This window comes from Rhododendron vialii, chromosome 2a, assembly GCF_030253575.1.
Source record: "Rhododendron vialii isolate Sample 1 chromosome 2a, ASM3025357v1".
In the NCBI taxonomy this organism is placed as follows: Eukaryota; Viridiplantae; Streptophyta; class Magnoliopsida; order Ericales; family Ericaceae; genus Rhododendron; species Rhododendron vialii.
The window spans coordinates 19,093,935-19,166,023 of record NC_080558.1 but is presented as its reverse complement, the minus strand read 5'-3'; the positions used below and the strand labels follow the sequence as shown (position 1 = coordinate 19,166,023).

The window sequence follows — 72,089 nt, the reverse complement described above, 5'->3', positions numbered from 1 at the left end:
TGGGTTTTATAGCTTCACACGCCGCTATTAAAATAAGGATCGTGTTCCCAGCTCTAGTTAGTAAGGGCAATTTTGTGTCGATGACATTGGATTCTACTAATTAAGTTTTGTTGTTTTTGGCACAATCTATGTATATTTGTCTTTTATTTCTTAGTTCTTTATTTCTTGTCTTTTGTTTAGTTATTTTTGCTTCTTAAAAAAAAAGAGAAAAAAAAATTAGAAAATTGAAAAAGGAAAAACAAAATAGCATCATGGTCTTGCATAGCCACCCGTTCCTTGTCCACCGGCGTGGGATGGGGAGAAAAGTATGACACGTCGATCGCGTGACGATTTGATGGAGTATTTTTCTTTTTATTTTTGTTTTGGGAGCCCGAATACCATGAACTGGGCGATACAAATGTCATTCGTGTTTTTGGGTAGTGGTGCCTTCTTCTTTTTGCTGAGTGCAACGTTCCACACGGTGACAGGAAATTCCTCGAACATTGGCCGAGGTCTTGGTGGTTGGCTGACACCCGTAGGTCCATTTCTTCTCCCTTGTGTTTTTCTTTTGCTGTGTCTCCATGCTCTGGGGACATAGCATGTTTCTAGTTGGGGGGGAGAGTGTACTTTGTACATGTTTTTGTGCATTGCTAGGGTAATTTTTATTTTTTATTTTTCGGGGATATAGTTGTTATGCTTGGTTGTATGGCTAGGCGAGCATGTTGGAATTAGGTGAGTTATTGTGCCTGTTTAATTCAAGTTCATGCATATATTTGGTGCCATTTGTGAATATGTTTATACCGTAGATGATGTTGAGTAAGTGTCCCCATGTAGTTAATGGTGCATCCTGATAAACATTCCCATATTCTTTGTTTTCTTTTTTCTCGCATTTGCGGAATATAGTAGGCTTTTGTTTCACAATTGAGTAGCTAGATATTTTGCATGCATTTGTGATAGTTGGTAACGTGCATAGGGGACGAGACAAAGCATTTTTGCATGATTATACCACATATGTGTCCCTTTGTCCAATCTTAAACCAGTCTGAGTCAGTTCCTGAGTCTAGCCTAGGAAACCGGTGTATGTGTTGGATTGTAGTTGGGGGGTCTAGCTTTGTGCATCATGGGTGTCTTGTTGCATTGGATTTGGAACACCGTTGTTGTCGGAAGTGAAAGAGAAGAAGTCTTGATGGGTGTCATATTTTGGAACCAAACCCAACTTTTAAGCCATAAAGTTAAGTCAAAAAAAAAAAAAAAGAAAAGAAAAAAAAGGACAAAGAAAAGGAAGAAAAAAGAAAAGAGAAAAAAAACCAAAAAACGCAGAAGAAAAGGGAGTTGAGGCAAGTTGGGAGGAACCAGCACCTGCTGGCACATCAAAATAAGTGATTGTACGATCATGTTATAGGACAGTCCTCGGCTTTGTATAAGCCGCCTCAGTTTCCAGCCTTAAAGGTCAGCGACGACTTTGCCGAGAGCAGTTCGGATTGATTTTGGACTTTCGTGATGCATGAAGCTAGGGTGGTGGTGTCATTTTATGTGTTTATTTCGTGTTTTTCAGTGTCGGTGGACTATGTTTGTTTTTCTAGTAAATGGGTCCGTAAAAATTTAGTTACGGATGTTTAAATCTCTTGTTGGACTTTGTTTGGTTGGCACTAATGGGTGCATGTTGGTAGCTGATAGGTGTGTGATATCTTGGATATGAGCACCTAAGTAGGGCAAATTAGCACATTAGAGGCGCGTTTTATTCCATTTTCCACTTGATGTCGTGTTTTGCTTTGGTTTTGTGTTTTTATTATTTTCATAGGTAATAGGGTGGTTTTAGCGCCAAGGTTGGAATGACTGGTTTCGAGGCCGGTTCATACGTTGTCGGGATGCCAAAGCGGAGGCGTAAACGTCGGGTGACGTCGTTTGCAAGTCGGGTGGTCAAAACCCATGCAAAGATCGAAAGATGGCCACTGTAGCGGGCGGTATCGATACTACCGTGGCATGTATCGATACAATGAGTTGCAAGAGTGATCCAAAGGCTAACAGGAATTTGGGCATCGATACCACAATTCCATGTATCGATACAATGCAGTGTTAAATTGGTCCACGGAAGAACAGAACAATGGGCATCGATACTCCCATTTCATGTATCAATACCGACAGCCGCTGCAGAGATAATCTTTGTTAATTACGTCGTTTTGGTTTTCGTCGGTTTTTCTTTTTCTTTTCTTTATTCCAATTATTTTTTTAGTTATTTTATTATAAATACCCCAGAAAACTTTGTTTTTAGGGTTCGGACTTTTGATTAGTAGCTTTCTTTTCACGTTCTTTCTTTCTAGAGCTCTTTACTTTTGAAGTTTTCAAGTTTTCTTCAAGAACACATCTTCCGGTAACTTATTTTATGTTTTGTTCTTAATTAAAGTTTCTCGTGAATCTTAACTTAGTTTTAATATCTTGTTTAAATTAGATTTCAAACATAATGCAAGTTAAGGTTTATTTTTCTTTCTTTTTATTTTTAATAATGAGTGAGTAGTTTTTCTGAGGTTTGGTCGCTGGGTAAAGGCGCGCCGCGACCCAATTAGGATTCGTCTCGCAATTTTCTACACATTAATTCAATTAAATAAATTTAGTTGGTGAAAACTATGTCCGTTGGACGATCCGAGGCTTTGCCAGGGCTCATGTGAGCGGGAACGAGGGACCAAAACCTGTTCGCCACTGTGTACAGGACCGGCAACCTTAGGATTCACATTCTTCGGGGTTTCCAATTCTCCGTAAATTTAATCGATTTTTAGAACTATGAAAAGCGAGCGGATTCTAATTGGGTAGCAAGCGTCGGATTCCCTACGACCGTGCCTCTCTTTTTAATTATTTGAGCAAGTTATCTGTTAGTTGTAGTTAATTAATCAAATCAACATGGGGTGGCTACCTAAGAGCCCATTTAAATAAGTAACAACCCGAGTTTTTAGTCAGCACACATCACCGTCTCTGTGAATTCGACTCCGGACGTACCGGATATTCTGCTACGTCGGTCTCCGCCCTACGCTTGGGGCAACCCATTATTTTAGGACTAGAAAATCCTCAAGCATTTTTGGCGCCGTTGCTGGGGATCGGTATAGTGTGTTAAAGAATTTGGGTAGTTAGTTTTATTTTTATTTTCGTTTTAGTTTATTTAGTTGTCTTGAGTCAACATAGGCAGAGGTAAGCAATCCTCCATCGTAGGAAAGCAATCACCCCTAAAACCTAAGTACTATCGAGACAATACCAGGCGTCTCGTAGCCATTGAGAGAGTGCTGAGAGAAATCGTGGATCACGAATCTTTTAGTGGTGATTCTTTTGATATCGGGGGCCTTTTCATTGATTTAATAATCGAGCCTCAGATGGCAGAGCCACCAATGTCGATGCGTAATCACATGCATCCTACGAGGACCATTCCTCTTGGTCCAATAGTTCTGCCAACCGAGACGGTGGAAACACATAATGCTTTCACCATAGAACCTGGTACGCATAATGTCTTTCCCCTGTTTTATGGGAAGGAGAATGAGGATCCGTATGAGCACGTCCATCATTTTAACGGGTTGGTGCGCACCCTGGCTACCACTACTCAGTGGGAGAATGCTTGTCTTAAGCTTTTCCAAGCATCGCGTAGGGACAATGCAGATTAGTGGCTGCGGATGCAGAAACCACTGTCTCTTAGGACGTGGGCTGTTGTCCGAGATTTATTTTACAAGAAATATTTCTCAGAAAGTAAATCGAAGTACCTGACTCGCCAAATCCAATCGTATAAGCAGAAAGAGGGCGAGTCATTTTTAAGGTTCTGGGAGAGGTTCAAGGACTTGCTTTTGTCCTTGCCACACCACGGGTTTGTCAAACCCCAATTGGTGTTATTTTTTTACTTGGGTCTGAATGTTGCGACGACCCAATAACTTGAGTACCTCTGTAAGGAGGAGGATTTCCTAGACAAAACCCCGGACGATGCGTGGGACTTCCTCGACGAGTTGGCTGAGAAACACCGAAGTTGGGAACCTTCCGATCTCGGTGATAGGGCCATGGCTGCACAGGGACCCAGTGGGTCCGGCATTTTTCCTTCGAGCGTGCGAGAGCATAATGTCTAGTCTCAATTGGACAAGATGGCTAGGCAATTAGAGGACTTGAACCTTAAGCAAGTCCATCAGGCAAATGAGGTGAGAGTCGAGGAGGTGTGTGCGTTATGTGAGTGTCCGGAGCATCTTGTCACTGCTTGTCCCGCGTTTCCCATTGTCAAAGACGCATACCATAGTAATCAGGCTGAGGTGAACGCGCTTAACCAGCGTTAGGATCCGTATTCGAATACCTACAATCCAGGGTGGGCCCAAAACCCACTTTTGAGTTGGCGGGATCAAAAAGCCCCGGTGCAACCACAGGCACCACCTCAACCACAACTTCAGCAATTTCGGCCTCCTCAAGGCCAAATGACCAAGTTTCGTTACCCTCCTCAGCAGCAGCAGGGGTTCAGTCCTTCATCTTTTGGACCACCCCTTGGCATTAACCATCCCCCGTGGGATAAGCAGACTGATGAGATGATAAAGGCTCTCATGCAGTCTCAATTAAGCTTCACTGAGCAAACCAAACAGGCAATTTGGGACATTAGAACCCAATTGACCCAGTTGTCGGCGGCAGTTGGACAAGTCCAGCAGGAGAAGGGAAAGTTTCCTTTTCAACCTCTAGTCAATGCCGCCGGTACTCATTATGTGGGCGATTCTTCTGGCCCAAGCAATTTGAATCCAAGTCTGGAAGAGGCTAAGGCGATCACTCTCAGAAGTGGGAAGGTGATCGATAAGGACTTACCTCCAAAGCAGAAATCGATGCCACCCCCGGTGCCGGTAGCTGCACCAGCAATCGTTCCAAACTTGGGAAGTGTTCTCAAGGAAGAGAAAAAAGCTGAGTCTCCTGAAGTGGTAGTGCCTGCAACTGCGGCCCCCACGACTCCAACGCCACCTGTTGCTCCATATCCAAATCACTTGGTGGCGAAGCCTAAGGTCAATGTGAACTTTCAAATGCTTGAATTGTTCAAGAAAGTTCAGTTTCCTATCTCTTTGATGGAAACCATTGACGCAATTCCTCAGTTTGCGAAGGTCGTGAAGGATCTGTGTACGTCGAAGCGGAGAACCAAGAGTCAGGACAAAGTGCTTCTGACGGAGCAAGTGAGCTCCATTCTCCAGGCTAAGATTCCCACCAAGTGTGAGGACCCTGGTTGTCCTACCATCCCTGTAGCTATCGCAGCCCAAAAATTTGAAAAGTCTTTGCTGGATTTAGGAGCAAGTGTCAACTTGCTTCCCTATTCAGTATATTTGAAGCTTGGGCTAGGCGATTTGAAAGCCACACCAGGCACGCTACAGTTGGCTAACCGGAGTGTGAGAATTCCCAAGGGAGTGGTGGAAGATGTTTTGATTCAAGTAGGTGAGTTTCTTTTTCCAGTCGACTTTATTGTCCTGGATACTTGCCCAATACCAGAGGTCTTTGAGAAGACTCCTTTCATCCTTGGCCGTCCTTTCTAGCCACCTCCAGTGCTGTCATGAATTGCAAAACTGGACAAGTCCAATTGTCGTTTGGGGACTTGAAAATGGAGGTGAATGTTTTCAACGTGGATAGCCGGGTTGAGGATGATGAGAAGGTCTACGAGGTGAGTTTGATCGACACGCTACTGCAAGAGCATGTTAATAGTGTGTTATACAAGGATCCTCTGGAGATAACCTTAACCGCCGAGGAGGCGTCTTTTTTAGATTCTCCAAAGGTAGGAAGTTTAATGGAGATGCTTGCAGTGGAGGATGTGTGTGGCGCCGCTTGGAACCCAGTTCTTGAGCCGCTGGGCGCCCCACTTCCTAAAGCTCTCCCATCGTCTGTCCAGCCACCTAAACCAGAGTTAAAGCCTATGCCGGACACACTTAAGTATGCCTTCCTTAAAGGTGATGATACTTTTCCGGTTGTGATCTCTTCATCCCTTGAGGTAGATCAAGAGGCTAACTTGCTTACCATGTTAAGAAAGCACGTGGGTGCGATAGGCTGGACAATAGCAGATTTGCAGGGTATTAGTCCAACGGTGTGTACACACTGCATTTTTCTAGATGAGGATGTGAAGCCTACTAGGCAACCTCAGTGTCGTCTGAACCCCAATATGAAGGAGGTGGTTCGTGCTGAGGTGCTGAAGCTTTTAGATGCGGGTATTATTTACCTGATAGCCCATAGTGAGTGGGTGAGCCCAGTGCAGGTAGTGCCTAAGAATGCAGGAGTGACCGTTGTGAGAAACGGCGAGGGCGAGCTAGTGCCAACCCGTGTTCAAACAGGGTGGCGAGTTTGCATCGATTACCGGAAGCTCAATGCGAGCACCCGGGAAGACCATTTCCCTCTCCCATTCATTGATCAAATTTTGGAGAGGGTGGCTGGCCGGGCATTCTATTGCTTCCTGGATGGGTACTCTGGCTACAATTAGATTGAGGTAGCCATGGAGGATTAGGAGAAGACCACCTTCACGTGCCCTTATGGTATGTTTGCCTACAGTCGCATGCCCTTTGGCTTGTGCAATGCTCCCGGAACATTTTTAAGGTGCATGATGGGAATATTTAGGGACATGGTAGAGAAGATAGTGGAGGTGTTTATGGATGACTTTTTCAGTTTTCGGGGATTCGTTTGACGAATGCCTCGAGAACTTAGGAAATGTCTTGCAACGGTGCGAGGAGAAGCAGCTTGTGCTTAACTGGGAGAAATGCCACTTCATGGTGACCCAAGGAATTGTGTTGGGACACATTGTCTCATCTAAGGGTATTGAGGTGGACAAGGCGAAGATTGATTTGATCGCAAATCTTCCCACTCCAAAGTCTATAAAAGACATTCGGTCTTTCCTCGGTCATGCCGGTTTCTATAGGCGTTTCATTAAGGGATTCAGTGCTATCTCCCGGCCGTTGTGTCATTTGCTGTCAAAAGACACCCCATTTGTGTGGTCTGAGTCGTGTGAGGAGGCATTCCAGACATTGAAGCAAAGTCTCACTACTCCGCCGATTGTTCAGCCTCCGGATTGGAGTTTGCCCTTTGAGTCGATGTGTGATGCCTCTGATTATGCAGTCGGAGTGGTTTTAGGACAGAGGCGAGGAAAAGATCCCTGCGTCGTTTATTATGCGAGCAAGACGCTGAATGAGGCACAAATGAACTATACCACCACTGAGAAAGAGTTGCTCGTGGTGGTATTTGCCTTAGATAAGTTTCGGTCCTACTTGGCAGGGTCGCAGATTGTGGTTTTTACCGATCATGCGGCTTTGAAGTACTTAATGACCAAGTCGGGCACGAAAGCTCGCCTTATCCGGTGGATTCTTTTGTTGCAAGAATTCCACATTGTCATTACGGATAAGAAAGGGGTTGAGAATGTAGTGGCCGACCATCTGTCTCGTCTGGAGTTTGAGGACCCCACCTCTCATCTCCCCATTGTGGATTCGTTCCCGGACGAGCAGTTATTCGCTGCTAATGCGTGCCCATGGTTTGCAGATATCGCCAATTATTTGGTGACTAGGCAAATTCCACCCCATTGGTCCACAGCTGAGAAGCACCGATTTTTGCGAGAGGTCCGGCAATATATTTACAATGATCCATATGTGTTCAAGTATTGCGCGGACCAGATTATGCACCGGTGTGTCCCCGAAGCTGATCATAGGGGAATTCTTGAGTTTTGTCACACCGAGGCGTGCAGAGATCATTTCTCCACGAAGAAGACCGCCGCCAAGGTCAGTGAGTGTGGTTTCTATTAGCCGAGTCTATTTAAGGATGCGTATGTTTTTTGTAAGTCGTGTGACCGGTGTCAGAAATTAGGTAAAATTGGCTCGCGGAATATGATGCCCCTCCAGAACATTTTTTGTGATAGAGGTCTTCGATTGTTGGGGCATTGATTTCATGGGCCCATTTCCAGGGTCATACGGTTATGAGTACATCCTCCTAGCAATGGATTATGTTTCCAAGTGGGTTGAGGCTATCCCCACTAAGACCAGCGATTCTAAGGTCGTGCTAGAGTTCTTGCGAACAAACATCTTGTCGAGATTTGGCATGCCACGTGCCATTATCTCTGATCAGGGCACGCATTTTTGTAATAGGTCTTTTAGAGCTTTAATGAGCAAGTATGGCATCTCTCACAAGGTGTCTACTGCTTATCACCCCCAAACTAACGGTCAGGCTGAGCTAGCGAATCGTGAAATTAAGGGGATTCTAGAGAAGACCGTGAACCTAAATAGGAAGGATTGGTCACTTCGGTTGACCGATGCCTTGTGGGCCTACCGCACTGCTTACAAAACTGTGTCGGGTGCTTCACCCTACCGGTTTGTTTATGGTAAGGCCTGCCACTTGCCCGTTGAGATGGAGCATAAAGCCTATTGGGCCATTAAGTCGCTTAACACACGTTTGCCAGAGGCGGGTGCCCATAGGAAGCTCCAGTTGTGTGAGCTTGAGGAGATTAGGAATGATGCGAATGAGAGCGCGAGTATTTATAAGGCTAAGGTTAAGGCGTATCATGATAGAAATATTCAGCGCAAAACCTTTAGTGTTGGTCAAAAAGTGTTACTGTATAACTCGCGCCTCCATTTGTTTCCTGGTAAATTGAGGTCTCGTTGGGACGGTCCCTACGTTGTGAATAAGGTTTATCCGAATGGTTCGGTTGATATTTGTGACCCTAAAAATAATACTATTTCCAAGGTTAATGGGCAGCGTCTAAAACCATTCTTAGAATATGTGGGAGTAGGTGAACCTGATGAGGTTTTTGTCGATCCTGTTTATTCGGACGACCCTGTTGTGTAGCTATTATGGCTACGTTCTGACGGGTAGCTTCTGCGTACCACTTTCTTCACTGAGAAGTGGACCCGGCTCCTAGCAATAGGGGTACCCATCATTGACTTGGGTTTTATAGCTTTGCACGCCGCTAGTAAAATAAGGATCGTGTGCCCAGCTCCGGTTAGTAAAGGCAATTTTGTGTCGATGACATGGGATTTTACTCCATTCTATTGTTCTTGGCACAATCTATGCATATTTGTCTTTAATTTCTTCGTTCTTTATTCTTGTCTTTTGTTTAGTTATTTTTGTTTCTCTAAAAAAAAAAGAAAAAAAATTTAGAAAATTGAAAAAGAAAAAAAATAGCATCATGGTCTTGTATAGCCACCCGTTCCTTGCCCACCCGCGAGGGATGGGGAGAAAAGTATGACACGTTGATCGCGTGAAGATTTGGTGGAGTATTTCTCTTTTTATTTTTGTTTAGGGAGCCCGGATACCACGACCGGGCGGTACTAATGTCTTTTGCAGGTTACAGTGGTTGGCCCGAAGGCTGGGTGATAGGAAATTCCTCGAACATCGGCCGACGTCATGGTGGTTGGCTGCCACCCGTAGGTCCATTTCTTCTCTCTTGTGTTTATCTTCTGCTTTGTCTCCATGCTTTGGGGACATAGCATGCTTTTACTTGGGGGGAGGGGTGTACTTTGTACACGTTCTCATGGTGTTGCTAGGGGTAATTTTTAATTTTTAATTTTTATTTGTTGGGGATAGTTTGTTATGCTTGATTGTCAAAATTAGGCGAGCATGTTATAATTAGCTGAATTGTCGTGCCTGTTTAACTTGGACTTATGCATATATTTGGCATTTCGTGAACTTGTTAGTGCTGTTGTTAACATTGAGTAGGTGTCCCCACGTGGTTAATTTTGCATCCTAAAAAAAATATTCCCGTGTTCTTTATTTTTCCTTTCTTGCATTTGCGTAAAATAGTAGGCGTTTATTTCATAATTGAGTAGCCTAATATTTCACATGCATCTATGAGAGTTGGTAACGTGCATAGGGGATGAAAAAGGCGTTCTTCTATGATTAGACCACATATGTGTCCCTTTTTCCAATTTTAAACCAGTTCGAGTCAATTCCTGAGTCTAACTTAGGAAGCCGGTGTGTGGGTTGGATTCAAGTTTTGGGGGGTCTAGCTTTGTGCATCATGGGTGTCTTGTTCGAAGCATCGTTGCTGTTGGGGTGAAATTGAAGAATTTCTGATGGGTGTCGTGTGTGTGAATCCTTACCCAAAACCCTTAACCAAAACCTTTGCCAAAAGAAAGAAAAATAATAATAATACCCTTAGCCAAAAAAAAAAAAAAACACAAAACAAAAGAAAAAGAAAAGAGACAAACGGCCAGAAATTGAACAGTCTCGACTGTATCAATACGGAAATCACGTGTATCAATACCGTGGCCCGTTCGATAAAAAAAAAAAGCAGAAAAAGTTAAAAAGCAAAAAGGGCCGGCGGTACTTCCTATTTTCTTTCTTTTCCTTTTCATCTTCAACCTCCATTCTCTCTCTCTAACCCTCCATTACCCCATACCCAAAACCTTCACCATACCACCGAAAAATCCACTTTCCACCACCAAAATCTCTCCAAACTCCACAAAAACTTCCTTTTTTCCCACCTCCACTACATACTTCTTTCTAAACTCCACCAAAAACCCAAATCTTATCCTACCCAAAAAAAAAAACCCTAACCTTTTACTAAACCCATCATTCACATGGCACCCAAAAAGAGGGCTACAGAGGCAGAGAAGGGAAAGGGCGTGGGTTCTTCCGGTCATGCAACTGATCCAGATTTGGGGCAAGAACCCGCTCCGGCGGAGGGCTCGACCCGTCCACGGAGGAGGAACCGAGATCAAATCGCCCGGGATGAGCAGGTGGCGTGGGAAGCCTCATGCAAAGGCCGGGGAATCAAAGCGGAGAGACACATAGTCAGGGATAGCTTCCTACCGAACGACATTGTCATTCAGGCGGTCGTCAGGCAAGGTTTGTCTTTCTAGTTCGAACCCAATCCTGGTTTTAACATAGAATTAGTTGAGGAATTTTATAAGCATATGGTTGTACCTGAAACCGGGACTGAATTACACCCCGAGGCTTGTGCTACTTCTAGGATTGGTAGGTTACCAGTGACATTGACCTCGGGGATTATTTCAACAATGTTACTTTATGCTCGACCCCCGGGAGAAACGAACTACCCGGCTCCTAATTCGGAGTTTATTCAGGATGTTGTGTATGAGGTACTGTATGAAAAGAAGAAAAACGGGATGATTCCTCACCGGCCCGGTAAATTTAGGCCGTCGTTTTGGTTTGTCAATCAGTTGGTATGTTACAACCTAGATCCTCGGGCAACCGAGAATAAACCTTCCGAAACCACTGGGAACATGCTGGTAACATTCATGGAGGAGGACACAGTGTGCGATTGGGCCTAATATATTTTCATACAAATCATAGAGTTTAGAGATGCGGCAACCAACACTCGGATGCAGTTCCCGTGCCTGATTTCCTCTATCTGTAGGGCCACTGAGGGGTTAGCTGCAAAGTATTTTAAGAATGATGAGGGTAAGCCGGGTGATATTGATAGTTCTATCCTTCGGAAGAGTGCAGACCATTCTATTGGTAGGCTTGGGGCGTTGTTGACTGAGCCCCCAGCAAATGCCAACACGAACACTTGGTTGAGAAATTTTTTTTGTCTTTAGGCAGCATTAGCCAAAGGCCAACAGAAGATAAAAAAAGAGGTGCGTAAGGTGGGCAGAATCAGCGTACACTGGCCCACTAGAATCAGTGGTTGTACAACCGTGTTACAGGACAGTCTTCTGCTCCATATGAGCCGCTTACCTTCCCGGAGCTGGAGGTTAGCGAAGATTTCGCTGGGAGTGATTCAGATTGAGCTGGGTTTTCCATGATGCATAAGGCTAGGTGGTGATGTTATTTTTTGTGGTATTTCATGTTTTTCAGTGTCGGTGGACTGTTTTTAATTTTCTAGTATTTGGGTCTATAATAATTTAGTATGTTGGTTAATTTTCTCGTTGGACTTGGTTTAGTTGGCACCAATGGGTGCATGCTGTTAGCTAAAGGTAAGGTGGCGGCCAGTCTGGATAGTTTACCTTTCACTACTATAGACCGCCGCCTAATTTTGCATATCTCTCCCTTTATTCGGAACCATGGTCGTTATAAGCTTTATTAAGACCTTAGTAGATCTTACGCACGTTGTTAACTCTCGTAGATGCATGTGATTTATTTAATGTCGCTTAAACTGTGGAATCATGAGTGGTATCTTGGTCTGTTATTCTTTGCGAGTGTTATTTTTGATTGGTGTGTGGTGACCTTTGTTTCGATCCCACGTAGTTTGCCAAACGCTTTTCATGGGATGTTTGAGAGTTCCGGTGAGCAAGTTTAGCAACATTGCTATTGTGGGGCATTTATCTCTGCATGTGTTTCGGCACTAATTTTGTTCCTGTTTTTCCAAGGCTTGCATGTGTTTGAGTTGCAGGAGAGTGAGGATGCGGAAATCTCTCGGTCGCCTAATCATTGCTAATTTTGCATAACCCTCGTATCCCCGTTTTACCATTTCAGTTTTTGTTTTTATAATTTTCCATTCGTTCGTTACTTGGGACTAGCAACGCTCAAGTTTGGGGTGTGATAGGTGCGTGATATCTTGGATATGAGCACCTAAGTAGCGCAAATTAGCGCATTAGAGGCGCGTTTTATTCCATTTTCCACTTGATGCCGTGATTTGCTTTGGTTTTGTGTTTTTATTATTTTCACAGGTAATAGGGTGGTTTTAGCGCCAAGGTTGGAATGAGTGGTTTCGAGGCTGGTTCATACGTTGCCGGGATGCCAAAGCGGAGGCGTAAACGTAGGGTGACGTCGTTTGCATGTTTGGTGGTCAAAACCCATGCAAAGATCGAAAGATGGCCACTGTAGCGGGCGGTATCGATACTACCGTGGCATGTATCGATACAATGAGTTGCAAGAGTGATCCAAAGGCTAACAGGAATTTGGGCATCGATACCACAATTCCATGTATCGATACAATGCAGTGTTAAATTGGTCCACGGAAGAACAGAACAATGGGCATCGATACTCCCATTTCATGTATCGATACCGACGGCCGCTGCGGAGATAATCTTTGTTAATTACGTCGTTTTGGTTTTCGTCGGTTTTTCTTTTTCTTTTCTTTATTCCAATTATTATTTTTAATTATTTTATTATAAATACTCCAGAGAACTTTGTTTTTAGGGTTCGGACTTTTGATTAGCAGCTTTCTTTTCACGTTCTTTCTTTCCAGAGCTATTTACTTTTTAAGTTTTCAAGTTTTGTTCAAGAACACATCTTCCGGTAACTTATTTTATGTTTCGTTCTTAATTAAAGTTTCTCGTGAATCTTAACTTAGTTTTAATATCTTGTTTAAATTAGATTTCAAACATAATGCAAGTTAAGGTTTATTTTTCTTTCTTTTTATTTTTAATAATGAGTGAGTAGTTTTTTTGAGGTTTGGTCGCTGGGTATAGGCGCGCCGCGACCCAATTAGGATTCGTCTCGCAATTTTCTACACATTAATTCAATTAAATAAATTTAGTTGGTGAAAACTACATCCGTTGGACGATCTGAGGCATTGCCAGGGCTCATGTGAGCGGGAACGGGGGACCAAAACCCGTTTGCCACTGTGTACGGGACCGGCAACCTTAGGATTCGCATTCTTCGGGGTTTCCATTTCTCCCTAAATTTACTCGATTTTTAGAATTATGAAAAGCGAGCGGATTCTAATTGGGTAGCAAGCGTTGGATTCCCTACGACCGTGCCTCTCTTTTAATTATTTGAGCAAGTTATCTGTTAGTTGTAGTTAATTAATCAAATCGACAAGGGGTGGCTACCTAAGAGCCCGTTTAAATAAGTAACAATCCGAGTTTTTAGTCAGCACACATCACCGTCTCTGTGGATTCGACTTCGGACTTACCGGATATTCTGCTACATCGGTCTCCGCCCTACGCTTGGGGCAACCCATTATTTTAGGACTAGGAAATCGTCAAGCAGTAGCTAAGGGTAAGGGGGCAGCCAGTTTGGGTAGATGACCTTGCGCTATTATAGGCTGCCGCTTAATTTTGCAGTTTCCCTTTTGTTTGGAACCATGTTCATTATAAGCCTAATTAAGTCCTTAGTGGATCTTGTGCACATTGTTAAACTCCCGTTCATGCATGTTTTATATTAATGTTGCTCATTTTGTGGGATTGTGATTGTATATATTGTGCTTTTATTCTTTGTTAGCGTTATCTTTGATTGGCGCGTGGTGGCCTTTGTTTCGGTCCCCCGTAGTTCGCCAAGCGCTTTTTCATGGGATGTTTGAGTGTTCCAGTAAGTGAGTGTAGCATCGTTGCCTTCGTGGGGCATTTATCTCTACATGAGTTTCGGCGCTAATTTTGTTCACCTTTATGCCAAGGCATGCACGTGTTTGAGTTGCAAGTGAGCGAGAAGGCAAAAAATCTCTTGCCCGCCTAGTTATTGTACAGCTTGCATAACCTCCGTATCATCGTTTGTGTCTTGTTAGTATTTCTTTTGTTATTTTTCTGTTCGTTTGTTACTAGGGACTAGCAACGCTCAAGTAGGGAGGTGTGATAGACGTGTGATATCGTAGATATAAGCGCCTAAGTAGGGCATATTAGCGCATTAGAGGTGCGGTTTATTCCATTTTCCACTTGATGCCGTGTTTTGTCTTGTTTTGTGTTTTTGTTAATTTCGCAGGAAAGAAGGCGGCTTTTGCGCCAAGTTTGGATTGCAAGGCCGTGTTGGACGTCGCTGTGGAAAGCCGAGAAGAAGGCGTGAGGCGTCGGGTGACGTGATGAGGACATCGGGTGCCAATATTGCATACAAGGCATGAAAATCTCCCTAACGTATAGCGGTAGGGCTACAACGCAAATCTGTACCCCTACGAATAGCACTAGCCACGGACTAGTGTGTGGACCAGTGAAATGCGTAGGGCTATAGCTCTCTGCTGTAGGGCTACCGAAGGCAACAACGGGAAAAAAATATGTATTTCATTATTTTTAATTTCAGACTTCGGGAGATTAATATAAATACCTCCCCAAACTTCGTTTTTAGGGTTAGAACATCACGTAGCAGCTTTTTCTTATGTTCTTTTTCTTCCAGAGCTCTTTTCTTTTGAAGTTTTCAAGTTTTGTTCAAGTACTCACACTTCGGTAACTCGTATTAATTTTCGTCCTTCATTAAAGTTGTTCGTTGGACCTTATTTAATCTATTTCTTCTGTTTGTTTCATATTTGGAGGCATGATTAATTCTAGGGTTTCCTTCTTTTTATTTTTAATAATGAGTGAGTAGTTTTTCTGAGGTTTGGTCTCTGGGTAAAGGCGCGCCGCGACCCAATTAGGATTCGTCTCACAATTTTTTGCACATTAATTTAATTAAATAATTTAGTTGGTGAAAACTACGTCCGTTGGACGAATCCAAGGCATTGCCAGGGCTCATGTGAGCAGGAATGGGGGACCAAAACTTGTTTGCTGCTGTGTACGGGACCGGCAACCATAGGATTCGCATCCTTCGGAGTTTCCAATTCTTCCTAAATTTAACCGTTTTTTAGAACCTTAAAAAACGAGCGGATTCTGATTGGGTAGCGAGCGCCGGATTCCCTATGGCCGTGCCTCTCTTTTTAATCATTTGAGCAAGTTATTTGTTTTTGTTAGTTAATTAATTGACTAAAAGACAAGGGGTGGCTACCTAAGAGCTATTTTTAATACTACAACCCAAGATTCCACAGCACACATTACCGTCCTTAGTGGATTCGACTCCAGTCTTACCGGGTATTGTGCTATATTGGTCTCAGCCCTACGCTTGGGGCAACCCATTATTTTAGGTCTAGGAATCGGTCAAGCAGGGTGTTATGGGCTTTGTTCCCATTTAGTTGTATTCCAACTTTTGGTTGGATTTCCCTCCCCACTTTCCTTAATAAAATGTTACTCTTGCCTATAAAATAAAAAATAAAAAAGTTCTGTAATGGACTCATATGAAACATAACTTGAATTTAGGAGGATTAATCTAATCAGTAATCCCTCTTTTCCTCTATATATTTTGATTTTTTTTTTGAAACTATCATTTCATGTAAAAGTCCGAAGGCATTACAGATTTCATCAAAAGATATAAGAATGAACCAAAACTACCAAGACGTTGACACAGGCACCCCCTGCCAAAGCAAGACCAACGAATGACTGATGAGAACCAATCTAGGTCCAGATAGTAAAGAATCCCAAACGAACCCCCAGCTCAAATCGAGAAAGCACATATGAAATTTGGCGGGTAGGGTATTGCTTCATCCGTCGATATATCAATATATGATCACCCCAAGCGTAGGGTCAATACGTCTGTTGAAGCATAATAATTCGAAAGTCGGGGATCGTACCTAAGAGAATATCATCACGGCTTGATTGGATTTGTAGGAGTAAGAATTGTGGCCTTGAGACGGCTAACTTTTAGGCGTAGTTTGAAACGAAGAAAGTGTGCGATAAAAGTGCGATTTGAAAATGATTTAAACTAAGCGGCTAGGTCTAGGGGATTTCAACATCCATGACTCGAATCAATCAGCTTTCCTCTCGAATTACTCGAGTTGAGATACGCGTCAACGATCTCCCAATCCGGAAGATTTATCAGTAAACTCATTTACTAGAAAATGAGTTGAAACAGCAAGAGAGTTTAGTATTCATCTAACAAACACAAGGAGTGACATAGCTCTAAGCGTCTATGCGTGGCAAGTAGGCTTACTCTTGCCTACGCATGATCAAAGAGGTTAACACCGCCGAGATTTGATAGACAAACACGAACTACCTTGATTTTCCAACTAAACATGAAGATTTATTGAGAAAAGCATGATCAATCCAAGTCATGGAGTGCTAATCACCCCAAGACCAAGCATAATTAACTACTCACTCATGCTAGGAATTGAATCAACAAGCTAATTACTGAAAACATAATGGAATTTAAATTAAACTAGAGATTAAGAGTGGGGCTACCACTTTAATGAAGAGCGAAATAACAAACTACAACTAACTAAAGAAGGAAAGGGTAGAATTAACTAGGAAAATGAAGAACAAATGAAGAACAATAGCAAGATTAAGCATCAAGAAATGAAATCATTATCTAGATCTGAAAAGTGCAATGTAATATATCTAATGTGTACTTGGATATGTGACATAATGAGGCTTATATACTAGCCCTCATTCGTGCACGAAATGTCCCAAAATCACCCTAAAAATCCGCTACGAAGGCACTCGGTATCGATCCAAGGGTTTCTTGTATCGATATCGGATAGCTTTTAGAAAGATCCACCAGGCCGCCAAATGAACCAGTATCGATACAATAAAACATTGTATCGATACCCAATTGCAATTGGCATTTTCCAGTCTCTCTGTTTCAACCGGGTATCGATACACCGAAACGATGTATCACTACCGCCTTCAAATCCTTGGGTTCTTCAGCATCCAGCCTCTGGCTTGGCTTCCAAAGTCTTGGTCACCCAACGGGTCTTCAACACTTCGTTCTTTGGCCCCGATAGCTTCATTCCTTGATCATCTTGAGTCTTGGACGCCTCCGGCTTGCTTTAGGCTCTAAAACCCTCTTATTAAGCAATTTTCCTACAAAATGGAATTAACATACCCTACGCGCAATATCAAATAAAAGCTAAATTAACTAAACATAAAGCAGTAAAAGTAAGGACTTAAGCATTGAGAATATGCATTATTGTGTGCTTATCACTCCCCCCCAACTTGAGCTTTGCTAGTCCCTAGCAAACTAAAATAAAAAGAAAACATTTTGAACAATACAATCCCTCTGGCAAAACTTAAGACACATGCTCGCATTTATTTTCAACTAAACAAGAGTTCACAAACCTAATCATTCATTGCATTCTACAACTTGCAGCAGAAAACTTGATTGAGTGACTAAGCACAAAGCAAGTGATAAGCAAACTATAAGGACTCGTATCCATAAATGAAAGGGGATACAGTTCACATCAAAGTGACACATAAGCTAGCAACCATATCCCACAAAAGTGTTTGGAAGATAGGCGGTGATGAAAAGTAGTATCATGTCATTTTATGGAAAGCACTTATTGAATGGAAATTTAAGTAACAGCTGAAAATTTGAACAACGAAAAGGAAACATGCCATAAACTAAGTATGCCAATCATAACGCATTGAATCACAAATGGAGTAAGCGCACATTTAAGATCAACTAAGGACTTTTATTAGCATATATTGACCGAGGTTAGTGAAAAGGGGAAAACTTGCAAAAGTGTCGATGGCCTATACTAGCTTGGTTAACTCACTACAAGAAAAATGAAAATTGGTGATGAAAAAGTGGCGACGAAATTTAATTTCGTCACTAAATGAGTATATTTGGCGATGAAAAAATAAATTCGTCACTGTTTTGACAACTTCCGTGACAAAATAATTTCATCATCAATTATACCTGTTTAACGACGAAAAAAATATTTTTGTCACCAAAGGTTCTCATTTGGCGACGAAATACATTTTTCGTCACCGAAAGCTTAATAAAGGTGACAAAATTATTTTTCGTCGCCAAAGATAATCATTTGGTGACAAATGAGACCAATTTAGTAATGAAATATTTTTTTCGTCACCAAATGCTTAACTTTAGTGACGAAAAATAATTTTGTTACCATTATAACACTTTTAGCGACGAAAAATATATTTCGTCGGCAAATGGGTACATTTCGTGACGAAATTTATGAATTGCGCTTTGTCACTAAATGTATTTCGGACATAACTCTTTACTAAAAATTCTGATTGAAATAATTCAAATTGGGTTTGAACAATAACTCAATTGCCTACAACTTTTATGTTTATCAAAATTGCTAATTTTAATGTTTAAAGGTTCAACATTACATTCGAAATATATTTTCATGTTAAACATATATGTTGTATATTAGATATTTCAAATATTTATTGAAAAGTGTGTGTGGTGCAGTTGGTCAGAGCTTGCGCGAAAAACTTAAGTGACTTGTGTTCGAAACCCAGTAGGAGCAAGAAAGAAGGATTTTTTTTTCCATATGAAAACGTCTTTTGTAACGAAAAATTTCGTCACCGATTTCTTATATTAGTGACAAAATTTTTTGTCACTGTTGAGACCCAAAAAAAAAATAATTGATGACAAAAAATTTCGTCGTCAAAAAGCACAATAAGTGATGAAAAATTTTTCGTCACAAATTATTCACTTTTTGGTGACGAAATATTTCGTCATCAAAAGGCAATATAGGTGACGAAAAGTAGATTTTGTCACCAGGTAGGAATCCTCGACAACCTTTAGTCGACAAATTAGTTTTCGTTACCTATATTATTTGTGACGAAAAACATGCAATTTGTGACGATTTTCAGTCGTCATCCAATGCAAATTTTCTTGTAGTGACTACTCAATTTTGGCCGCTGGCACACCCCTAACTAACCATGATCATGTTATCCTACTAGACTCGACTATTAACATACTAAATACTAACATGAACTAAACAATATCCACCGACTCAAATAAAAGCAAAAATAAACCTAACTATAAAGTGGATGGCATGTCAACCATCCTAGACCAGACCAAGTTGGGGGATTTCTACTTGAGACCTCCGGCCTTCGGGTGCTTCTTCTTGTGCCTCTTCTTCCTCTCTCTCTCTCTCTCTCTCTCTCTCTCTCTCTCTCATTCTTCATCTTCCCACTCCAGCTCATTACCCCCGAAGTCGTCACTATCCTTCTATTGCACAATCGGTGGCGGGGTGTACGACTCACTAGTGGACCTTTCTGCTCGTCGAGATAGCCATTCCAATCCGTGATCCATGTGGGCTTGCCTCCTAGCCATCTCTCGTCGCTCTTTTTTGCCCTTCCTTAGGCTCTCAATGATCAAGACGCCTTGGCAAAGTAGCTTCTTGTACCAAGAAGGCTTTGGTGCACTCTGGGCCGGCGTTGAAGTCAAATAGGTCCCACCAAGCAAATTCCTTGGCACTTGAGATTGGGACGTGCTTTTTGTCAAAATGCTGCTATTTATCACCCCCGCTCAAGCTTTGTCCTTTCGGCATACTTCTGCCCAGTTAACCCATACTTCCTACAAATTTTTGTGATCAAGCACGAATACGGCATTCTCGTTTGCAAAGTGGCCACTGTCTTAAACTCAATAATTTTCCAAATTTGTATTCCACCCGGTCAACCTTCAAACCCGGACACATAAAAGCATAAAGTACCTCTCCTTCTTCCTCAAGCGGTTTGTTCTCGGTTCCCCGGGGGTTTATGTTGTGGTGCACAAATTGGTTCAAGAGCTTGTACTCCGGTTTGAACTTGCCGGCCACATGGGGTCTTGGACAATCGTAGGATTGATATGCAACTCCTGGGCCAAGTCATAGGCCATGGCAAAATCATCCCTCGGGTAATTGATTTCATGGGCGGCCAGGCATGGGTAATCAAAAGCAGCTACCAACACCTCAACCTATCCAATTCTGGACGTTGTCACAGCATCTGGCTCGTGGTCAGCACCCACCTCCGAGATTTTCATATTCTTGTAAAACTCAGCCACTAAAGCCTTATTATAACCAAGAAAAAGTAAGACAAACCTTGTGCCTCGATTGCCCGTATAGCCCAGTGATTCACCCCGATGCTTGCCACATCCACGTGACGCTTGTTCTTTGCAGTCCTTTTCTTCATTGAGACCTCCCACCTCTTTTGCCTATCCTGCCGGACTTGTTCTGACATACGCTTCCTTCTCACCCCAATGGTCACACCCGGTTGCACCGGATTGTCCATCATCTCCTCCTCCTCAACAAATTGGTCGAGGATCTCATCATCCTCTTCAATTTCGCGTTGGTGAGGGTTGGTGAGAGGAGGAGACCGAATGCTACTAATGTTGTGGGATGGTCTGGCTTTAAACTCATTCAAAAATTGAAGGCTGTAAAAGAGAGACTAAAGAGATGGAACAATGAAGAATTTGGTGATATTAACTTGAAACTGCATGAGCTGGAAGGAAAAATTAAGTAGCTTGACATTCTTAGTTACAATAGAGCTTTGTCTGTAGAAGAAAATTTTTCGAAAAGGCTCTCAAAAGTGAGTTTTGGAAACAAAACAGATTGGCTGAAACACTCTGGAGACAAAAATCAAGACTAAACTGGTTAAAGCTTGGAGACAAAAACACAAAATTCTTCCAAATAATTAATGGCTAACAACAAGTTCAAAACAAATTTGATTGGTGCCAGCAAGGTGTGGGCACCCCAACCGGTGTGCCCGCGCGCGAGAGTCGCCACCCGGATTTTTGAGATGGATGATCCGAGAAACTGAGGGTTTTAATTTGAGCAAAAGGAAAGTCTTTTAGTCTAGCGAAAAACGTTGATATCTTGGGTTCGGGGGCCATGTTACAAATGGGAAAGGTTTTGTTGAAAAACACCCAATTTTTCCGGTTAGAACCGGTCTCTATTTAGCATTTTCAAACGGGGAAAACTTTAAATATCTTTTGGAAGATTAACTTTTAAATAAGCATAGAGGGGAAAGGGTCATGGGATTTAATATATCACGTTGGCGTACCCGTGGTGTTTACTAGACAGAGGATGATAATAGATGATGTACAAAAATGAAGTAACACATTAACCAACGCGTGCGGGTTGTGGACGCGCGCGCGCAGACCAAACCAACAAGCGTGAGTCAACGGTCAAACTTTGACTGTTGACCAACACCTGACAATTCGACCCGCGCGCACTAGTTCTCTAGCGCATGCCAGTAGGGTTCTGGGAAGTTTGGGAGTTTCAAAACTCTCAAAACTCAACCACTTATCATTCCCGGGGTGTTCTTGATCCATTTCATCATCGGAGAATCAAAAACCGAAAGTAAACTAAACTGGAAAGTCCAAATTGGGGTGTCTACAGCTACGTCGATCTCAGCCCTACGCTTGGAGCAACCCATTATTTTAGGATTAGGATTCCGTCAAGCATTTTGGCGCCGTTTGCCGGAGACGATAACATGTGTTAAGAATTCGGTAGTTATTTTTTCTTATTTGTTTTCTTTTTAGTTCTTCGTTTGGAGTCATAATAGATAGAGGTAGGGAATCCTCCATCGTAGGAAAGCATTTACTTCTAGCCTATTTTATTTATTTATTGTTGAAAAGAAAAAAAATGGCCCATTTTGCAAGGAGCTATGGAGGCTATGCAAAACAATTTGATTGTTCAGTGTCACTTCATATATTTTATGTTTTGGCCTCAGAAAATCCTTTTTTGCATATTGCTAACCTTGAGAAAGATTTAATGACGCTTTAGATTTTCAACATAAATAAATAATCCATTTCAATAAAAGATCCTCACATAAGATAAATAATACCTAAAAGAGTTCCTAACTGTTTAACTTCACAAACAAGCCCCCAAGTTTTAAAAAATACAACATTGGCACTTCGGCCCCAAATAAGTTCAAGTACAAGTACGAATAAGTTCTTAGATTACAAACGGTTTAGTCAAAAAGAATTCTAAAGTAATTAGTTACAAACTCATCCTTAACAAAAGAAATTCATTACAAAGATGAAGAAGTAACTAAACAATGTTTCCAAAAGTCTTCGATATCCAAGTAGACGATGCATGCATGCTATTGTCCGACATTTGAACTTGAAAAGAATGATATGTTGAACTACAATCACAATGGGATGATGTTTCGGCTCCGAAGTGACTCAAGGACTGAGCAGGCGTGCCAAGACTTGTCGCGTCCAACGTAAAGGACTGAGTGCCCCTTTTCTGATTTCGAATCTGTGAGGGCGATAGTGCTGCAACCTAAGGGTTGGATTGCAGTGAAGATCCGTGGTTTTGCCTCTACGAGCGAGGACTTAATAATTTCCTAACTATGTAGGAAAAGAAGTAACAACGTAAGAATAACTTTATTATGTCGTAATAATAAAGTTGGGGATACAAGGGAGATATGAATAATTTTGTTATGTCGTAATAACAAAATTGGGGGTACAAGAAAGATAGAAATGAGGGAGAAATGAGATAATTGTTTCGCTAGGAAGGCTTTTGGTTTTAAGCATTGAGCTTGATTGGTGTGGGAACCCTTTTTTCTTCTTGACTTCTAGTATTTATAGGCCAAGGGTCTTCGATTCTACATGCAAATGGATTTTTTGGGTTCTCCTCGTGACGCCATGTGTCCTTTGTAACTTCAAATTCATGAGATCATGGGTAGTTATTGGACGTTATAAAAGATCATGGGTAAATACTGCACTGGTCCAGATCTGAGCCAAGTTTCCTGCCTTCACCACGAGCTGACATGTATCCCAAGTAGGCCTCAGATGTTGCCAAGTGTCCCAAGTAACTACCCACTAACATATTTAGTGGGATCATTGGTGGTTATTGGAGGTTTAAAAGAAAACCCACATGTTTTCTTTCACCATGGGGAGTTACAGGAAGTTAAAGGAAGATCATAGGCCTCCTCCATTTCCTCTTTTCATGGGATGACATAAGCCATTAGCCATTTGACTTGGTCAAATGGCTCTTTGCAAGATAATAAATACTTACCCACTTTCCACTTTTCATGGGATTCACGGATAATGAGCCATTAAATTAAATGGCCTATTATGTGTTTAACCCACAAAAATACTTAATTAACTTTCATGGGTCATGGGTCAACTAATTCTTTCTTGCAAATAGGCCCAGAAACACTAAGCCCGTGGCCTAATTAAATTAAAATTAATCGGGCCCAATAAATATTGTCTTAGCCCATTAATTTTAACCCAATACATATCTATTTTTTGGCCCAATTTAATTAAAAGATAATTAAATGGCCTTCCAGCGCTAACTCAGGATTGGATGCCAAAAACGAGTGTAAACAGATGATATTCAAGATGATGAGGTAGTGATCATGATGTCTCTAACTGGAATGGAAGGCTGGAGTTAGACTGTGAATGGAGGCTTTCCATACTTTTCGATTGTGTTTTGGTTCTGATAGGTTTGGAGATTGCTATGGACCTATTGTACTACTGTATTTTTGTTTTCTTCTCAATTTTTTGTTGGAAGTTTTTCCCCTCTTTCCCCTTTCTCCTTCTCCCCCTCATTCTCTCTCGATGTATCCATTATCGAGTTTTTCTAATAATATTTTTGCCTTTTCAAAAAAAAAAAAAAACCCACTTGATTGTGACTAATCCCTCTCTAATTTATTTTCACTCTCCCTCTCTCTCTCTCTCTCTCTCTCTCTCTCTCTCTCTCTCTCTCTCTCTCTCTCTCTCTCTCTCTCTCTCTCTCTCTCTCTCGAATATGAAGGAGGAAATAATAAAAGTGTATTTAAATTCTACTGAATGGGGATTTAATTTAATTAGCATATTGTCTCAGCATCAGTAAAACATGTGAACAATCGAAATGCAATATTTAAAATTTACTTTGTCAAAAGATTGATAGTTAGGATAATACAGTAAGGCTTAGTTTGGATGGTAGGATCAGGAATGGATATCTTATTTATGGGAATGTCATTTCCAGGAATGTGATACATGGGTAATCCTATTGAGGTGTTTGGTGCATGTGGAAATCTTATGAAGGAAAAAAATGATAATTTCATATTCAAGCGTTTGGTTCAACCATTGAAAGTTAAGGAATGGAATGTTTTTTTGAGTAATTTTCCAAAAACACCCTTTAACAACTATTGCTAAATTATTCATATAGGAAACTTCCTACTAGACCATAGTTAAACAAGAATAGACTATGAAAAATGTCCAACCATTAAATGTTTAGTTGGTTATCAGTTGCGGTTATATGGCTTGCTCTGTAATTGAACTATGTGTAGATGCCGTATGTCAGATATTAATAAATTGGTTTGGTTTTCAGATTGACAAAAAAAAAAACTTAAAAATGTCAAAACATATTGGGCAAAGAAAAAGGCGGGAATAGGGTGAGGGATTGGAGGAAAAATTGAGAGAGGGAGGGAAAATTGGAGGGAATACGATCTGCAAATCAACGTGGGTTGCTAACAAAAAAAAAAAAACGTGGGTGGGTCTTGAGGGTATAAGAAGTATTGATTTTCTTTCCTTCCCCCAAGTAATTAGATTACCCCGTAATCTCGGATTCCCAGGTGTAGGAGAGGTTTGAGATTCCTTCTCTATTTAGGAATCTGATTGCTCCTAGATTAGGAGATCAGTAATCCTATTCATATTCCATCACAACCCAAACATGGGAATCTCAGCATTCAGGAATTATATTCTCATTTGTCCTAAAGATGTCTATCATCCAAACACAGCCTAACATATTTAAATTCCTTTCCACTTAATCTCTGTAATTCGTTTGAGAAAACATTAGTGCTACGTACCCGTAAAGAATTCCCCGAATTTGTCCCGAAGCCTTTTAGAGTAATAATTATAGTTTAATGCAATAGGTTACAACTTTCTGTTACTTTTATAAACCTTTATCTTTTTTAAATTACAGTTAAGTCCTTGTAGTATTGTCTTTCTTTCAAAGAGGTTCTTATATTCTGCTTACTAGATCTAAGAGAATTTGGTAAATTTTGAGCCAAAATTGCAATTGAACAGTATATTAGCTAGGAAATTTTCATGCTCTCTTCATAGCAACCTCTGTATACCTTCTTTATTTCTTCAAAATATTGATATAATAATTTTTTCAGATCTTATATATTAAAAAATATGGTTAAAAAATTAAGTGCTTCAATTTTCAATTCGCTTGAACTGCTCTAAAGATCTTATTTTTCTGATTATTTTATCTTAAAGTGTCATAATTAATTTTTCTAAAAAGTGATTTGGATGGTCCGAATTTTAAAAAAATTATTTGCTAAAAAGAAGAAACCGCGAACCATTGATTTTAAAATTCGAACCATTAATTGTAAAAACGGACAACTAAAATTGCGCGAAACCGCGAATAACTTATTTCTCTCTTTAAAATTTACTGCTGGTGTTTGTCAAAAGAGATCAATCGCATTGTGATTGACTTTGAAGGATAAGGGGGCGTTTGGATGGTGGCTTTTCCCATTTTTCACTTATGATTTTTGGCTTTTGGCTATTTGGCTGGCAGAGGGAAAATAGGTTTTCCGGAAAATGGGTTTTCCATTTTCATGTTTCTAAGACAAAAGCCAGAAAGAGCTCAGAGGAGCTTTTCTCATTCTCATTTTCTCATTTTGTTCTCTTGCCATGCCAAAAGACATCTCTACCCTCTCCTTTTTGAGATAATTCCACAAAGCCCTGGTTTTGTCCCCTCTATTGATTTCCTTCACATTCTCGCAGTTCTCACATACCAGGAGAATACGAGAAGAGAGAGGCCAGAGCAGACGACTGGACCTTCGACCAAAGTGGGGAAATCGTTCACCTCTTTCACACTTCTGCATCTCCCACCACAAGAACAGGGAGAATTTCCTCTGGGTTAGAATTATGGTTTCCATTTCGATCTGACCATGGAAGAACCCAGAACATAAAAGAGACTCTGTATATATCTTCCATTCCAGCATACAAATTTTGACAAAAATTAAACCCACCAAACATGACAAATTGTATTGTTTCGCTTGTTTTTTTCCGTTTCCAAAAATTAAACCCACCATCAAACCCACTACACATCCATCTACTCCACTAAAAACTCTAAAAGACCCACCAGATTCAATTTCGAAACCCTATCCCAGATCCACCCCGACGATTTTGATTTTGTATGAGGGGGAGGGGTGTCTGGGCTGTTGGTTGTTTAGGAGGAAAATGGGCTCTTGATTTGTAGAAATGGAGATTGGGTATGGGAGGAGGAGAGAGAGAAATGGGTTTGGAATTGGTTCGTGCGTGGATGAAAGAGATAAATTTTGGTTTGTCTCAAAACAAGGGTAATATAGTAAAAATACAACTCATAATTCATTTTTATCACATATTTTCCAAACATTACTCTTGCGGTAAAATATATTCTACACATTTCATCCAAACACTCTACAAAATTTAAAATACATTCTGATCAAAATTAAAAGAGCCAAAAAGCTAAAAAGTTAAAAATGAAAAGTCAAAAAGTAAGTTCTCAAACACCCCTGAAAGCAATGCCCAGATAGTTCACAAAGTCAAGACTTTTTTACTCCTCTGGCCAAACATTTATTTATTTTTTTTTGGTCAATTGGGTCAAACATTCTTTTAAAGAGAGTGTTTGTGCACCCACTTTTCTACTTTTCACATTCTCATTTAGGTGTTCTGCCTGTTTGGATGCAAAGTTGAAAATCCATTCTAGTAAAATGTGCTTTTCATTTTTAACTTTCTACAAGAAAAGCCAAAAAGACGTATTCATTTTTCACTTTTCACTTTCTACCACTTGAAATGAAGAATTCATTTCCTTGAAAGTCGACGTCAACTTAATTATAAATAGCCCCCGTGCACTAATATTCCCGAAGTACAACAAAAATCGTTCTAAAGAAGGAAATTAGAAGAGGGAGAAAAGACATTAGGCATGCAACGTTCATCAACAACCATGAGTTTGCGGGGACAGATTTTCCGGCGCGGGAAAGCAACCCAATCCAACTGCCATGTGTTTATCAGCCATAGGCGGATTGATACATATAAAAACGTCGCAGGGCTTTTATACAATCATTTTTCCAGGCTAAATTTGAGACCATTCTTGGACAACAAGTCAATGAAGCCGGGGGACACGTTATTCGAGAAAATAGATGCGGCCATGCGAGATTGTAAGGTATGAATCGCTGTGTACGTCTTTCAAACTTTCCCAATCGAATACCCCATTCAGCTATCAGGAAAAAAATTCAAGTATGAAGTATGGCAAGATTGAAGCTTCTGATTTAACATATCAGATGATGATTCAAAATTCCAATGAAAGGGAGACATCTTCCTCGAAGTCGACATCATCCTCCAACTCAAGCTCATTCACCAAATTATCAACAGCGTCAATTCTTTCTGCTAATTCGGCCTCCTGCATTTGCACAAGAGTCTTAAGCATAAAGTTCCTCCCCTCTCTATATTGAATGCCCAATCTGGCACCAAGATCCATCATCTCTCGAGCTTCCTTGAAAAGAAGGGAGTTTCGGTTCTTGATTTCACCGAAAGATAAAGAGGAAGAAGGGATATCTTTTTTCTACGACTTACACTACAAGAAATTTGGGATCTCCCAATGGTTTTTTTAGTAACGGTTGAAAAAACCGTTGGTATAGATGGTGTTTAGCAACGGTTTGCAAAACGTTACTAGAAACAGGACTATAGCAACGGTTTTCATGCAACCGTTACTAGGTTACAAGACTATAGCAACGGTTTTCCATAACCGTTACTAAAAACCGGACTATAAAGACGAAAAAATTGGCTTATTGGCTTATTTTTTGTCTTTATTCAAAAAAATTAAGTTTTGATCGAAATTTTTTAATTTTTAGATTCCTCTCGTCATGACGAAGCAATAATCCCAAAAAAATTGACGAGAAACTAACAAATGCAAAAAAAATTTGAATAAGGACAAAAAATAAGCCACTTTGGCTTATTTGTCCAAACAAGCATAGCTATCTTTACTATGTAAAAAATAGACGGTTCCAATCGGAAAAAAAAAGTAGGTGTTTGTATAGTATAAACCGAATTTAAAAACTTGGATTAAGAATAAATCGATAAAACTCTAATGACATAAGTTAGTCCAACCGGTTTGCATAGTATAAATATTAAAAGGCCCTCAATATTACACAAGTGTTGGGCTAGCCCAGCTGGTTCGCACTCACGCGCGCATACGCAAGGTCCTGGGTTCGATTCCCAGGAGGAGCAAAATTATTGTGTTGCCTTCCATGCCCCACGCGGGTGACAGGTGGAGGCCATGTCAGCGCCACGTGGGTGAGACAGGTGGGGAGCCACGTGGCTGCCATGTCATATTTTACCCCAGATTTAAATAAAAAAAAACTTGCCTTTAGCAACGGTTAAGAAACCGTTACTAAAAAATTACCTCAGATTTAAAAAAAAAAACTTGCCTAACCGTTGCTAAAGAAACAGTTACTAAAAAAAAATCTGTACCAACGCTCGTCAAAACCGTTGCTATACCTCTACACCAACGGATATCTCGCAACGGTTTGGGCAACGGTTGGTGAACCGTTGGTATTGCTTTCAGCAACGTTTTTTGTTTTTTTTGGTAACGCTTTTGGGCGTTGTTAGATCCCGATTTTCTTGTAGTGTTACTTTGTCGGCCTTGACCCCAAGCTCGGCAAGATCTTAATTTTCCTCTTTGATCTTTTCAACCTCCTTTCCATCTTATTAATTTCCTTAAAAGTTGATCTCTCCCAAAAAGAAATACCACCAGTCCCACCCTTTCTTTGCTGCAAATCCACAAGGCTCCCAATGATGAAAGATTGAGAGCCATCCTCAACAATTCCCAAAGAAGTCAGAATGTTGTCCTTTTGATAATCATTAATTAACGGAGTGATTATATCCCCTAAATTCACAGGATCTCCATTGACCAGCATAGCTTGAGAGTGAACCTCCAACTCCCCTTCTACCATCAAGTTCTTTCTTCTTCTTTTTAACCGAAAAACAACCCTGCAACCGAGCCACTATTAGAACCATCAAGTTCTTTTCTTTTCCCATATCCAGATTAACAATTGATTGATTAAAAAATTAGTCTAGGGTCCACTATAGAAAACTTGTAACCCAATTAGTCCACTTCTAATGTTTGTAACCCCTCTAGTCCACTAATATAGTTTAGTAAGGCCTTAAGTCCACTTCTTTTAAAAAATAAATTAAACCATGACAAAAATGTCCTATATAAGCTGTCATATAGAGAAAAACCCTAGACCCCAAACAAATCTAGAGCACAGTCTCATCTCTCTCAAACTCAATGGGGAAAGGCAGATCGATCGAGCCCAGCAATTCTCTCCCTCTATCCGTCTCTCTCCTTTAGCAACGTTGAGAAGGTAGCCAGAAAGGGTTCTTGACCCTGGGGGTATTTCTGATCCCAACAAGTTTACAGTTCTGCAGTCTCTTTCTGCATTGGAGGATAATGGGGATGCTATTTTTCTACCTTCCGTAACTGATTTTACTGCTGGACTGATTGTGGAGGTGGATAGCATCGGGGCTCTTCCTGTGCAAAAGGGCAGGGGTCGAGGTAGGAACAAGAAAAAAAATTGTCAATGATTAAAGTAGGTTCTTGGAATGTTAGAGGTTTGAATGATCCTCTCAAACAAAAAGAAGTTAGATCTGTTATCTTTGCACATAGGTTCAGTCTGATGGGTATAGTGGAGACTAAAGTCCATTTGGATAATATTCAGTCAACTATGAATGGTTGTTTCCCTTGCTCTTGGAAAGCTATTCATAACTATATTGATGGGCCTGTTGCTAGGATTATCCTTGGTTGGGATGATTCTGTGTTCAAAGTTTCCATAGTCTTCCTCTCCGATCAACTTATAGTGGTGGATGTGGTCTTTCTTGAGGACAAATGTAATTTTTTCCTTTCTGTGGTGTATGGTCATAATAGAGCTGGAGACCGAAGAGTCCTTTGGAATGATATGCGTTCTGTGTATCATATGGATTCTGTTAAACCTTGGATTCAGCTTGGGGATTTCAATGTGGTCAGAACTTCAACAGAACGGTTAGTGGGTTTTGATGGTGTTGCTTGAAACATAAGCATGAAACACAGAACGCGGAGCAGCGAAACCGAGGGTTTTGAATTGTGGCTTGGTTATCCGCAGTATAGAGCCAATGCTGATGTGTGCCAATGGGAACCCGATGCGGCGAAACCATTGTGAGGATACTCGGGAACCCAGAACGGCGGAACCGAGGTTGGGTGTGTTGAAAAATGATTTTGGAAATGATAAACGGTATATGAAAATGATGACACCGTCTACGACGAGTCGCATAGGAGAAACTCAGAAAGACATGACACTAGCGTTAAATAATGAATGTGGATGTGTGAGGGTTATTGTCTATTGTCTTTAATCTTTTGGTTGTAAGTTATGGGTTAGCGGGTACGGGATTATTCTGCTGAGCTTTTGTAGCTCACGGTGTTACCTTTGGTGACCCTAACATATTATATCGGTGGCGACGCTGGTATAATGTGTCAGACCTTGTAGATGATCAAGATGAACAGTTCACCTTGGAGGCTTTTGGAGCTGAGGAGCTGGCTAGGATGGAGGAGCAGGTGGAGCTGTAGTTAAGAACCCTAGAACCCCTTCATTGTATAAATATTGAACTCTTGTGGGAGTTTTGTTGTAATAACGAGCCAGACTCCATTTGGTTTTATCAATGAAATTGTCTTTTTAATGTACCCAAAATTCGGGGCGTTACAGTGCTGCTTTTGATCTTAATGAATGTTTGGTGGATATTTTTCATGATGATATGCCTTTTAAAGGCTTTTGGTTTACTTGGACCAATAAAAGGGGAGGAGATGGTAGTAATAGAAGTAAACTTGACAGGGTTTTAACTAATGTAGCCTGGTTAGATTTGTTTCCTAATGCTGAAGCCTCTTTTCTTGCTCCAGGTGTGTCAAATCATTGCCTTATATCTGTAGCCATGGTTCCCCCTAATGGTAGCAGGAAGCCTTTTAAGTTTTTTAATTTCTGGCTTCAACATCCAGAGTTTGGCCAGATTTTGAATAACTCATGGAAGGAGCCTTTGGAAGGAAGGCCTATGTTTGTGTTGTCTTCCAAACTAAAAAGATTGAAGTGTGTTCTGAAGCAATTGAATCTGAAAAACTATTCTAACATTAGTAAAAGGGTTTTGGATGTCCGGGCTGAATTGTGTAGTTTGCAAGAGAGATTGTTTACTTCTCCTTCTGATGAGGCTTTATGTTTCCAAGAAAAAGAGTTGGTTTGTAAATATGTGGAATTACGGACTGCTGAAGAATCCTTTATGAAACAAAGGTCCAGGGTGAAATGGTTAGCTCTGGGTGATCAAAACACTAAATTTTTCCACCAAAAGCTGTGTATTCATAGAGCTCGAAATACTATTCTGAGTTTGCAGAGTGATGATGGTTATATTCTTGACACTCCTGCAGCTGTTAGGGCTGAGATTCTCCAATATTATGAAGGTCTGTTGGGGTCTTCTTTCTCTAGCAGAGTGGATGCAAGATTTCAGCTTCAGCAAGTTATTGTTCCTAGTGTTTCAGATGCTCAGTCTCAAGCTTTGATAGCTCCTGTATCTGATGATGAGATTAAGAAGGCTTTATGGGCAATTAATGGTGAAAAGGCTCCAGGTCCTGATGGGTATAATTCCCCATTTTTCCAAAAGAATTGGCAAGTGGTAGGTCCAGATCTCCTTGCTGCAGTTCAATCCTTTTTTGTGTCTGGTTATTTGCTACAAGAATGGAATGCCACTGCCATCTCTTTAGTGCCTAAGGTCAACTCTCCTTCTTCTATTCGTGATTATAGGCCTATTTCATGTTGCAATGTGATATATAAATGCATCACAAAGGTTTTAGCCAACAGATTGCAACCCATGTTGCCTTGTTTAATCAATCAGGCTCAATCGGCTTTGTTAAAGGTTGTTCAATTGTTGATAATGTGCTTTTGATGCAAGAACTGGTTAGAGGTTATCATAGAGATGATAAGGATCCTAGGTGTGCTATCAAGATAGATTTGATGAAGGCCTATGATTCTGTTGATTGGATTTTCCTTTTCAATATTATGCAAGCTATGGGTTTCCCTTCTAGGTTCATCTACTGGGTTCAGCAATGTGTGTGCTCAGCCAAGTTTTCTGTGGGCATTAATGGGTCTTTGGAAGGGTATTTTCAGGGTAAGAGGGGTTTGAGACAGGGGGACCCTATTTCCCCCTATCTGTTTCTCATAATTATGGAGGCTTTTACTGCTCTCTTTGCATTATAGAGTGAATCAATGCCCCTTTAGCTACCATCCCAAGTGCAGGAGCATCAACCTTACTCATCTGGTTTTTGCAGACGATTTATTCATCCTTTGTGGAGCTTCAACTGTTTCTTTTCAGCTTATTCAATAGCTACTAGATGACTTCTACTCCTATTCTGGTCTCAAGCCTAACATGAATAAGTGTTCTATTTTTTATGCTGGGGTTCTAGAGGGTGATAACGCTATTTTAAGGGATATCCTCCCTATTCCTGAGGCCCATCTTCCTGTCAAATACTTGGGTGTTCCCCTTATTTCTACCAGGCTAAAAGCTGCTGACTGTTTGGTTCTGAAAGAGAAAATCTTAAGAAGAATCCATAGTTGGTCTGCCAATACCTTGACATATGGGGGGAGGGCTCAATTGATTCAGTCTGTTCTTTTCAGTATACAGGTCTATTGGAGCTCAATTTTTGTTATCCCTAGCAAAACAATCAAAGAAATTGAGAGCACTTTGATGGCTTTCCTTTGGTCAGGTTTTGAGATGAACATTCTACTGCAAAGGTTGCTTGGGATCAGGTTTGTAGCCCTAAGGAGGAGGGTGGTTTGGGTTTCAGGAGACTTAGGGAATGGAATAAAGCAACGATGCTTAGGCATCTCTGGGCCCTTTGTAACAAGGCAGATACCTTGTGGGTAAAGTGGATTCACTCATACTTCATTAAGGGACACTGTTTGTGGTCCATGGATATTCCTAATGATGCTTCATGGACAATGAGAAAGTTGTTGAATCTTAGAAGTGTGGCGCAACCTCTGATTCAGTACTTGATTGGCAATGGACAAGGTACCTTTCTTTGGCTTGAAAACTGGCATCCCCTCGGACCTCTTTTTAATAAATTTGGTGAGAATATTGTATATAATCTTGGTAGATCTTTGAACTCTAAAATCTCCTCAATTATTCATAATGGGGTGTGGAGGTGGCCTAGATAAAGGAATAGGGCCACTCAGTTTATCATAGAGCATACACCTGCTGATTTTAAACCAATTTGTGATAGGCTGGATTCAGTTGTGTGGATCCCTCATCCAGCTGGTTTTACTGTGTCTTCTGCTTGGGAGGCGATTCGGCTTAAACTTCCTATTCAGCCTTGGTCAAGCATAGTTTGGTATAGTAAGAATGTGCCTCGCTAGGCTTTCATTCTATGGCTAGCTGTGCTTCAGAGACTAAGTACAAAGGATAGGTTATTGAGTTGGGGGATGAATGTAGAGGATGGTTGTGTTCTCTGTAACAATGGCCAAGAGTCTCATGAACATCTATTTTTTCATTGTGTTTTTTTTCAATCAGTTTGAGGTGCTATTTGGCAACGATGTTCTATTGCTCATATCCCTTCTTCCTTATCTGATATGATTGCTTGGTATATCCAGAATGCTAAAGGGTCTGGTTTTAAATGCTAGCTTTTGAAGAGTGTGCTAACTGCTTGTGTCTACAACTTGTGGATAGAACGTAATCTACGGATTTTTCAGCACAAGTTTTCTCCTTTTGATCAAGTTATACTTAAGATTGTAACTTCTATTCGGGAATTAGTGCACTCAAAGAGGGCGGGGGGGGGGGGGGGGGGGGGGGGCGGGGGGGTTAAACAATCCCAAAAGAACATGGAGTTATGTTGTAATTGGGGGCGCTCAAATAGGATTTTTACTCCATCAGTTTTGTATAGGCAAAATCTGTAAAGATTAGGTAGTCCTTTCGGTATTTTTGGCCTTGTTTCCTTTTTTCTCTTTAGTGGTTCTCTGAGGTTTTGTCTCAGGTGCCTTAGGATTGTGTTCTTTCAGGGGTATGCCCCTTAGAGTTGTAAAATGAGTTTGCGCTTTATAAAAGGAATGTGCTTATCCAAAAAAAAACGTTGAGAAGGTAGATTTCCAAAACTCCCAATTTAAATCATGGTCTGACCAATAGGGCTGGACTCGACCGATTCCTCTTTTTACTCTCGTCACTTCACCAACGATTGGTAGGTAAGTAAAAGTCTGTCTGATCACCGACTCTCTTATTGGTTTTCAAACCCTAATTAAATACCTGTTTGATTGTGATTTTTAGTAGTAAATGTTACTAATCACTGATTTAACCATTGGAATCCAGATCTAACGATATTTTGTTGCCCGTAAATACATGTTTTTTTTCTCGGGAGAAATTGATTAGGTCAGTGAAACTAAAATTGAAGCCTTGTTTCCCATCCGGCTCGGGTTTGGGATATTTCCTTCGATTATTCTCCGTCCAAAAGCGCCGCCACCGCCCTGAACATATTCGCCGGTTCCGCTGTCATTGTGTTCGTCGCAACGAGTTTATTGCTTTAGATCTAATTTTATTTATCCAAAACAAAGGAACTAATAACGTTATATGTTCTTTTATGGAATTGATCCGCGCAACGGCCTCTCAAAAACACGTATGATATATCCATATATAATTATATATGGATATCTGTGACGTTTTTCATGCCAACAAAAGCACATATGGTTATATAGACAAATTTAGGATCTATTTTATTTTAAAATCGATACATATAATGCAATGTCTTATTCTGAACTATGAATCATACCAAATCTACACACACACACACACACACACACACACACATATATATATATATATATATATATATATGAGCTTGTGTGGATATAAAAAAATATTTCAATTTGCATAGAGAACATATAACGTTATATATGAGATTTTGTCCCGTAAAACTTCAAAAAAAAAAAAAGAACTAATAACGTTATATTTTATCTTATTAAATTGGTCCACGCAGTGGCCTATCAAAAGCACATATGAATATGTCCATATATTATCAGAAGCAAGTCGAAGAGGCCACTGCGCTAACCAATTCAATAAGAGATGGACAATGGAGCATATAACGTTATATGTGAACTTCTGTCATGTATAATATTTATTTTTCCTAGGGTAAGACATATAATATTATATCTTGTTTTTGAGATATATTAATGTTATTTATGTTGTTTTGAATATGTATATATGTAGATATAGAGGTTATGAAAATGCTATTCGGAGGCAGAAAATCACAAATTTTGAAGGATTCAATGAAGGTTTTGATGACGAAACGGTAAAAAAATGAAGATCGACCCCTTGTGGCCCCATCAACATTCAACTTGGGATTTAAGGCGCGACTGAAAACAAGGATAATGCATGGTGGCATGATATGTGAAAATATAATGTTATTTTTTGAGATATATAACATTGTTGGAAAGATATGATGTTGTTTGAGAACATATAATTTTATATGTCATGTTTTGTGAGACTTAGAGCTACAGAAGCTCAGATATAATGTTATATATTCTATTTTTTTTGTGAGATTTAGAACTATAGAAGCTCACATATAATGTTATATATTTTGTTTTATTTTTTTGTGAGATTCAGAGTTGCAGAAGCTCAAATATAATATTATATGTTCTAGGTGTTTTTTTTTTTTTTTGCGATATTTAGATATTCAAAAACTCACATATAATGTTATATGTTTTGTAAGGACCAGCATATAACGTTAAAGACTAAAAACAAGAAAAACCAAAAAGAAATGTTGCATGTTAGAAAAATTTTGCCACATAAATGTTGTATGTTAGGAAATTTTTATCACTCGTATAACGTTAAAAACTCAATACAAGACAAATAGGAAAAAACAAAAAGAGAAATTTGTCACATATATAACATTAAATGTTAAGTGTAGCGGGTTCAATAAAAAAAATCGAGAAAAATGAAAAAATACATTTTTTGTTACACATATAATGTTATATGTGGCGTGATGGCAGCGGCGATGGTGGTGGCGGCGGCGGCGGCCACGATGGCAGCGGCAGCAGTGGTGGCGGCGGCGGTGGCTTGATTGCAACAAAAACGAAAAAAAATGAAAAATATATATTTTCGTGTTAGCCAAACAAGGCCCTTGTTTCTTAGGTGGGGTATTTTTGTCATTAAAATTATTAGTGGACTTAGTAGGTTATGAAAGTTAGAAGTAGACTAGATGGGTTTGGAAAGTGCTATAATGGACTTATGATGCCTTTTCCTCTCCCAACGAATCACAGACCTTTGTGCTTTCCATGACCTCGTCACCCTCCTTCCCACTACAATGAGAAGAGATCAGAGGCACCTCCAATTCACCTGTTCGAGATCCTTCATTCTTGGGCAAAAAAATCGAAGAAAAAGGTTCTTTGCATTCCTCCTCCCAAACTTTGATTCTGTGGTTTCTCCCGTTACCAAAACATTAATCCACTCATCGATCTTGTATATGAAATTCTTGGGCGGTGTTATTTATTTGTTACTAAAGCTACAATAGTCCCTTGAAGTTACTCGATGGTTTATCCGGTTGTTAGCTTCAAGATCTCGAAATTAGTTGAAGTGTGCTCAAGTAGACCCGAACTTTCTAGTCATAGAAAAAACAAAAATGCTACACGCATAACTGTTGTGTCGGTTGTGCAATTAATTCTGGCCGTCCAGATGTGCAATTAATTGTTACTAGTCAAAATTGAAAAATAGATCTCAACCAAAATGAACGGCCGAGATTGTGCGGAGCCGTGAATAAGTTATTTCTCTCTTCTAGGAAACCATCACTTAAAGGTGGGGACACATAAGATTCCTAGAATCGAAATATAGGAAACCATCACTTACGTTAGACTAAAGGGTGTTTCCGTTAGTGAAAATTTTGTAGATTTTTATTAGTGGTTGAAAAGTTGTTAAATATTTTCGGTAGTAAATAAGTTATTGAGAAATGTCAAGTTGTTTCCGGCCGGAATGAATAAGATTTTGCTGGGCATGTGAGTGAAAAAATTGTTGAGTTGATAAAAACTTTTTTGTTAGCGGAAACAAAATGGTAAAATACTTTAAGTTTTTAGTGTTTTTTGCTAGCGAAAACGGGGCCTAAATTATTGATAGGTAAATGGAGGTAACAACAATTCGATGCATGTTTCGTTTATTTGTTCCTTTTTCCTTTATTTAATTGGCTCCTTTCAGCGTCTATATCAACAAAAATTTTCCTTTGTTGCCAATACAAAAGGTAGGGATTGCTGTGTTATCGCCGAATTATTGCGACTCCTATTTTTGCCTGCACGAGTTGTACATGATGATCATAGAGTGCAGAAAGAAGGTTATTTGTTGACGTGAAACCCTCAGAGCTTAGGGTTTTGGATAATGGAAGCTGTCCAGCAACAGAACTATTTAGGTTTAGAGAAGCTATTGAGGAGGCCAAGAACACTGTTGGTTTGACATTCGACTCATCAAATGGGTGAGCATCATAATTCTCCATTTTATCTTTCTTTATTATTATATATATATACTTTCAGGACTTATATATAGATACACACATGCATACTATACATGCACTTTGTATTTTGTGTTACTCCATCGTTTTAAAAATCCCGTAGTGATCAACTAAGTAAAAAACTTTAATATTACTAGCATGCATATATAATCTGTACTACTTTTTTTAAATGCACGAAGATGTTTCCTCCTTTTTGCTTTCCATAAATGCCCTTAACACTTGCAACTAATACCGGTCCTATCCTGCACCTCTTCCTAATAACACAATACAACGCCTCCAACCAAAACCATACAACCTGAACGACGCACCATTTTCCAACAGCTCCCAATAAGCACCCCGGCCTTCAATCCTTCTTTACAATGGTTCGCCTTGGGAAAATCGAATTCCCCCTCACGTTTATCTTTAGATTCCTCGCTACCAACATTACATCCCAAAAAAAAACCTGCAGATTAACGCTAGAAACACCTCTGAGCATCTCCCTTCGTCTTTCAAGCGCTTCAACAGTCGCCAAACACAACCACCACCCCGTCTTCCTTTGACTTTTACTCCATCTTCGTCTCCGACCTCCAATTGGATTTCAGACTGCTACTCAGACCTCGTCCTAGCGACAATCGTCGAAGAAGAGCCCGGTTTCTGTTGCCTACAATATTTAATTGCATAGTAAGTTCAATCTTTTCCATCCTCCTTTCCCCCATCTCCATAGATTGTATCCCTTAAAAAAAATGAATTGTTGATGTTATGCATACCAATTGTTCGATAGGTTTCTGAAAATCGTTGATGTTACGTACACCAATTGTTCATGTTACGCACACCAATTGTTCGATAGAATTTCTGAATTGATGAAGTTATGCACACCAATTGTTCGATGGAATTACTCAACATTTTTTGGTGTTGGATTAATGGCTTTCTTTTCCCTTGGGGCGGAGTTACCACAATCTAGACAGTTCTAGGTCCAATACGTTTTTCGGGTTTGAATTCATGTCAAGCAAGCCCGATTCTGTTGCCCCAAATTTGTAACATGTACCCATGTATTAATTCTGGTTTTAACTTTATTTGACTGTTCCTACCTTGTTTTTTTGTCCACCGTCCCGTTCTTAGGAGTGGATTTTTATTCTTGAAAAGTGAGTACCAATGTTGGGATGTTGGGTAAAGCATGTTGCTATCTAAATCTTCTTCTTCTTTCACTTTAATGTTGTACACCAACTGTTTAATCAATGTCACAACTCACACCCACCAACATAACCTCCGTTTTCAAATGTTTAACTTGACTCAATCCGTAATTACCTTGCTATGGTCCAGATAAAATATACATTGAGGGGAATATAATATCAAATGTTATCCTCCGGTCATAAAGTCAGTATCTCTTAATTAATTAGATAAAATTGATAGTGAGAAGTGACTATTAATTTTTTTTGAAACAATCACTTTTGCTTCTCAAGAAGTGCTTAAAGTAGATAATATACGATACGCACACATGAGTATTGAGTACTACAATGAACACATGTGTCCTTGTAGTGAATTTGGGCGGAATGATGAACATTGTCAACTGTGAATTTTTTTTAGGGATAGCTGCCGGAAGTTGATGTTTACATCCACCAGAAAGTAGAGATGTATGTTGCGAATGTTCACATGTCCATTTGGAGTATGGAACTAAGGAAGGATTATCTTCTTATTTAGGGAAACAAATAAGACCAAAACACTTATTCCTGAATTGTAAACAAGTAACCATTTCGAGGTCTTGGTTCTTTCTAGAAAGCCTTCACATATTGTGGAAAAGGAACATTTTCCTGACTGCCTCTTGAACACTTGTAGGTGGAGTTTATGGTTCACAAATTCTATTTGGCACTTCATGGTTATCTATTTTGGTGTGTGTGCATGTGCATGAGTTTGTTGGAAGTTAGTGTTATGGGATAATTCTGACTTGTAGGCCAAAGCTTGATACCTTACTATTTCCTGGTTGTTTTGTTTCTGCCAATGGATATCTTAGATGACATGTTGGCTGGTGAAGGATGGACTGTGTAGGATTAATTGGAATATGGAGAGAGTGATTACTATCCACTGCTTTAAAATGGGCACAGGCTTTATCTGCATGACATGAGAGAAGTAGTTGTACGTGCGGTTGTTCCCATGGATGAAGAAGGCAATACAGTTGTAAGTCCTTATAACCACATGTAGAAAGTCTACACACATACAATCTGTGCACAGATTATGCACAAATTTCATTGTGGGGCCCACCACGGGTCCCACACAAATCATCCGAGCCGTTCATTAAATGTAAAACATTTTTTCAAGGGTCCCCGTAAAAAATAATTTCAATCCGATATCTATAGGTGCTCGATCCAATCATATAACTTTTCATTATCCAGAAATCTGAATGAAAAGTTAGATGGTTGGATAAAGCACCTATAGGTATTGGATTGAGCTTATTTTTTACGGAAACCCTTGAAAAAATATTTTACATTTAATGAATGGCTCGGATGATTTGTGTGGAACCCGTGGTGGGCCCCACAACAAAATCTGTGCACAATCTGTGCACAGATTGCTGTGTGTGTAGCAAGACTGAACCACATATTGCTTCTCTTATTAACATGTGTAAGGGCGTACTGGATTCTTTGTTTTTGGAGATACATGTGGCTTTTGTAAGAAATTTGGGGTAGCTTCTATTAAGTGACACCTGTGAAGGTTTCAAAAAATTCTAAATAGTTGGGTCAATCTTTAAGACTCAGTACATGTGCAGGTGCAGTAACTTGATCAGTTTTGTTACAATTTTTTTTTAATGATGTTACATTACAATAATTAACATTGCTGGAAATATGTGACATTTCCCCATTTCATGTGAAAGTTGGAGTGAATAGATGCGTAGAACTAGAATATGAGACATGAAATTTCGAATGACTTATTGAATGACACCTTTGAAACAAAACCTTAGTCATGCCACTGCTTGTATTAGTACCACACTAATTGGAGAAAAGTAACTTTAAACCAATGGGAAGGGAAGAACTTGAGGGAACAATTTGAGTTTATTGTTCCCATACCTATGTGAGAAACAGAGTGAAAATGAGTTTATTTATTGGTATTTTGTAGGGCTCTGTTGTTCTAATATAACAAGGAACTTAATCATATTTGTTTCCCAGTGCAACTTTGGGAGAGTCTATGATTGTTATTAGTAAGGGGGATAAATAAAGGGAGAACATCATCTCTTGTCCCCCTCTCTTGAAGCCATGCACTAGAGGGAAATGACAAGATAGTATTAGTTTGCTTTGTCAAACGAATAGTTCAAATTTGTGTTAACCTCCAATTAATTAAAAGAGGTCCAATTATCTTTTGTCAAATTTGTCTTAACTCTTAACCTCCAGTTAATTAAAAAAGGTCCAATTATACACTCCTTTTGGGCTGATCGAATTTATATTAACTCTACAAATGACTTGAAGGGCTCCATTGGCTACATACCTCCAGGTTAGTTTCTTCGTCAAGAAAGTTTTTGGGGTGATCCACATGAATGTTTTTTTCTTATCTCTACATTGTTTCTTTGTCCATAGAGCTACCAAATATATACATCCTCGCATGCAAAGTACTCAATATTAAGAAGATTCCTAGATAACTTTTTGCATTTGATGAAATTCAATGCAGAATATGGTATGGGAGAGAAACCATCGATGGCTGGAGATGTGTACAGTTACGGGATCACGTTGCTCGAGCTTTTTACTGGAAAGAGCTCTAACCATGAGAGTTCCACAGCAGATTTAAGCTTGAAGAAATGGGTGCAAATGGCATTCACAACCAACGTAGATCAAGTGTTGGATCCTGGTCTGGTGCCAATCAATTGTAGTGATGTTTAGTCCATTACTTCAGAGTCATAGAGTGATTGCTCGATTGTAGTACTTGGTGTTGGTCTCGCTTACATTGTTGATTTGCCAAACGGACGCATTAGCATGAGGGATGCTAGAGGGCAGTCCCATTCCTAAAATAGGCTATAACAGGAATGCTTGATCTGTCCATCAATTTTTATATTAAGTGCTTGTGCTTGTGGTATCTGTGTTCGACTTCTACAAATTCAGAGCTCTTGTGTCATGGATCAGAATTGTTTTATTTTCCCCCAATTTTCATCTCCACTATGTATTATCAGTTGCCTAGATGTTTGCCGACACAAAAGCCAATGGCCAAGAACTTATATTTGGCCATAATATTATTACTTTCTTTTACACTAGATTCTCCTTCTAGAAGCCATATCTCATAATGCATCACAATGATTTTTGTGTAATTCTTTGGTACAATCGAGCTAGATAGCCCGTAACATGGAAGGACATATCCAAGAGGCACTCAATATCAGTTGAATCCTCCATAGCTCTTCTTGGTGTCCTTGGTGATCAATGTGTTTTTTACTACAGGCTTGGAGCTAGGATATACATTTCTCTCAAGGTTGTTCTAACACTTATGCTCTTGACACTCTACTGAATGAGAAGCATAGGTTCAATGGATACCTAGGGCCAAAACGGTCTCAAAAAATGAAAAAAACACATACCTTTGTATTTCATGGTTTCTTGTACAACATGAGAAATAACTCGTGCAACGCACGTGCAAGATTACTAGTAGTATAAAAGGCACAACAAATTAGAGAGGTCTAGTTTAGGTGTCCCGACAGTTTGCGCGTATCTCGACTTATCACGTACATTAATAAAATTATGTTCGAATCATTATGACATGATCGAGCTTCTTGATGAACTTGCAAATAAACGATTGCAATCATAAAAGTGAGTCCAAGATGGAAACCAAAGGGCTGGATTGCAATGTTGGTTCGTGGTTTTGCCTCTAACAGCGAGGACTTAATAATTTCCTAACCGTGTAGGAAAAGAAGAAACAACGTAGAATAACTTTATTATGTCGTAATAATAAAGTTTGGGGTACAAGAGAGATGGAATAACTTTATTATGTCGTAATAATAAAGTTTGGGGTACAAGAGATATAGAAACCCGAATTACTTGAAGAAGTAATTGAGTGAATGTGAGAGAACTGAGATAATTGCTTCACTGAGAAGGCTTTGGTTTTAAGCGTTGAACTTGATTGGTGTGTGAACCTTTTTTTCTTCTTGAGTTCTTGTATTTATAGGCAGAAATGATGCTCCTGATTTTGCATGTGTATTTTCCCGCCTTGCTCTTATTACGCCAAGTGTCCCATGATGTAGTTTCTCCACTTGCACATTTCGTGGGATCATGGGTGGTTATTTGGGAATTCCATATATTACCCATGTGTCACTTGATCATGAACAGTTACAGGAAGTTAAAGAAAGGCCAACCAAGATAATGGGCATTTTCTATTTCCTCTTTTCATGGGATGACAGAAACTATTAGCCATTTTTGTAAGTCAAATGGCTTTTTGCAAGATAAAAAATACTTACCCACTTTTCACTTTTTATGGGATTCATGGGTAATAGGCCATTTAATTAAATTAAATGGCCTATTATGTGTTTAACCTATAAAAACACTTAATTTACTTCCATAGGTCATGGGCCAACCATTTCTTTCTTGCAAATAGGCCCAAAAACCTCTAACCTTGTGACCAAAATAAATTAACATTAATCAAGCCCAATCAATATTGTCTTGGCCTGATAATTTTAACCCAACACATCTCTATTTTTTAGCCCAATTTAATTAATCATTAATTAAATAGCCCTCCAGCGCTAGCCCAAGATTTAGTGCCAAAAACGGGTGTAAACAATGCCCCCCCATGCCTTGATTTTTTACTTTTAGGATCAAGGCGTGTATAAAAAAGAAAACCGTTTTTGGCATCCAAACAGTCCTCTGTTGTAGCATATCTTCTTTTGTTTGCCTTGCCTATAGACTTAGTAGGCATTAGGCATTTTCTATGTTTCCTTTAGACCTTTGACAAAATTCTCTGAATTCGCACCTTTAAAGAAGTCTATCAGTAATCTTTGGATAGGCCTTTCAAAGGCCTCTCTTAGAGATAAATGTCTCATTTGGGCTTCTTAGAGTGATTTGATGATGCTCATTCCTATTTTAGAGGTGAATCTCAATACTCTCACCTTTTATCAAGCCTATTTCCAAAAATAAAGGCCTGTGTTCAGGTTTAATCGTAAAAAAAAAAAACGATTGAACCATGAAAAAGCCTAGCAAGGACTGAACCTCATATTGGAAGGACTGAGCCTCCACTTTGAGTGCTCATAATAGTGATTCAATCCTACGAAAAAGGTCTGAACCCAGGTTGAATAGGTAGCTTGTGTTCCATTAGGTATCTAGACAGACCTGGAAGCTCCTTATAAATCCAAGCGAAATAGGACTTGAACTCCTTTAAGAGCTGGATGAACTTCTCTTTCACATCATCTGCAAGAAGTTGGCTAGTATGTATAGGTCTGGGATCCTCTGAGTCTCCCAAATTAACTTCTTTCAAAGGATCTTGGACGTCAACTTTTAGATCATCTAACTTGGCTGGGGTTGTTTCAAGGTCTTCCAACCAGATTTCATCCAGATCTTTAACCAGGTTTTCATCCTCATTGATTACTTCAGCCGCACAGGCTGAATTCTTTCCTTCCTTTTGCTCTTGAATACCCATCAGCCTCCTTTCAAGCAAGTAGGCCTCGAACTTTGACAGCGTAGCATGAAGGGCCACGCTATTTTCTTCTTCTGAAAGGCTTACTAACATTGAGAAGGGCGCTTAAAAGAAGCTGTAGTCGTCCTGCTTGACTCTGTAATCATAGAACCGATCAACTCTTGAAAAAGTGCCTTCACTTCTTCTACTGACTTATTATTGTGAATAGGGGCTATCTTGTGACGGTCATACTTATCAAGACCTGCCACCTTCATTGGATCAACCCATTCATCGTATAAATGGGCCTCTACATGATTAGTAAAGGCCTGGAAAGGTCTGCGGTCAGCCCATATCATCTCCACATCGTCTTGATTCCAGAAAAATAAGACATTGGTGTAAGGTTGAGGGAACTGCTAAACAGAAATCTCTCCCCAATAGAACGTTGAAGGAAGAATGTGAATTAAGAACAAGAAGGGTGTTGTTAAGGTCTTGGATCCTACTGTTAAGTTCATGATCAGAATACCTTGACAAGCTGTCTCCTTCCCAGTGAAATCAGTCAGGGTTAAAGTGCATGAGACTAGGTCTTGATCAGTCTTCCCAAGCTTCTGCATCATAAACCTAGGAATGAGATTGGTTGCTGACCCATTGTCCACCAGGATACGATTGATTGACATCCCATCGAGGCAACCAGCGATGTACAAGGGCTTGATGTGTTTATTCATTGTGAGGCTTGGCCTTTCAAAGATCACACTAGCTGCCCGATCCTCAGTCTTTCCTTCGGTCTCGTCCTTTAGCACAATCAGTGAAGGCCCGTTCAGTCCTACAGAGAAGGACTCGTTATGAATTTCAGCTGTCTACCCCATCTCTACAACATCTCCCTCCATGTTTGTTGGAGTATTATCTCTGGCTTCCAGATCTCCTGGTAGGATCATAATCACGTTGCATTGCATATCAAGACCCTGTCCAGGCTAGAACTCTTTGGCTTGTTGATAAGCCTTGAATAGTGTAAACTTATAGACTTATCTCCTTCCATTTTGTCGTACTTGCATGCATAATTGTCCCTTTTTGTTTAAAGGTGTGTTTTTGTTGAGCAACAGTAATTGGAGTAAATATGGTCATTTCCAAGGCTTCCAATGATCCCTAGAGGAGCCCGAATGTGCTTGTTGTACGTGAGCAACCTTGAAAGGTCATTCCGGGTTTTGAACGAAGTGTCCATAGCAATGGAGGAAGACTTGGAGCAGATCGAGGGCTAAAAGCATGTAACAAAGCAAGCTGCAACTCCAAAGAGCCCTAGGATTAATCCCGCATTGCCCAGGGATCGATCCCCTAATCCAATAGCCAAATCCAGTGCTCCAGGGATCGATCCCCCTCTCACCAGGGATCGATCCCTCACTCCTGCGCGGACATTTTAGGGGCATTTTTGTAAATATTTTGTAAAAGGGGTATATATACCAACCCTTGTCCGAAATGTAGGTCACTTTTACTTTTGCACTTTCTCTCTCTATCTCCATTAATAGAGCTCCCACCTCTCTCTTCATTTATGCTTTGAGGAAGGTTTTTAAGCATGATCCATTTACTTCCGAAGCATTTCACCTTCATTAAAGTTGTAAGGAATCTCATTCTCTTTGAGGATCTTGTGTTTATTTCGTATTTAATTAATGTTTGGTATTTTCTTTATGTTTACCCTTGCTCATTTCATTTCTCCTTTCAATATGAGTGAGTAATGTAGTAAGGTTAGGTTGTGGGATGGTTAACATCCCGTAACCAAGGGTGTGGCTCGTTCTTCTCTTGTAAAATCTCATTTTTTAGCTTAAACATGGCTTAGGACTAATTTTATGTACCAAAACTTGGAGGTGTTAATCTCTTTGATCAAATGTAGGCAAGAGCTAAGCTATTTGCCACATTTGATGCTTGGAGCTATGTCCCTCTTTGTGTTTGTCAAAATGGACCAAAAGAGCCCTAGTCATGTCTAACACCTTTGTTAAGAAGAGAAGAATCGAGTTTATCCTTATGTTATGGGTGTTAATTATCCCTAAACCTAGCCTTTAGTTTAATCTCCAGTTAAAAAGCCGTAGATAGGTTAAGTAGCCAGTTAACTAAATCTTTCAGTTGGCCGTCTGTAGGCTCCCCGTTCGGCACAATCAAAGAGTCACCACCCGAATTTTTGAGATGGATGATCCGAAAAACCGAGAGTTTATTTGAGAGAAAAAAAAGGCTTTGGCCTAGCGAAAACGTCGAGATTTTGGATCCAAGAGCCACGTCACGAGCGGGGAAGGTTTTGTTGAAAAAGCACCCCGCTTGCCCGGTAAAAATCGGTCTCTACTAAACATTTCCAAAGGGGAAAATTTCATAAATCTTTTGAAAAAAAATTGGAACTCTATAATAAACAAGTAAGAAGGGAAAGGACATGGGAAAATATTTCACATTGATCGACGTGCACGTGGTGCTTACTGTACAGGAATGATAGGAATGATAACAGGAAGAAAAGAAAAGAACTACTCAACAAACTTCCTGAACTACGGCCATCCATCATACGGCATACCATAATGCTTTGCACGGCATCATAGTACACCGTACGGGGTACTCGTTCTGTTCCCCGACTGTCATCAGCATCCATGACGTCTCACGGCATATCTTAAACCACATGCGCCATTTTTTAGAAATATCAGAAGGTGTACAAACACTGGATAATCTTGGACCAATACCGTATCTTAAAGCCTTGAACATAAAACAACTTTTGATGTATTTAACCGCTTGAGATGATCAAGAAAACCTTTTTTATAGGATAAAACATGGCTTGTAGATATGGTCTTATTCTGAGAGCGCCAATGATAGACGTATCAATAACGAATACAAGCTTAACGAAGGATGGTCATGACCCAGACAGTTTGAACAAAGAAAGCAATGGCTAATCAAAAGGTCGTGCGCTCAAGCATACTTCGCCGTGTGATGCATTAAAGCGCCGCACGGCGGTGTACCTCCAACACAATGGCTGTTTTGCTTTCTGGAAATGATTTTTAAGTCAAAGCTTAACCAACAGGGGTTAGGCCTAACGGCAGAAAAGCCTCCTTAGGGTTAGGACAGAGCCTAACCCAAGGAAACTTGGTTTTTACCTTTGATCTTGAGCTTGAATGGGGGCGGACGATGATAAATGATAGCGGATGATGAATGATGTGGGTAGACGAGGTTGGATGAGAAAAGATAGGTATGGGTGTGAGTTATGGTTGGTCTTTTTGGTGGATGTGGTCTCAAAGTTAGTAAAAGACTAACTTTGATGGTGAGGGAAAAAATGGAGTAAAGTGCTTAGAGAATGTCTTTTGGGAAAAACATTCTCAAGGCTTAGAAATAGAGAGTGAGTGAAAAGGCAAGAAGAGAGAGAAATGTTGTGAAGCAAGGCCCCTTTTCCTTGAATGGAGGGGTATATTTATAGGCAAGAGCCAATGATTTTGAATTTCAAATGGTGAAGGCATTCTCTGGGCGAGCCAGAACTGCTTTTTCAACTAAGCCACTTTTGTAGCTGTGGCTCAAGTGAGCATGGCCGACAGCTTTCTGAGCCAGCCGAAACTTTACCCGAAATGCCGTGGGCTAACCTCGTGACCTCGTATAGCGTAATAAGTTTTATTATGCCACACGGTGTAAAGGTATTTCGTGTGGTATTCTAGGTTCAGTCTAGGGCTTTTGGGCTTATCTGGGTTTTTGGATTAAGGGGGTCTCTTTTGGGCTGAGGCAGTCTTTTATTCAAGCTCGCGAAAGTACCGTTTCCTTTATTTCATCATCAGAGCGTTCAAAGATCCTCCGAGGTCTGGATTGGGGTGTCTACAGTAATCCCTCTGTAACGTAACTCGGATACCATTGGTTGGTGCGAGTGACGCTTAAAGAATAGGCATCTCAATCCGTTGCTCCAAGGTCTTTAAACAGAGACAAAAACGCATGAAAACCGAAATGCAAGCAGATGACGATGGTGGTCGCGCTCGTGGAGCTGCCTACGTACCCTGTGTGTAGGGATTAAACCAACGAGTTCAATCGAGACAATGCAAGTGAAATGAGTCTCGGAGGACAAATTACAAAATCATGCAGTAAACTAGAGAAGATTGAGTGCTTGTAGTGCTGTAAGTTGCAAAAATTCGTGAAATGATTCCTCAGCGGACTAAAACGCGAAACGAGTCCTCAGAGGATTGAAACGAGTCCTCGGGGGACTAAAATTCGAAATGAGACCCTCATGGGGCAAAATTTGAGACGAGTCCTTAAAGGGCAAAATCGAGACGAGTCCTTAGGGAGCAAAATTGAGACGAGCCCCCGAAGGGCAAAAATTCAAGACGAGACCCTCAGGGGGCAAAATTTGAGACGAGCCCTCGAGGGGCAAAAATTTGAGACGAACCCTTGGGGGGCAAAATTGAGACGAGCCCTTGAAGGGCAAAAATTCAAGCCGAGACCCTCAGGGGGCAAAATTTGAGATGAGCTCTTGAAGGGCAAAATCGAGACGAGCCCTCGAAGGGCAAAAATTCGAGATGAGCCCTCAGGGGGCAAAATCGAGACGAGCCCTTAAAGGGCAAAAATTCGAGACGAGCCCTCGAAGGGCAAAAATTCGAGACGAGCCCTCAGGGAGCAAAATCGAGACGAGCCCTCAAAGGGCAAAAATTCGAGACGAGACCCTCAGGGGACAAAATTTGAGACGAGCCCTCGAAGGGCAAAAATTCGAGACGAAACCCTCAGGAGGCGAAATTTGAGACGAGCCCTTGAAAGGTAAAATCGAGACTAGCCTTTGAAGGAAAAAATCAGGACGAGACACTGAGGGGGCAAAATTTGAGACGAGCCCTTGAAGGGCAAAATCGAGATGAGCCCTCAAAGGGCAAAATCGAGATGAGACCCTCAGGGGTAAAATTTGAGACGAGCCCTTGAAGGGCGAAATCGAGACGAGCTCGAAGGGCAAAAATTCGAGACGAGACCCTCAGGGGGCGAAATTCGAGACGAGACCCTCAGGGAGCAAAATTTGAGACGAGGACACTGCGAATCCCGCAGACGTCACAGTAAACCCCGGAGGTTGAAAAATTTTGAGAAGCCCCGGAGGACGAATGCAGCGAAAAACGCATATACGGCAATTTCTCGGGGGACAAAAGATTCTACGAGTCCCAGAGGACAAAAATTAAAGAACCCTTTAATCAAAGCACAACATTCTAGTAGATTTTTCTGCAAAACGACTAGAATATTTGAGTCCCAAGGGGATTTTGGTGGCTAGGTTGAACAAGTTCTGAGAAAAAGGATGTAATCATGTAATGCCAGAATGCAGTGCGGTTGAACATTCCACTGCGCGGTGTTTCAACTTCTTGATAGGCGCGTAAATGTTCACATATGCGCCCCTTAATTTATCCTTGCTAAGTCTATTTTTATATTATTTCTTAAAGCTTAATGCTTAATTTTTGTGTTGTAGGTATTTTGGAGAATATATTGGAATACATTCCAGGTCATGGTTAGCGGTACAAGAATTGGGCCTTAAAAATGTTCCAACTGTGCACGTGATTATGAAGGCGTAATTGATAGCAGAGGAATAGAAGCTGCACATGTTTTTATGGTGGGCCCAAAAGGGCTACTTTTCAGTACATGTTATTTTGACTTTAGTCTTGGACTAAAGTAAAAGAATTAGACCTAATGGAGTAATAGACATGGCCCACAACTCAACTGAGGAGGAAAATAGGTTATAAAGGAAAGAAAGGGAAGTTGTGCAGGAATCATCATTATTCCCACGTACGAAACAGGAAAAGCAAAACAGGGAACGAAGAACGGGGCAACGGTGAGAGTTCCGAAGAAAAATACTTTTGCTTTTTCTGACTTACGTTTTTTATTCAGAGTTTATTTTTCTCTTCATGTTCTTGGAGTTTTGTTTAATTACTCGCACTCCGGTAACTCATTTCAACTTTTGTTTTTAATTAAAGTTGTTCATTGATTTTCAATTAATTGTTATCTCTCGTTTATTTTCTTTCATGCCTAAATCTAGGGTTTCCTTTGTTTATTACTTAATAATGACTGAGTAATTGTTCAGGTAGGGTCGCATGGTGATTAACACACCGTGGCCAGTCCAGGCACTGCTCTTATTTTCAAACAGTGTAAAAATGATTTAAGATTGGAAAAATACTTCCCGTGAATGAACCTGGGCATTGTCGGAGCCCATGTGAACGGGGGAATGGGGGTCCAAAATTCATTCTCCGCTGCGCATGGGTAAACAGCGACCATAGAGTCTCGCATCTTTGCGGGGTATCTTTTTTAATCTAAAATTGAACATTTTTAAGAACATCGAATGGAGCAGGTTAATCCGGACTGGTTGGGAGTGCTATGAACTTTACGACCGTACATTTCTTTTAATTATTTGAAAAGTACAATCAATTTCTAGGTTTTAGTTAATCTCCGCATAAAACGACAAAGGGTGGCTACCTAAGAGCCCGTTTAAATTATAACAACCCGAGTTTTTAGTTAGCACACATCACCGTCTTTGTGGATTCGACTCCGGACTTACCAGATATTGTGCTACGTCGGTCTCCGCCCTACTCTTGGGGCAACCCATTAATTTAGGACTAGGAAATCGTCAAGCACTTCCCATGCAACTCTTCGATTTTCGAGAATAGTCGGCTGGTTTAAGGATGGTGGTGCCTCATTCTATAAGGATGGTGGCTAACAGCCCTTTATAAGGATGGTGGTGCCTCTTTCTATGCATCACCATCAAAAACTCTACAATTCTCTCCACCTTCTTCAATCTTTTTCAAAGAATGCGTTGAATTCAATTTTCGAAATCATTCCATTGGTAGATTTCGGTCTTTTTGCACGCGTCATCGCCCTCGAGGCCGAAATGGCCTCGTACCGGGAAGAGATCGAGCAACTCAACGTGCAAATCGCGAGGTTGATTTCCACCATCCCACCCTTCGCTGTGCGGTCTCCAACCTCCAAGATTTCGCTTTCGATCAACTGGATGACAAGAATGACCCCGAATTCACACTGGGCGCGAGTCCGACGACACTGCGAAAAATTCCGAGGGGAATCCGAACGGGTCCGATGACCGTTCGGATGGAGCAAACGACGCTTTCGACGAGGAGAGCAACTAAGACGGACGACGAGGAGGAAGAAAATGAGGGGCAATAGGAGTTTTCTTGTTTCTTTATTTTCTTTTCTTTCTCTCTCTTTCTCTCTCTCTTTTGAATGTATTGAATCACCCGGGGTTACCCTGGTCTTTATGGAATGAAAAGTCCCCATTCTTACCATCTTCCTATCTGTTTTCTTTCCTCGTTACTGCACGAAGCCTCAAATACACGAAGCATCATGGTCTCAATCGCCATGAGACTGTTCTCGAAATTTGAACTGTCGAAATAAACCAAAACACCATGCGTAGCTACGGAACAACGTGCGGTGTAACAACTCCAGTTCGGGTTTCGAAAATTGAACCATCTAATAGGCACGGGGCCCAAAAGTAAATTTGAGAAACCCTAACAAGCCTTGAACAGGGTTCAGGACCCAAGAATTCTGCATGCTAGTTTGATATACCGTGCGTGTTATGAGGAAATGCCGTGTGGTGGAATGGGTTTTAAACCCGGTCCAAGTTTAGTTCCAGGCGAGCCGGTTCAAGGGAGTATATACGAGTGAGGCGTACAGAGTACGCCCCATCATTTAAACTCTCTCTCTCACGCCTTCACTCACTCTCTCTCTCTCTCGGTTCTCTCGCTGCTCTCATCTCTCTCTCTCAACGTCTCTCTCTTGGCTCTTTCTCTCGATCATCTCTATCTCGGTACTCTCCCTCTCTCAGTACTCTTTCTGCTCTCATATCTCTCTCTCAACGTCTTTCTCTCTCTCGGCTCTTTCTCTCTCTCTCGGTACTCTTTCTCTCTCTCCTATAGCGATTATGGATCATAGTGACGATATACCCGATGGTGATCAACCACCAAGGGTCGAGATTACATCACCTCCGGTCCCTCCGGAGAGCGAGGCAACGATTTGGGATGTTCTGAAGACCCTGGGGGTTTCGGTTTCGGCGGCCATGGCCAAAGAGGCCATGACCTTTGCTGCCATGGTGGGCAGCGGCGGTGGTAACAGCGGAGGGGTGGCTGACGACGGCCAAAATGCGGAGGGCTCGGGTGCAATGGAGCCAAGGGGTGAGCAGGAGGCTACGGCCCAATCAGGGGCCGATGGTGGTTTAGAGGAGAGGGCCACAGGAGCCCATGGTGGTGGTTTGGATAGGACAACAGGGGAGACGGAGGCCTCTCCCGTGAGAGAGCTTCGGGCTGACTTGGGGAAGGACCCCATTGTCGTGGAGGAGCATGAGACGCCGGCCATGATTGTTGGTAGTGGTGCAGGTGCAGGGTTGTCGCGGCTCATAGGTGTAGGGGCCTTTTTAGAGACAGCGTCCCTCGCGGACTTGGTGGGGACACTGGAGGGGTACCTGGGCTGGCAGAGGCTTTGCTCGAGTCCCGCAAGAGGGAATTACGAGCCGAGCTTGAAACTGGAGCGGCCGGGGGGCCACGGGTCGAGAAGGATGAAGTTTTGGTTCCATGGAGGACCGTGCTGGACGAGGCGACTGCGGTCCTTAGGCGGGACCTGCCTTTTACCGAGGAGTCTTACGTGCCACTTCGGCAAGCGGCGGTGCCTTCGTTGTTGGACGCTTACAGGCCAGAGAGGACTGTTTACGACAAGGCTTTAGTCCTGAGGGACCCACAGCAGCACTTGTCCTTTGACAAGATGAGGTATGCTTTGATACTCGTGTTTCAATGCAATGCACTATGCTTCTCAATTCCATGCTTTAGAACATTATGCCTGTTTATTGAATATCATCAACTTGTCGTAACAGGCGATTATGATCTCGTGCTACGGGGGCGCGGCCGATGTGCCGAAGTTTTGGGAGAGGCTCCCTGAGGCTGCAAGGGAGATGGTGAGGGAGGCAGGCTTTGGAGAGTTTGTTGGAGTGTTGACATGAGCGAGCATCGATCGCCAGGAGGTGAGGGCACTTGCCGAGAGGTGGTGGGACATGACAAATTCATTCCACTACTCTTTTGGTGAGATGATGATGACGCCCTTAGACTTTGCGGCGATCATTGGTCTGAGGGTCGGGGGTGACCCTATCCCCTACGACGCCATGGCGGGGAGAGACTCGGGTTTGCAGAGGCTTCTTTTTAGGGTATGTGCTGAGAGCAAAGAAGGGAGACACCCTCTATGCTCAACTTTTAGAGTTTTGGACAGAGCTCCTAAAGGGTAGGGTTCAGGAGGAGCAGATGGCCCGATGCTTTCTGTTGTACATGCTTGGTGCATCTCTATTTCCCAATAGATGTAACCGAGTATACTTATCGTTCCTGCTGGCCCTAAGGAATATTGGGGAGATTGCTCGTTTTGACTGGGGTGGCGCGGCTTTAGAGGCGTGCTACGCCTTCATAGGGTCTCTTTCTTGAGGAGCGGGGAAGAGCCTCGGTGGCTACTGGAGAGTTTGGGAGGTGAAAGACGCGTAAATGTTCACATTAACGCCTCCTAATTTACCTTTGCTAAGTCCGTTTATATCATTACTCAGAGTTTAATGCTTGATTTTTGTATTGTAGGTGTTTTTGAAGCTTAATATGTTAAAGCCGCGGTTAATCAAATTAAAAGAATCGTAGATTGTGCCTGGTGATTTTTCCTCCTATTGTACGTGCTATTGGAGGAGAAATGGGAAGCAAAATAATAATATTCATACATGTGACCAAAGCAATATACCAGTTTATGAAATTTTGGATGTGCACCTTGATCTCTAGATGGGCCCAATGGTACTTCACAATTGGTTTGACTAAGTGGTGGGCCAAGGGGGAAAAATTGGAGTCAACTGGGAGTAAGGAGAAAAGAAAAAGAAAATAGGCCTAAGCTAATTCTCGGCCTACGAGGGTTAGGATTAATCTATTACAGAAACTTATAAAAGGAGGGATCACGGAAAACGGCAAAAGGGGGCTGCGGAATATCTTTTTGGATGAACAGAGAACGGGGCTGCCGAGGCACACGAACGAGGGAGGTTCCGAAAAATTATTTGGCAGCTTTGATTTACGTTCTTTTCTTTCCAGAGTTTTTATTTCCTTTGAAGTTTTCAATGTTTTGTTTAATTACTCGCATGCCAGTAACTCGTATTAATTTCCGTTCTTTAATAAAGTTGTTCTTTGGTATTTTTTTGATTCATATCTTTTGTTTATTTCGTATTTAGAAGCATGTTTCAAATTAGAGTTTTTCCTATTTCATGCATAATGATTAGTGAGTAGTCATTTATGTAGGGTCGCGGGATGATTAGCACACTGTGGCCAGTTCGGGCACTACTTCTTTTTTTCAAATGATGAAAAAAGCGATTTCAGATTGAAAAATACTTCCCGTGGACGAACCCAGGCATTGTCGGAGCCCATGTGAACGGGGGAATGGGGGTCCAAAACCCATTCTTCGCTGTGCATGGGTAAACGGTGACCCTAAGGTTTCGCATCTTGCGGGGTATCTTTTCAATCCAAAATTGAACGTTTTTAAGAACACCAAATGGAGCAGGTTGATCTGGACTGGTTACGAGTGCTACGAACCCTACGACCATACCTCCTTTTAATTATCTGAAAAGTTCAATTATTTCATAACTTTAGTTAATCTCAACTAAAACGACAAGGGGTGGCTACCTCAGAGCCAGTTTTAATTAGTAACAACACGAATTTCCAGTCAGCACACATCACCATCTCTGTGGATTCGACTCTGGTCTTATCGGGTATTGTGCTACATCGGTCTCAGCCCTACGCTTGGGGCAACCCAATATTTTAGGTCTAGGAAATCGTCAAGCAGGAGGTAGAGCTCAAAACCCTACTTTTCCTTTTGGTTTGTTAGCCTTCCATCATTCTTCGTACATCTTGTGCTAACTTTTAATGCTTTGAACTTTGCAGCTTTGGACGTACGAGGTGCTAGATATGTACCCTCCCACGATGTCGTGCCCCGATGACACAATACTTCCTCGAGCCCTTCGTTGGTCGAAGGAATATTATGGGGTGAAGAAAGGAAAGGGGGACCTGAATGCATATTGATTGTACTTGGACGAGCTGCGTCCTGATCGGGTATTCGTGCTTCTTTGATTTCTTGATTCACATTCCTAATGCATTTCTTTTGAATTGATTTCCTGATGCACGCTTCTAATTACAGGTACACTGGCACATTTGGGATTGCTTTGAGATTCCATATGTGGCTTGGAGCAGGGAGGTGACAAGAGGGATAGTGCTTTTGGAGTCCCCTTACGACTGACAGTGGTATCTGGGTGACCGGGTATCATGTCAGTCGTTAAGGCTAGACACCTTCTTGGTTCCTGGACCACTCCCTTCCCTCGTGTAGAGGACGAGTGAGCTCAAGCTGGAAGAGGTTGAGCGATTTACGCAGCCGGATCCCGAGTTGGAACCGTTCTTTCAGGCAGACGCTGACTACGCCGCATACCAAGCTTAGTTCTTGATGCAGAACTTAGGGATACGCGCTGCTTGGGAGGCGACGCAGCAGACGTGGAGTGGTAAAGGTAGTAGAGGAGGAAGAAGAAGAGATGGGGGAAGAGGAGGTGGAGGTCGCGGTCATGGCGCGGACCCGAGCGGGGCCAGGTTGCCTGCATTTTTCTGGAGGTCCCACGCCCTGCAGTCGAGCCTCCAGAGGTCCTTGCTCAGGTATAACATGTTTTCCATTCGTGAATTTGCTATCGTCGTTGCTCATTCTAATTATCCCTTTCATTGCGCAGATGACCCTAGAGTATCTAGGGAGATGGCAGCGGCCATGATGGGCCTGGAGCAACTGGTGCGGCAATATGCCATGGGCCATTCCCCACCAGTACTGACTCGCATTGGAGGAACGATGGTAAACCCTTTGAATCTTAGTTGTTTACCATTACTCTTATTCACGATTATGATGCGAATGTTATATGAAGTTTGTGCTATTGCAGGCTAGAGGAGGGGCTTCGTGGGGATTACATCGGAAGTCTGTTCACATGCCAGCGCAACAGGCTTCTTCTGCTGGTTCTTGGGAGGAAAGACCATCGAAGAGGCAGCGACGTTCTAGTGGCATCGAGGAGGAGCCCATCGCTGTCTCAGACGAGACCGAGGAGCCTACAGACATTGACCTGGAGAATACTTCTGGGAGTACCGTGCCCAGGGTTACTCATACCCAAGAGGTTGTCAACTCTGAGGAGGAGGAGGAGGTCTCTAAGGAGGATGAGGACAGAAATGAGGATGAGGACTGAGTTTCCTCTTTTTGTTTTTTGCCTTTTGATGGACCCTGCGTGCTTCCTTTGTAAGGTGTCTGTTTACCTTTGGTAGATAGGATTTTGAGTATCAGGCTTGCAAGCCTTATTTTGCTATGTACTTCGACTCATGGATGCTTTTGGGTTTAAATATATACATAGAGAATGTTCTTTTATTGTTATCTTTGTCATTCAATCTCTTTCATTGCTGCTGTTTAGCGAAAATGGAATAACTAAGACACTCACCATAATGTACAACTAGCCATGGATCATAAAACTGAGTCCAACACATGGTGTACAATTGGAAATATATTGACAAGGGAATAGAAATCAAAGGAATAATCGAATGAACTTTGAAAGTGATGTTACATATGAGAATTTACACAAATGCCTTTTTCACGGGCTCGAATATGACTCTGATAGCCCTCGAAACATAATATGTGACTCAAGAGTTCGATATTATGCTTGAAATACTAAAGAAATTAAGGTTGACTTTGAAAGGTGACAACTCCGAATTTTGACTCGGGACTCGAACTGGAATTTGGACTAAGTCACTACTGACCATTGTGACATGTGTGACTTAAAGAAACGATGTGAAACGACCTGAGATGTGATTTAACATCTTGACACGGATTGAGAATGGGATTATGTCGACCTTTTGCACTATGACCTTGAATTTTAAGAGTTGACTTGAAACGAAACATCCTTGAAGTCCCAAATACTCGTTAGAGTGTGTTCTGGGGGTTGATGGTGCCCCGAGATGCCTTAAATCCATTCCATACCCTTACTGTCAAAAACTGCAGAAATGCAGACGCAGTATGCCGTGCGCTTCTTCAAAACGCCGTGCGTTATTCCTTAAGGATTCACGGGGTACCAACGTTGTACCGTGCTGATTCCTTAGTTTTGATATGCCGCGCGTCGCTCCATTATACCTTACGTGATTATTTTCTTGACAGTTTCCTTTTCGTTGTTCCCCATGGCATTTTGCACGAAAGTTGAAGTTTGACCTGTGCAAAGGCATTTCAGAGCCAATGCATGTCTGCATTGTACTTCCATGCTATGACCAAGCCTTTTCATATGCAAAACTCACGGAAAATTTTCACTTTTGAAACCCAAGGCTCTTTGAAAGTTGAAGTTGTTTCCTCCACTCTTCCTATAAATTCAAGCCTTCAACTTTAAATTCTTTCCATCCCACTCAAGTCTCACCCTTCTAAAACTCTCTCTTTCTCCCCATGGCTCTTTCACTCACCGATTTGCTCCGTCCATGGCTAGCTTCAATGGAGGGTTTCGATTGGCTCAACTTCCGACCTCATGGTTTCTATTTCATGAGGTACCTTCACAACATCCGTCTTCGTCCCAAGCTCTTGAGGGCAGCCGCGAGTTTTTGGGATCTCGAGGTCCACGTATTCCGTTTTGGCGAGCAAGAGCTTCGTCCTACCGTGGAGGAGTTTTGTGCTTAACTTGGCGGCTGCAGCTCAGGAGAAGTTATCATCCCTCTGGTGCGTGAGAGCATCCATAACGTCTTGACCGCAATCCTTGGATTGAGTAGCGGTGCTGCCCGCCACTTAGTTAGCGATGGTCAACTCAACACAATGCGACTTATCGAAATGTTCTCTCCTCCTGGTGATCTCGTGGATATAACCAACCAAACTCGGTGCATGACCACCCTTTGCATGTGCCTGCTTGTAGCCTATCTTTTGGTATCTTCCACCAATCATGTTAGCTCGGCACTGGTCAGCATGTTCAAATTGAGGCTCGAAAGGATGTGATTCCCATGGTTTTGGCCGAGACATTGATGGGTTTGGACAAAGTTTATTCTGGAGTGGTTGAGACTTTCGGGGGTGGTCCTCTCCTCTTACAGGTTGGTTTCTCACTCAGCTCTCCTTTTTCGAGTTTTCCTCACTTTCTCATTTTACCTCAACGCTCTGTTCGGCTTTCTATGGTTTCTTACTTGTTTTCTCTCTTTTGTAGATTTGGCTTTGTGATAAGGTGAACGTGTTGACCATCCCTCCTGGCAATTGGGTGTACGAGGCTAGGCTATTATCCCTATAATGCTTTGAGTTTGCGGACAGACAAGTTCCTGAGTGGGCCAACTTCTTTAGGCGTCTGCGAGCTGAGACCATTTCTTAGAGGTGTTTGTGGCTAGACCTTTCACCCATGACAGTGCATTTCATGGGCCACCAGTGGGTCGTTCTTGCTGGTTTAGAGGCTTTCACTTTCTATATTCCCTACCGGATTCAGCGCCAACTCAGCCTTAGGCAAGAGGCCCCTGCGGAAGTTGTGGTGTATGTCGTTCTGCCTCTTCTTCGCCATTCCATTCTTTGCAACTATCAGTGATTCTAGAGAACTCGTGAGGTGACCGATGCGCATCCTTACCCATCTATGGTCGTTCGCGGGAGCTAGCGGAAGTGGCTTAAGAGGGATATCGCTGTGAGGGTTGGGGCCTAAGGAAACTGACTCAATCCTACTACCCTGACCATGGAATAAATTGTGGACCCTGTTTTCATCATGTTGCACTTTTTTCTTTCGAAAGTCATGCTCAGCCTTATGTATTAGAGGCAGTTATTATAATAAAATGAGTCATGGGAGGTTTCCCCTTCCTTGATTCAGTGCTTTGAATTCTTACAACCTGGATTTTCATTTTGATTGATTGTGACCGGGCCTCAGAGCAAGGATGCTTACATATCCTTATAGCGAAGGAATCAGGTCATAACGTAGTTCAGGGTGGGGTTCGCTCTGGTTTTGACACTCTCCTTTTGCGCTCTAAATTTTGCCTAGTACCGCCCTTTCGAATTTTTGGTCTAGCGAGCTCATTCATTGCATCCCTTAATTTTTGCCTAGGATACCCTTGCGGGTTTTCAACCTAGCAGGCTTTTTGCTCTAACTTTTGCCTGGGTCTGTCTGCCCTTGCGGTTTTCAGCCCAACGAGCTTCTCTCATGGATAATAGCCCTTGAGTTGATCCAGGTTGACCAAAGTTGAAAAATCATTTCCGTCCAAGTCAATGAGCTGTGTAGCTTCTCCAGATAGGACGGTCTTGATGATGTACAGCCCGGACCACTTTGGTCGGAACTTTCCGTGTGGATTATAGACTGGTGCCCGGATTTTCTTTAAGACCATGTTGCCCTCTGCTAAGTCCCTGGGCCTCACTTTCTTATTGAACGCATGAGAAATCCTTCTCTGATACCCTTGAATATGATAGAGAGCCCTCAACCAATGTTCGTCAAACAACATGAGCTCTTCAAATCAATTGCTTAACCATTCTGCCTCCTGGACCTCGCACTCGACCATAGTTCCAAAAGACGGAACTTCCAACTTAATGAGAAGTACAGCTTCCATACCGTAGACCAAAAAGTAAGGGGTCGTCCCTGTTGGTGTACATACGGACGTGCGATACCCCCACAAAGCTAGCAGCAATTGCTCATGCCATTCTCTTGCAGACTCTATGGTCTTTTCCAAAATGGCTTTGATTATTTTATTGGCTGCTTCCATGGCTCCGTTAGTCTGTGGCTAGTAGGTTGTTGACTTGTGTACTTGGATCTAAAACTTGTCCAAAACTTCCCTGGCTCTTCCCTTGAAATGAACCCCATTGTCAGATACGACCGCCTGAGGGACTCCATATCGGTAGATGACGTTTTGCTTGATAAAGTAAGCCACTTGTACTGCAGTTAAAGTGGCATAAGAAGTAGCTTCTACCCATTTCATGAAGTAATCAACAGCCACTAAGATGAATTTATGGCCATTAGATGCTGCTGGCATGATTCTCCCGATGACGTCGATTCCCCATACCGAAAAAGACCATGGCGAGGTCATTTGATGTAGTTCAGATGGCGGGACGTGCGTGAGGTTGGCATGGATCTGGTATTTGTGACATCGTCGCACATATTCCACACATTCTGCTTCCATGGTGGACCAGAAATATCCCTGCCTGAGGATCTTCTTGGCGAGCATCATGCAGTTCATATGAGGGCCACACACACCTTCATGAATCTCCTCCATTACCCTTCTTGCTTCTGCACCATGGATGCATAACTTATGCATACCGCAGTGCGACCTTCGATATAGAATTCCACCGTAGATGATGTATTGAGCCGCCATCCTCTGAAGGGCGATCTTGTCTTTCTTGCTTGCCCCAATGGGGTATTCTCATCTTTCCACGAATCTCCAAATGTCGTAATACCAAGGGTGATCATCTTCGGGCTCGTCAATGGCCATGACATACTGGTATACCGGTGTATCCCTTTGTTCGATTATAATTGGCCTTAACTTCACACCAATGGGAATTTCAACCATGGATGCCAGTGTGGCCAAGACGTTTGCAAATTGATTCTTGAGCCTCGGTACATGAGTAAAGGTTACTTTGTTGAACTGAGGGATGAGATCCTCAAGATTTTGATGGTAAGGCTTTAGCTTTTCTTCTTTGACTTTCCAATCACCGTTGGCCTGTGAGACTACCAGGTTGGAATCTCCCACTACTTCCAATTTCTCTATACCAATTTCAATCGCTGCTGCCATACCTACAATGCAAGCCTCATACTCCGCTTGATTGTTGGTAACCTCAAAGTATATGCGAGCGGAATGTGGGATCCGTCGGGTGCTATCAACAACACGCCAATTCCAAATCCTTTCTGATTAGCTGCTCCATCGAAGTACAACTTCCAAACATCTTAAGCTAGAGTCATTATGTCTTCATCGAGAAACTTAAACTCGGCATCTTCACCTCCTTTGACTGGGCAGTCAGCCAAGAATTCAGCAACAGCTCTTCCTTTTACAGACTTCTTGGTGACATACTTTAATTCAAATTCTGCTAACATCAATAGCCATCGTGCCACCCTACCCGTGAGAGCCGGCTTCTCAAATAAGTATTTGAGAGGGTCCATTCGGGAAATCAGCCTCACTGGGTAAGCTAGCATGTAATGTCTCAACTTCTTGGAAGCCCAGACAAGTGCCCAACATGTATTCTCTAATGGAGTATAACGCTCTTCATATCCGACCATCTTTTTGCTCAGATAGTGAACAGCCCTTTCAACCCCATCATGTCCTTCCTGTGCCAACATACATCTCATGGAGGACGGAGTGACTGACAGGTATATGATCAAAGGTTTTTTCGACACAAGGGGTGTTAACACTGGTGGATTTTGTAGATAAGTTCAAATTGCTTCGAAAGCCTTCTGGCACTTACAGTCCCATTTAAACGGCACACCTTTCTTGGGCAGGCGAAAGATTGGTTCACAGGTTGAAGTTAGTTTGGTAATGAACCGACTGATAAATTGCACCTTGCTGAGAAAGCTCCTCACATCCTTTTCGGAGCGTGGCGGCTCCATTTCCAAAATAGCCTTGATTTTTGACGGGTCAACCTCGATACCCCTAGTGGTAATCATGAATCCAAGCATTTTTTCAGCCGCGACCCCGAACGTGCATTTGGCCAGGTTAAGGCGCATTCTATATTTTCTGATTCTTTCAAAGAACTTCTTGAGTGCAGGTAAGTGCCATTCTCTCTCCTATGCCTTGACAATCATGTCATCAACGTAAACCTCTACTTCCTTGGGATCATGTTGTGTAACAAGGTCGTCGGAGCCCGTTGATAAGTAGATCCTGCATTCTTTAGTTCGAAAGGCATCACTCGATAGAAATAAGTTCCCCATTTAGTGACGAACGTGGTTTTCTCCCGATCTTCTGGGGCCATGAGGATTTGATTATAACCTGAAAAGCCATCCATGAAGGAAAGCAAAGCATGTCCAGCGGTGTTGTCGACCAACACAACAATGTGTGGTAACGAGAAGTCATCTTTCGGGCTCGCTTTGTTAAGATCCCTGAAATCAACGCAGACCCTAATTCTACCTTCCTTTTTAGGGACGGGAACAATGTTTGCGACACAATGAGGGTATTCTGTTACTATTAGAAATCCTACATCGATCTGTTTGGTGACTTCTTCCTTAATCTTAAGCACCCAATCAGGTCTCATGCGCCTCAATTTTTGCTTTACAGGTTTTGCATAGGGGGGATCCGATGTTCGATTCCGGGCATATCAGCATGTGACCATGCGAAAACATCCTCGAATTCTTTTAGTAAATTTATGAGAGCTTGACACTCTTCTGCAGACAGCGCGGAACAGATCTAAATCATTCAGGGATTCCCTTTATCTCTCAAATTTATTATGACAACTTCTTCTTTTACAGGTTGAGCATGCCTCTCGTCTTCCCTTTCAACTAGGGATCGGATTTCTTTAGGGATATCCCTATCGAAATCGATCTCTTCATCATCAGGGTCGACGTCTAGCAAACACAAGGGATGACATAGCTCTAAGCATTATACGTGGCAAGTAGGCTCGCTCTTGCCTACACGAGATCAAAGAGGTTAACACCATCAAGTTTTGATAGACAAACATGAACTACCTTGATTTTCCAACTAAACATGAAGACTTATTGAGAAAAGCATGATCAATTCAAGCCATGGAGTGCTAATCACCCCATGACCAAGCCTAATTAACTACCCACTCATGCTAGGAATTGAATCAACCAAGCTAATTATGGAAAACATAACGGAATTTAAATTAAATTAGAGATTTATATAGATCAAGAGTGCAGCTACAACTTTAATGAAGAGTAAAACGACAAACTACAATTAACTAAGGAAGAAAAGTACATAGTTAACTAAGACAATGAAGAACAATAGCAAGAGTAAGCAACAAGTAAAAGAAATCTAATATAGATATGAAAAAGTGTACTCACTCTAGATATTTGTGACATAATGGGGTATTTATACGAGCTCACATTCGCCCACAAAATATCCCAAAAATGCCGTAAAAATTCGCTGCGAAGGCCCTCGGTATTGATACAAGGGTTTCTGGTATCAATACCGAACAACTTTGAACAGGATCCGTTAGGCCGCCTTAGCCACTTGATATCGATACCCAATAGCTTCGAGCCCACTAAATTTTTGCTCACAAACGGTAACGATACAGCATTACTCTATATCGATACCGCCTTCGTTTCTTCAGGCTCTTCAACTCCTGGCCTCCGGCTTGGCTTCCAAAGGTCTTGGCCACCCGACGGGTCTTCAACTCTTCGTTATCAGGCCCTAGTGGCTCCATTCTTGATCATCTTGAGTCTTTGATGCCTCTAGCTTGCTTCAAGCTTTAAAACCATCTTTATTAAGCGATTTTTTTCCTACAAAATGCAATAAACTACCTACGTGCAATATCAAAGAAAACACAAGATTTGATAAATATAAAAAGATAAAACTAAGGACTTAAGCACCAAGAATATGCATTATTTGGTGCTTATCAGAGATCAATGGAATGTTTGTCTCAAGAAAAAATTAGAAGATGCTCATTTGAAGGTCCTACACAAGTGTTTAAAGAAGAATTTTCTAAGTCTTCACAGAAAGGTCAAGTTCAAGGTTCTCACATCCATGAAAATGGCTATGAAGACTATTGCTATTGATGGTGGTGGATTTCAAGTGTCGTCGACAAATTAAAAGTCCTCATCTTAATGAAAGTTTTTAACTGCAGAGGGTTTTTTAGTACAAAATCAAGTTTAAGGGGGATGTTGGAAAAATAAACTTAATTTTAGGTAATTTTAGGGAGTTGTGGAGACACATGATACATGAATTTGTTGTGGTTCATGTATGTAATTGAAGATTCATTTGTTAGTTCAAGAGTCATTATTGTTATTCATGTATGGAGTTTAAGGGCGTTTTGATAGCAAATTTTGTTTTCGGGGGATTCGTAATGTGGTGGGATTAGGATTAGGAAAGAGATTGGTAACGAGGTGAGATTAATAATGAGGAGATGAATCTTTTATTCATGTTTATTTGGCATAGGATTAAATCATGGAATTGTTAATAACATGTTTGTTTGGGTTAGAATAGGATGGGATTAAAATATGTGTTTCGAATTTTACCCTTACAATTAGAACACCATTTTCAATTTTGACTTGAGAAAAATGTAATGACTAATAAAAAAACCATTATCTCTCTCTCACCCATTATCCTGTCTCTCTCCCCAATTATTGAAAACCAAAAAAAAACCCATATACAATCACTTTCTCCCACAAACGCCCAAACCCACCGTCTGAAAACTGATCGTCTAGAAACCCAAAAATGAACCCACTGTCTGGAAATCCAAAAATGAAGATGACAGGTTGAGAGAGAGAGAGAGAGAGAGAGAGAGAGAGGAGTCGTGGCTGCCAGAGTTGAAGTAGCTGGAATCGTTGGAGGAAGGTCGGTGGAGAACGACGAAGAAGATTCAGTTGCTGGAGCAACTCCTGCTATCGTTTAAGCCCTTAATCTGAGTCGTGGTATTGAGTTTCTGATTTTCCGGTAAGCCTGGCCAGAGAGTTTGTTCTGATTTTTCCTGTGAGCTTGTTCTGATTTTTACGGTAAGCCCAGAGACCTTGTTCAGATTTTTCCGGTGAGCTTGTTTCAATAGCTAAAAAGGGGAGGTCAAGGTATGATAAAAAGTATACATAAAGTGATTAAAAAGAGCAGGGTTGAGTAGCTAGAGTGATTGAACTACTAGAAGTAGTCGAGTGTGATAAAAGATTGTGGAATTATTTTATCACAAATTGTACTTTATCTCCTCCCTCATATCTCTCCTACTTGTTTAAGTGCCTTTGGCCCATCACAAATTTTCAATAAATGGTATCAAAGCGAAGTATGATCCGGGGATGAACGTGTTGATCAAGAGTGAATGGTCGAGTTATGCATGGAGTCATGTTTTCCCTAGTGGTCCATTGAGTGGAGGAGCCATGAATTATTGAAAAAAGGCTCATGCGAAAGCTGATAAATAGTGTGGTGGAACATGGAAGAAGTTTGTGGTGCTCTCACCCTATTGGACAATAGTGTCTGATCCGTTGAAAGGATTGAATGCCAAAAGCGATAGAATTTCATAAGGGTCTAAAAATCAAAGACATGAGTGTCTTGGAAGTGTGAAGCCCCAATATGTGGGTGGGCTTGACAATCTAAAGCCGAGAGGGTTAATTGTCGTAAGAGGAAAAAGAGAAGACACTGTGTGTTTCGGCAGCAGTTAAAGTTTATAATTAGTTGTTTTTTTGTTTCAGGGTGATTATGGCAAGCCAGGATGTAGTTGAAGTGATGGTGTCCTTCAAGATCATTTTTAAGGAGATTCTTGAGAAGCTAACCATTCAGTAGATATCAAGGCATTTTCTGGATGATCATTCTCTTCTACTTTTATAAGCATTTTAGATGGAAATTCAACCATTTCCTCACCCGTGGTTTGTTCTTCACCATTACCAATGTGTAAGAGGAAGTTGCTGAATGCTAAGTCGGATGCAGCACACATATTTTTGGTCAATTTCAATTTCTTCAACTGTGGGCATACATACGATCGCACCAAGCTTGAGTTAACAATCTCAGTTCTAGTAGCTCGCGGAACAACTGGAAGAACTTGACGGGAATCTCCACCAAACACAATTGATTTGCTACCGAATATGATATCGATACTCATAACATCTCTCAAACTTCTGTCAACAGCTTCAATTTCCCATCGCTTTGCCATAGGTGTCTCATCCCATATAATCAATTTTGCTCTCCTTAATAGCTCTGCAGTGCCACTCTGTTTAGGAATGTACATGTACAAGATTCGTTACCATTAATCGATATTTTAAATCTGGAATGTGCTGTTCTACCGCCTGGTAAAAGTGAAGCTCCTACTCCAGAGGTTGTTGTTGCTATAGCAATAAGATGTTTTAATCTAATGGTAGTAAGAAGAGCACAGTATGAATAAGTCTTACCAGTTCCCCCAGGACCATCAATGAAGAAAATGTCACTTTGGTCAGAATTTACACAATCCATTATGATATTATAAGCCGTCAATTGTTCTGCATTCAAAGTAGTTGCCGCTGAATAATCTTCTGGAGGGATTGTAACAGCTAATTCATCAAGGATTTCTCCTTTTTCAGTCAACCTACTTTCTGCCACAGTTAAATCTACGATCGGCAAATCAAAGTCTTTAACACTTCTCCCCATGCTTTCTAAGAAAAAATTCAAGCTTCTTACTGTTTTCAATACCCTCTCCTCAAACACAACGGCTTTGCCGTGGACAAAATCTTCAGACATTGCTTCGAAATGGGTATTCCATAATCTCATAACATCAACGAGCTCACAAAAAATCACTACAGTTGCAAATAGCCAACGTAATGGATTGGGCATGTGGAAGTTTGCAGCCTCACATAGACATTCTGAAATATAGTCATTTGATTTGAGCAAACCTCTCTCTTGAGCAGCCTCTTTAAAAGATGAGTATTGAACACCATTATAACTTAAAAGGTAAGCAAAAGAAGTAGGACCGCTAACATTTTTAAGAAGAAATCTCAAATAATATCTCTCACCTTCTGATGGGGTATTATGGTAGATTTGGCCTTGTGCACAAAATGTATAAATACGTTGTTATGAGGTTGCCAATTGCTTATCCAATCTCACTGCAAATGAAGTAAAAGAGAAGATACTATTATATGCTCGGATGTTTTTGCGGAATTCTTTTCCTTCCTCACATTGTGACGTGTATAATTTTGCTAATAGCTCTAGAATGCAAGGACTTGCAAGGACTACTTTACCACCATAGCAACAAAAGTTGGGGGTTTCGTACTGGAATTTCTTTGCACCGCAAAAAGAGCAAGGTGTACTCCGTCATACTTCAAATTCAGAGCGTCCAAGATCTTGGGGGAGGGTGGGCGACCCATAAAAAAGAACATAAGTATTGGCAAGTAATGTAAAATGTAAAATTTGTGAAAGGATATGCTTGGTAGCATGTTTTCTACAATAACAACATGTGCCTGGAACTGAAAAAGGTGGCGTGAAACATTGTCCATTACTATCTACGCATGTTGTTCTGTTTAGGCTAGTGGATTGCAATGCTCTTTTATCAGAGACATTTTTTTTTATATATATTTCATTTTTTCTTCAGCAGTCAATCGAGCATACCGGTCTCTCCTGTACTTTCGATAACGGGATAGGGGTTCATCTATACATAAATCAAACAAGTAACGTTCGTAAGGTTTTTTTTTTTGATAAGTCAATCAATTCAATTCACGATACCCGAAGGTAAAGGCCCGAAGGCTACAACGATTTCATCAAAGAATACATGAATATATGAACCAAAACTACTAAAACCTAGACACGAAGAACATCCACTAGGAGTCTTCTAAGCACATACTGCCGAAGGCAGACCATACATAAATGCAGGACAATGAACCCGTCTCCGATATTAGTAGTAGAGCTCAAAGGGACACTCAGCTCAAACCATAACCATAAGCATGGATGAAATCAACACCCAACCAGAACAAAAAAACTAAACAAATTGAAAACTTATTCGCCCACCTACCACGCCCACCGGATCTGGAAAACCAGACCGGTACAGTCGCCGGACCAGGGAGACCGGCCGGGAGAAACCAAGCCAAAGACAGCTGGTACTGAAACCTCCGACCATGGAGCTATTGCCAGCGAAACGCCACCCCGTAAGCTGGAGACTTATTGTCGGAGGGAGCCGAGCCACCATACTTCATCTCTCCGTCAGAGCTATCCCAAAACACCAAACCAGAGGGAGTCGGCAGAGGAGGCAAAGGCGGAGAGGTGGTGAGGAGAAGGCGGTGGCGGCGGAGAAAAGGCGGAAATGAGCTAGCTGTGGAGGAGGAGATGGTAGAGGCGAGAAGAGATTGGATCTGGTTAGGGAAGTGATTCGACGGCCGGCGAGGTGAGGAGGGGTGGCCGGCAAAGGAGGAGGGGAGGAGGTGGGGCAAGGGGCGGCAACCCCCTAACTGGTAAAGTAGAGAGAGAAAAGGAGAGAGCCTCTAGAGAGAGAAAGGAGAGAGAGAAAGGAGAGAATTCAAGAGGAGTTCCGTTCGTAAGGTAGATCAGATTGAAAATCATTAGATTTTGGCTGGGTTGTACCATTGTTTGAGTTGGCAACACTTTTAAGCTCTTGGGTCTGCCCATTTTTCTTCTGTTATAGTGGAATCAATGGTCCTTTCTCCTATCAAAGAATTAACCATTAATCATCATTTGGCAATAGGTTTATGATAAGTCAATATATTGATCAAAGCTTAAATGTTTCTTAATTGGTTTTTTTCTCACAGCCATTTTATCAAATACCTTGTCTGCGGTATTTATAATGATACCAGCCATTGCTATACCAAGAAACCACCTTGTTGGGTGAACGAAACCGAATGTATTTCGGTCTGAGAAAGGACGAATGACACAGTATTTGGAAACAAAGAACTATTTGGAATTACATTTGTGTAAGTTGTAGTGGTTGTCTTTACAACAATATGGGAACCGGGGCACTTCAAATGATTTTTCCTTGTATAATAGTATTACATTTGGTGTAAGCATTCCATCAAGAAGCACGGGAATACAACAAGAAGAAGCCCATTTGTTATCCTATCATATCAAAGGACCGGTAAAAAACATGGCAAACCACAAAACAGAGTCTAGAGTAAATTATTCAGAGTTTGGAAGATTATATTCACCTGGGAAAACTATCCCAAACCATTCTCACGGTCATAGTCATACTAGAAAATTAATTCTTTCCAGCGGCTGAATTTCAGGCAGTATGGAGGTATAGTGGGGTTTTTAATTGGCAGTAACTTTGGCTATGCAAACATTTGTGACCGTATAGACATACCGAACATGGACGAGAGAAGGAGAATGGTCTAAGTTCCCATAGGAAGCAACTTATCTGAATTCACTCATGTTAATACAACAATTTACTTTTTTTGGTACTAAGGAGGAAGTTTTTTAATCCAACTCCAGTTGAAGTTGTGTAATTCTGTCGAACAATTGGTGTGTGTTGTGCATTGATTCATTAGGAAGCAGAGTTAAATGCAGATGTGTTTATGTATGTAGTTAAAATTGTACTTACTGGGTATTTCTTTCCTTTGGCCTAATCTTAGGCGGTATGGACGAATAGTGGGGGTTTGAATTGCCATGAACTTTGGCTGGTTAACGCTTTACGGTGGCCATCCGGTGGCCGAAACTCTGGGGGTCTAGGGAAGGACGGTGGAATTTTGGTGGTTGAAGATGGGGGTGGAAGTGTGGGCGGACTGGGGTCAGGGTGAGTTTCCATTTGGAGGGCCGTTGGGATTTGGGGTGTGTTGTTTGGGAGAATGGGGAGGGAGTTGGAGGAATAAGGAGGGGTGCGTCTGTTTTTTTTTAATTTTGGGGGGGGGGGGGGAGGGAAGTTAGGAGGGGTAATTTGGGAAAGTGTAAAGTTGGCAAATAGCCGACTCTTTTATAAAAGAAGATAGATAAGAAGCATCAACAAAACCATGATCCAATATTTTTAGCTACTATCGTTCTGGATGATGGTCATGGAAAACACCGAATTTTTCGATCAAAGAAGTCAACAAAGAAAGGAGCTTGGCAAGTAGCTGCATTACTGGAAATTGAGCATTTGAAGAGGCTTTACAATATTGTGATTGAAGACGTCAGCTACAGAGAGCTTGATTACGTTAAAACAAAATCTATATCTATATCTATATAACAAGGGAGGGATATCCCAAACAGTGCCTCAAAGAATATTCTTTTCCCTCCAATCTCAACCCTTCATCATACACAATCTAATGGTTCAAAATTATCTCTCTCACAAACTAACTTTTAGTGGCATTTTGGTAAATACACTGAATTTGCAATGGCAAAAATCGAGACACGTCACACCCCATCTTAGCCGAACCAGGTATGAAATCTTACGTCTAAAATATCTCTCTCTCTCTCATCCCCTCCATCTCAGGACCTCCATCTCTGGGGATGGTCCTCATCGCCGAACCCTTCTTTGGTGAACAACCCACCGAAGTTGGACACCACGACCCAAATCGCCGCGAATGACCTCGGCAGGTAATCCGATTCTTGATTTCCAGCCCACCTAATCTTCAATTTTCTTGCCCTGTGTATGATTTGAACCCATCTAATTTGTACTTTAAGGCAAAATCAGAATGGATTTTAATGGGTTTCATACCCTGATTAGGTTTTTCTTTTTTTGTTCTCCCATTTTGGTATTTATCAAAATTGAATATTTCATTGTGGAAACAGGATCGATCCCATTAAAGGGTATAGACTCGGAAAAGTGGACTCAACATAAACCCAGTTAGGTGTATGGTAAGTATCTTTTTTTGTTATAAACATAACAAGCATTAACCCCCAAACTGAGTCTTTTTTTCACTCTCACCAGTAATCGTGCAAATCAAGGTATCTCAGGACCTCCATCTCTGGGGATGGTCCTCATTGCTGAACCCTTTTTTGGCGAGCAACCCACCGAAGTTGGACACCACGAATGACCTCGGCAGGTAATCGGAATCTTGATTTCCAACCCACCTAATCTTTGATTTTCTTGCCCTGTGTATGATTTTGAACCCATCTAATTTGTGTTATTGTATTTTGTATGCTATTCAGGTGTATTTTGTGTATCATAACGGAAAACTAGAAGGTATTTTCTTTCCTCTTTTATTTTCTTAGTTTGCTGCATTTTAGTTCTATATAAATTTTTGCTTGAGTAATCAATTTTGTTCATTGTTTAGCAACCCTTAACCAGTACAACGAAAGGCCAAGTATGGCCAAACAACCACTACAGCTAACAAAAGGGGCCAATTGACAGGGATTTATTTACTTTCCTTTATTTTTGGTTAAATTGGGGATGACTTAAGGGACGGGAAACAGGTAGTAATTTTGGGCTCATTAAAGTTGTTCTACGTTTCCATGACTGCTTATTGTGTTTGTATTGAATCAGTAGTTTTGATTGCCACATGAAGCCTATAATTTTGCACTTGGATTGTTAAGGAAAAAACCGAAATAAAAAAAAAAAAACCCAAAAAAACCGAAATCAAGCAAGAGGAATTATGTCAAAAATTTTCAAGCTTTCTTTGTTAGGAAAATGCTATGGCTATTAATTTCTTTCCTGAATGTAGATCGATAATCTCCTTATGAGGTTGTTCATGGACTATTTGTGTGTGTGATTATTGGCAAGTGTTTACTACAAAACTCTTTTTTTGTTTTGCTTTTGAATTAATTCTCTCTGTTGCATGAGTGTTACTAATTACTAGATGAGTGGGAATTTTAACAAGCCATGGGAATATAGAGAGGGAATTAATGCAAATCTGATGGCCATAATCCACTTTTATGGGTAGGAGTTGGATAGGGGTGGGTATGTCATTTGCAGTCAGATTTCAGTCCTTCAAAGTTGAACCATTTTCAGAATTTCAATACAAACATTGTGGCCATGGTCTCCTCCATTTCGAACTGGTTTTGAGGAATGGTTCGATCCTAATGCGATCTTTCTTGAAGCTATAGAGAGTTTCTGGAAGTTTCTTTGTAGATTCACGATTATGATGCAATCTAACAGAGGTCTAACGTTGCCGGTTTGTATATATAATATATATATACACACACTTGGATCAGTGACGGGGATTTGAGGTTTAATGGTGTTTCATGAATTGTTTGATTGATGTCTTGTTATATTCATGTTGTTAGCCTTCCGCTTGTGTTGGCTCCTTC

At 41.2% G+C, this 72,089-nt stretch overlaps 1 protein-coding gene, 2 long non-coding RNA genes and 1 pseudogene across 6 annotated transcripts in view; 3 read left to right on the top strand and 1 right to left on the bottom strand.

Moving 5' to 3' along the window:
- Window positions 1–27,222: 27,222 nt before the first annotated feature.
- Window positions 27,223–37,789, top strand: LOC131317263 (probable 2' cyclic ADP-D-ribose synthase BdTIR; annotated as a pseudogene).
- A 319-nt stretch (window positions 37,790–38,108) lies between these two features.
- On the top strand, window positions 38,109–42,028 carry LOC131312101 (uncharacterized). 3 transcript variants are annotated; one of them, XR_009195706.1, is made up of 3 exons: window positions 38,121–38,485; window positions 39,809–39,972; window positions 41,452–42,028. It is a non-coding gene; the product is annotated as an uncharacterized LOC131312101 (long non-coding RNA). The 3 variants fall into 3 exon arrangements; XR_009195708.1 differs by having other exon boundaries at window positions 38,125–38,481; window positions 39,830–39,972; XR_009195700.1 differs by having other exon boundaries at window positions 38,109–39,972.
- Window positions 42,029–60,731: 18,703 nt separating this feature from the next.
- LOC131317262 (uncharacterized) lies at window positions 60,732–61,100 on the bottom strand. Its single transcript, XM_058346824.1, has one exon. The coding sequence runs from the start codon at window positions 61,098–61,100 to the stop codon at window positions 60,732–60,734; it is 369 nt and encodes a 122-aa protein (XP_058202807.1).
- A 9,017-nt stretch (window positions 61,101–70,117) lies between these two features.
- Window positions 70,118–72,089, top strand: part of LOC131312093 (uncharacterized) — an 8,010-nt gene continuing 6,038 nt past the window's right edge. Inside the window, exons 1-4 of one of the 2 annotated variants that reach the window (XR_009195699.1) lie at window positions 70,118–70,436; window positions 70,632–70,697; window positions 70,771–70,885; window positions 70,992–71,025. This is a non-coding gene — a long non-coding RNA (uncharacterized LOC131312093). Of the gene's footprint in view, window positions 70,437–70,631; window positions 70,698–70,770; window positions 70,886–70,991 lie in introns of both variants that reach the window. The other variant, XR_009195698.1, reaches the window with a different exon arrangement.

What these genes read in the sequence shown, in the direction of transcription:
- LOC131317262 (XM_058346824.1), bottom strand. Translation starts at nt 61,100, where the DNA reads ATGGCAGCAGCGATTGAAATTGGTATAGAGAAATTGGAAGTAGTGGGA.